This window comes from Notolepis coatsorum (genome assembly GCF_963971535.1).
Source record: "Notolepis coatsorum genome assembly, chromosome: 2".
Classification (NCBI taxonomy): domain Eukaryota; kingdom Metazoa; phylum Chordata; class Actinopteri; order Aulopiformes; family Paralepididae; genus Notolepis; species Notolepis coatsorum.
In genome coordinates, this window is record NC_140166.1 from 151209758 (window position 1) to 151270901 (window position 61144).

Genomic DNA, 61144 nt, shown 5'->3' on the forward strand with positions numbered 1-61144 from the left:
CTGAATGATTGTATGTATTTTTCTTCTTTGTTTATGCAGCACTGATGTGCCTAATAAATGTTTCCCTCTAGGACAATACAATTTATTCTTATCTTATAAGACATGTCGTTTTTGTCCTCTCGCCAGGCCGTCATTGTAAATAAGAATTTTTCTTAATTGACCTGCCTGCTTAAATTGATTATTTAACTTGTTTCAAGCTCAAGTTTCAATTTGCTTAACCTCTTAAGGACCGGGCAAAAATGGGGCTAGTTATTATTATTTTTTTGACAATTGCATACAGGGCTCTATGCTAACTTTTCCCCCAACTGCTACATGTGCTCCTAAATGAAAAAATTTAGGAGCACACAAAGAAATTTAGGAGCACAGTGAAACATTTTCAAGTAACAGAGTTTATTAACAAACTATTTATTACATTGCATATTATACTGCCATGCATGCATGTGTGTACATACTAAGGGACACACATCTGTGCAATAGCACATACCGCCAAAATCACACATTGGCCCATGCATAGACACAAAGAATATCGGTTGTCCAACTGCTTTTGTATGTTGTAGTGTTGTCACAATACCAACATTTTGACTTCAATACCGATAGGAAAGTTAATGGAATATATTATTAGATGACAGAACATGGAACAATTGTTATACAATTATTTAATTAATTAAAATTATAATTAATATTTTGACACTGTTGAAACGTAAATAATAAAAAATTATAAAATGATTCTGTTACAGCTGCTGAGCTATATACTATAGCTTATGTCCATCAATATCTTCCTTTTGAATGAAATAGGTTCAAGAATCAGGATTGTTAGCAGAGAGAGAGAGAGAGAGAGAGAGAGAGAGAGAAAGAGACTCAGCTCCCCCTTCCCTCACTATTGGATTTCTGAGCATTCCCAGGGATAGCTTAGTTAGCAGGTTAGCTTACATGTAGCAGCTAACATTAGTTAAGGTTTTTAGCGAGATGTAGGCATACAGGAATGGCGAGGAGGCAAAGCATGTTAGACCATTGGACCCGTTGCTCGCAGAGTTTTCATTGTAGAAACAGTGCGACTCGTGAGAAGTTGTCACAGATCGCTGTCGAACGCAGGGCTGAAAAGCTAGATGCCATTGCTTCTAAAATTGAAGGTCCGCGCTGCTCTGTCTATTATGAAATGACAATTGCGCATTGACACGCCCACTACGCAAAGCTATTACTCGCACTCGCACAATGTGCTCCTAAATAATTTTTCCGGTTCACACAAATCTATTTTTAGGGGCAAATGCGAGTTAAATGGTTGCACTGTGGAGCCCTGGCATACCCAAAGTAATTAGCGATTTATTATACTTTATACTTATAGCACATGCATGAGTCTGATCTCTTTTGAAAGGTAACATTCTGAAGTTTCTTACACAATAAAGAAAAATCACTTTGAGTGCTAATGAAATAGAGTAACAGAGGTACTTTGAACACACTGAAGTAAACGTTTTGTGTACTCACTTTTTACTGGTTGCCAGATGCCTGTTTTTAAGTTCCAGCTGAGAGGTAGGAGCTGGAAAACATAATGGTTCTTTAGCCTGAAGTCTTATGTAGTACAGGTTTATAAGTTTATAAAAATCACACGGAAAATGAATGTGTTAAAAATGTGTGTCACCTTCCCCTACTCTGAGCGCCCGTCTGGGATCGCTTTCGGAGCAGACGCTCCTTGGCTACAATAGTGCAGTGGTTCCCAAAGTCGGGGTTGCGACCCAAAGGTGGGCCGCGAGCAGCCACGGGTGGGCCGCGAGATGATTAAAAAAAATAAAAATAAAAATATAATTTTAATTTTTTTAATTTTTAATTTTTTAATTTTTAATTTTTTTATTTAAATTTTTTTGGTCAGGCCACTGAACTTAGAAGCATGCCAGGACAGTGTTTCTAGTTGTATTCAAAAATTCTATTCTATTGTATTCTAAAATGTGACTATATGGTTTTATATTAACTTAATAAATAAACAAAAACGAAAAATCTACTTATTTCAACGAACATTTCAAACTAAATAACAGATTATGCACATAAAACGCTGAAAACAACCGAAGCAACAATAGTATTTTAATGAGGCTATTATTATTATCATTATTATTTTGCAACAAGTTAGCCCTCTCATAAATAGCACATATAAATGAATAACTAACTTGAACTAACTTAATAGGATTGAAGTGATATTTGGCTTAAAATATCGGTCGCCTGGCAAAAAAAAAAAAAAAAAAAAGCCAGACGATGTGCATTGGGCCGCGGCTCTCTGACGCCTTATTTTCTGGGCCCCGGCCTGAAAAGTTTGGGAACCCCTGCAATAGTGGACAATAATTTTCGCCATCAGCGGTGACTGGTCAGTTCAGGCCCGCTCACAACAGGACGTGGTCAAATGACGCTTGCCGGATGTTTCGTCTTGTAACTCGAGAATGGAATCATGCAATATGTTGAGTGTGGTGACGATCGAAAGGCGTCAAATTCAACTTTCTTGATCGGCGAAAACACAGCCCGGAGCCGACAGACGAGCGCAAAGTGCCGCAACGTGCGCGCGAGTGCGTGACGGCCCGAATACTGCCCGTCCGACCCTTAACTCATTCAACGCCATAGCCAGCGTCCATCTCTGCTCTCTAACGGCAGCTTTCCATTGCCTATTTTCATGGCATTTCACGATATTTGCGGATCTATTGTATATTCTATATTATAGCTATGGAGAAAATAGTCCGGCTCATTTGACAGACACTATTTGTAGTCCAATATGTAAAAAAGAGTAAATTTGCGTGTACATGTATACGTTTGCGTGGTGAATATTGTATAGTTTGAGAGTGATCCGGGCTAATTCCTGGAAGCTGAGTTATGGAGCACTATGTGCATTTTGCAAAAGTCGTTCACGTTGCTCGCCTGGACACGATACTACTTCCAAATCAAAGGTATATAATAGGTATTATGTTTCATCATGAAGGCATCAAAGGGGGGGGGGGGGCATTTTGTGGTGATGCTCTGATCGTCAGCAACGGCATACGTTTTTAATACTACATACGTTGATCGTTGCGATCGATGTGAAATCATTGTAGGATCAAAGTAGGATTGACGTCATATAGTCCTTACCTTTGCTAGGAGTTATTCCAAAATGAATATTCCAATTGTCTGATCGCGATTTCCAGTATTGATGTCCATCAGGTCCCTGACATGAAATGGGACAACATTTGCGTTCCAAGTTGCTTGAATGAAGCGTTTCACTTGCCCGCGTCCAAATTCTCCACCCGGACCATATAAAATGTAACACACAGTGTGAAATAAGGTTTCAAAGGGTAGGCGATACTGCCACCTAGCAGGATTCGGCCGGCATTGCACTCTCGAGGTCTCAGAATGATTTCCAATGATAACACAGAGGTCCGTGAGAGTGTATAGAATATTAAAATCGAAAAAAAGAAAAAGCGAACTAAAAACGTAATATTATGTAATTGACGCTCAACCGCTGGCCAGCAAAAATGTATTATTACGTGGTTGCCGCAGAAACTTTTTTTTATTATAAATGTTTATTTCTTACTTTTTTCACACCTGCAGTGTGGAGTGCTCTCTCCTGATTGGATAAAGTGGAACGGGATACCAGAAAATGTATTTCTGTTTGCTTCAGAGTGGAGGGACTGTGAGGCCCACGTTGCTGACCTGTACCCATGTACCCAAGTACTGAGACTAATTGTATTTGGGACCCTTTCGTTACCTCAGGTAACAGAGCACTATATTCAGTTTGCATGTTTCTCCCTGTGTTTGAGTAGGTTTATTCCGATATTCCAGTTTCCTCCCAACACCAAAAGACATGCATGTTAGGTTTCCTGCCATTGCCCTTGACCAAGGTACTGGCATTACAACTGGAGTTGGTCACTTGACCAAGGTACTGGCATTACAACTGGAGTTGGTCTCTTGACCAAGGTACTGGCATTACAACTGGAGTTGGTCCCTTGACCAAGGTAATGACATTACAACTGGAGTTGGTCTCTTGACCAAGGTACTGACATTACAACTGGAGTAGGTCCCTTGACCAAGGTACTGACATTACAACTGGAGTTGGTACCTTGACCAAGGTACTGACATTACAACTGGAGTTGGTCCCTTGACCAAGGTACTGACATTACAACTGGAGTTGGTCCCTTGACCAAGGTACTGACATCACAGCTGGAGTTGGTCTCTTGACCAAGGTACTGACATTACAACTGGAGTTGGTCCCTTGACCAAGGTACTGACATTACAACTGGAGTTGGTCCCTTGACCAAGGTACTGACATCACAGCTGGAGTTGGTCCCTTGACCAAGGTACTGACATTAAAACTGGAGTTGGTCCCTTGACCAAGGTAGTGACATCACAGCTGGAGTTGGTCTCTTGACAAAGGTACTGTCATTACAACTGGAGTTGGTCTCTTGACCAAGGTACTGACATTACAACTGGAGTTGTTCTCTTGACCAAGGTACTGACATCACAGCTGGAGTTGGTCTCTTGACCAAGGTACTGACATTACAACTGGAGTTGGTCCCTTGACCAAGGTACTGACATTACAACTGGAGTTGGTCTCTTGACCAAGGTACTGTCATCACAACTGGAGTTGGTCTCTTGACCAAGGTACTGACATTACAACTGGAGTTGGTCTCTTGACCAAGGTACTGACATCACAGCTGGAGTTGGTCTCTTGACCAAGGTACTGACATTACAACTGGAGTTGGTCCCTTGACCAAGGTACTGACATTACAACTGGAGTTGGTCTCTTGACCAAGGTACTGACATCACAGCTGGAGTTGGTCTCTTGACCAAGGTACTGTCATCACAACTGGAGTTGGTCTCTTGACCAAGGTACTGACATTACAACTGGAGTTGGTATCTTGACCAAGTTACTGACATTACAACTGGAATTGGTCCCTTGACCAAGGTACTGACATTACAACTGGAGTTGGTCCCTTGACCAAGGTACTGACATCATAGCTGGAGTTGGTTTCTTGACCAAGGTACTGTCATTACAGCTGGAGGTGGTCCCTTGACCAAGGTACTGGCATCACAGCTGGAGTTGGTCTCTTGACCAAGGTACTGGCATTACAACTGGAGTTGGTCCCTTGACCAAGGTACTGACATCACAACTGGAGTTGGTCTCTTTACCAATGTACTGACATCACAACTGGAGTTGGTCTCTTGAAAAAGCAATTGGCAATTGGTTTTGATAGTCTATCAGTGAGCTGGATGCAATCCTACCTGGAGGGGAGAGAGCAGATGGTGGAGGTAAACGGTACCCTACCCCCCCCCCCTCACAGTAAACTGTGGTGTTCCACAAGGAAGCATACTAGGTCCGCTACTGTTCCTAATTTATGCAAATGACATGTCGTCAGCTTGTGACTGCAACTTGTTCCTGTTTGCGGACGACTCAGCCCTGCTGGTCTCTGACAAGAACAAGTTACAGGTTGAAAAAACCCTCAGCTCAGAACTAGGCAAAATCTGCATATGGCTCGCTGATAACAAACTATCATTACACATGGGCAAAACAGAGTCCATTCTCTTCGGTTCAAATAACAAACTCAGCAAGACCGACGGCTTCTCAGTTACAGTGGGTGACAATATTGTCACAAGGAAAGAAGATATTACCTACCTGGGTTCCATCTTAGAGGCAAATCTTTCCTGTGACAAAATGGCATCCAATGTAATAAAAAAAGTCAACCAACGAACTCGATTCTTGTACCGGATCTCCTCACTGGTAAACAAGAATACCCTGAAGACTCTAGCAGGAGCACTCATTCAAGGGTACTACGACTATGCTTGCACCTCATGGTACCAAAGCACCTCAAAGGCGCTAAAAACAAAATTACAAACATCTCAAAACAAACTGGTCAGACTACTGCTTGACCTTACTCCTAGAACCCACCTCACCCCTGCCCACTTTGACAACCTAGGATGGCTTAGAGTAGACGACAGAGTACAGCAACTTGCAATGGGCCTGGTCTACAAGATACACTACACGACCAAGGTACCCATGTACATGTCAAAATACTTCCCAAAGGTCAGTGAATACCACGATCACAACACCAGAGGGAGCTCCACAAATCATGTTAAACCCAGATTCGGCTCAAACAAGGGACTAAACACGTTTCGCAATTATGCCACATCAATGTGGAACGCCCTACCCAAAGCTGTAAAGGAATGTGAATCACTACCCACTTTCAAAAACACTCTCAAAAAACACCTAAGGGAGACTGCAACCCGAAACTGGCCCCTGTAAATGTCCGAACACAACCCCCTCCAATGTACAGTAAATTACCAAGTATGGTCTTGTCAATAATCCAATGTACAGTGTTGTTTGTACAGTTGTACAGTGTCCCCCACCCACCCCTCCTACCCAACCCCCCCCCCCCCTACCCAACCCCCCCCCCCACTCCTAACGAACCCCCCCCCCCCCCACTCCTAACCAACCCCCCCCCCCCCCCCCCACCCACCCAACCACCTCCAATGTACAGTCCCCCCCCACCCCCACCTACCCAATCCAATGTACAGTTTCCACGCCTAATGTATATACTCTTTTCTTTCTGGACTCTTTTTGTATCACAAACAGTACTGTAATTGCAAATCTGGTATGTCATAAATGTATAGATGGAGCAGTACTGTCTATCTGTATGTCATGTATGTCATATATGTTACGATGAATTGAAAATGGGGGACCCTGATGTAAACAAGACGAAAGTCTTTCTCTGGTCTGCATCCCCTTAACAATTGTATGTATTGAGCTGTACTGTACTGTACCCATTCTGCAATCTGTTAATAAAGTTTTCATTCATTCATTCATTCATTCATTCATTACAACTGGAGTTGGTCTCTTGACCAAGGTACTGACATTACAACTGGAGTTGGTCCCTTGACCAAGGTACTGGCATCACAGCTGGAGTTGGTCTCTTGACCAAGGTACTGACATCACAACTGGAGTTGGTCCCTTGACCAATGTACTGACATCACAACTGGAGTTGGTCCCTTGACCAAGGTACTGGCATTACAACTGGAGTTGGTCCCTTGACCAAGGTACTGTCATTACAGCTGGAGTTGGTCTCTTGACCAAGGTACTGACATCACAACTGGAGTTGGTCTCTTGACCAAGGTACTGTCATTACAGCTGGAGGTGGTCCCTTGACCAAGGTACTGGCATCACAGCTGGAGTTGGTCTCTTGACCAAGGTACTGGCATCACACCTGGAGTTGGTCCCTTGACCAAGGTACTGACATCACAGCTGGAGTTGGTCTCTTGACCAAGGTACTGGCATTACAACTGGAGTTGGTCCCTTGACCAAGGTACTGACATCACAACTGGAGTCGGTCTCTTGACCAATGTACTGACATCACAACTGGAGTTGGTCTCTTGACCAAGGTACTGACATTACAACTGGAGTTGGTCCCTTGACCAAGGTACTGGCATCACAGCTGGAGTTGGTCTCTTGACCAAGGTACTGACATCACAACTGGAGTTGGTCCCTTGACCAATGTACTGACATCACAACTGCAGTTGGTCTCTTGACCAAGGTACTGGCATCACAGCTGGAGTTGGTCTCTTGACCAAGGTACTGACATCACAACTGGAGTTGGTCCCTTGACCAATGTACTGACATCACAACTGCAGTTGGTCTCTTGACCAAGGTACTGACATTACAGCTGGAGGTGGTCCCCGCACACCACATTGTGTGGCTGAACCACTGCTCCTAAATAGTTAGGATGGGTCAAATACAGAGGACGAATTCGCCCCAGGGGGATTAATAAAGATACACCTCAACTTGGATTCTAGGTTGCAAGTAGCTTTCCCACCCCTGGTCACTCATATCCTCACTGTTTACAAGTAGGCCAGAAACTAACAGCGCAGAAGTCACACTTTGTTATAGCCTTGCTGCGCTGCTTGATTGTTCCCCCTGTCTCTCTCCCCGACAGAGTCCCTCGGTCGAGGCTGAAGGAGACGACGCCATGGGCTGCCAACAGTCCAAACACAAGAGGAGACGGACAAGAGAAGACCTCTCCACGTCTAAGCAACAAAGATATCACACTGCAGTTAGCAAAGAAGAAGACGATGTCTCCCAGAAAAGATCATCTCTGAAGACGGAAGACAATGTCCCCCAGAGAAGATCGTCTCTGAAGACGGAAGACAATGTCCCCCAGAGAAGATCGACTCTGAAGACGGAACAGGAAGTTCCAGATGAAGGAAAGGAGGAGCCTTCGAGCAGAACGGAAGGCGAGGCCTCTGGTGAAAGCAGTGAGAACATGAACGATGGAATCAAAGAGGGAGGATGTAGGAGTGAGGAGGAGGAGAGGGGTGTTCCTGAACATGCAGCCAGTGAGCCTGATGACACAAGGTAAGACATACTTCACTGCAAGGAATTCTATACCGTAGGTCCTATTCTGACATATTAGCACACAGATACATATCAAGAGGCATGTTTATAGCACACATATACATATCAAGAGGCATGTTTATAGCACACAGATACATATCAAGAGGCATGTTAATGCGCGTACCTTCTCCAGAGTCAGATAAGAAGATATATACCAATTTCCTCTCTCTGCCTTCAATAGAAAGGTATCTGGATACATGCTAGCCTAGCTTAGCACAAATTAATGGAAGCCGATACGGACCACTAGCCTTAGTTAAAACTCTGGGAGAGATGTTTTTGGCTAGCTGGTCCCTATCCACTTTAGGGCAGTCAATTAGGGCAGCGGTTCTTCGCATGTTTTTGGCCAACAGCTAGGCTAGCTGGTCTGTATCCGCTTCAATTAATTTGTTGCTGCTGCCGGGTAGCTTCCTACTGAACGCAGAGAGGAAATTGGTATCTATCTTCTTGTCTGACTCTGGAGAAGACGGTAAGTGCATTTCCCATAATATTAGCGTGTTCCGTTAAGGTCAGACTAGGAAAGGGAGTGGTTGAGGTTAGTGTTATGTTAAATTATGTTCATGCTTTCATGAATACACACAGCCACAGGTTTGATGGAAGTTATCAAACCAGTGACATGACAAAAAAAACATGGCAGCCCGCTAAGACTATACTGGCTATAATAAGGTCATCTCAAGAAGGTGCTGAAGTGGCAGTTTTTCATTTCTTTAGGTTTTAGTTTTTAGTTTTTCATTTTTAGCATGGTGTTATTCACTGTCAAAGATGCAAAGAAAAATCATAATTTATATTCTCCTTTGTTTCATCACAATTTACTCAAGCCTAGTAACAGACACAATATTTCTGACACTGGGAATACATTCCATGAGATCCATAGATGTCCCTAGATACCAATAACATGCAAATGGACCTTGTAGAAGTGGAGCAATCTTCCATTTACATAGGTATGTATTTTTAGGCGGATTTTCAGAAAATATGGCTAGGGCATAACAGGTTAACCAGAGACAGTCTATATAATGAGGCAGATCATTACATTGGTAGTTTTGAAATCCATAACACTGAAGATGGCGGCAACACCGAATATACTTACTATAAAATAAACACATTCAGGAAAATAATTAATATGTACTGTTGGACTGTGGTAATTCCATGTTCGAATAAATAAATGATGATGATGATGATGATGATGATGATGATGATGATGATGATGATGATGATGATAATTAACTGCATCTTTAGGTGAAATGTGAGTTTTAAAGATGTTTAAGATGAATAAACATCTTTGCTTGTTGCAAAGATACTGGCTGTGAATAACTGACTGGGAATCGAGTGGTTGCCATGGTAACTTAAGACTCAGTGGCACATGTGTAGAAGCTGGTCTAAGTGGGACATTTTTCCAACACAGAATTGTCCCTTTCAACCGATTTAACCATTCTGTGTTGTTAGTAAGGGTCTCTGTGCTTGCTTTTAACCATGCGAGTGAGGTGACAAGCGGTTGTGTTGTGAACGGCATTGTGACATAATGATGATGAATACAATATAGAAGTCAACAAACTTGTTTTTGTGGCAGTCCTGCCAAGGTGTAATCGATAATCGATAAGGACATATGGATGTTGAAATCTTACATGTAGGGGCTTTAATCACAGCTTAAAGATAACCCTAGGTTGAGAATGTACTATGTGAACATCTCTAATAATAATAATAATAATAATGGATTGGATTTATATAGCGCTCTTCTCTGACTGACTGTTGCTCTGACTCAGAGCGCTTCACAGAGTCCATTATTCGTTCATACACAGTCATACCGGTGGTGGTAAGCTACAATTGCAGCCAGAGCTGCCCTGAGGCAGACTCACGGAAGCGTATCTCTAATGGTATCTCTTGTCCTTTTCACAGACCCTGCCACTCAGACACACAACCACAGGACACTGCTTTAGAGAGAGAGAGGAAAGGTAAGGGAAGTGAATGAGTTGAGGTACAAACCTTGATGTCCTCAGTTAAACTGTGTCCTATCAGACCAGTTGATTAAGAGTGCCATTGTCTATGTGTATGTTTATACGGACCACTAGCCTAGCTGTTGGCCGAAAACACTTCTCAAGGAGTTTTAAAGGGGAACTATTTTACTATTTCTTTCACTATTTGGGCACTTTTACACAATTCTTGTGAGTCTATGGAACACCTCTGTAATATATATATTTTTTTTTATTCATTGTTTTGTATTTATAATCAAGTCCTCAAAAACAGCATTTTTCTACCTCAAGATCTTAAGCTGTTTTGAGCCTGGGCTCCAGGTCCAGGTCCAGCCACTGTGTGCAGCTCATCTTGTATCTCAACATTAACATGCAGCAGTGTCTTTCTGACATCACAAATCATCACATTTTCAAATGACTCAGTTCAGTGAGGGTGAATATTGTGAGAGGAGAATTGGAAGAATGCGCCAATATGAGAATTTTGAGACATAGATCATATTAATATAAGTTCACATAGCTAGGAAACAATGCTAAACACTCAAAAAGGCCATTTATAAGATAGTTCCCCTTTAAGCTAGTCTAGTGGTCTGTATCGGCTACTATTAATTTGTGCTAAGCTAGGCTAGCTTGCAGCCCGATAGCTTCGTACCAAATGCACAGAGAGAAAATTGGTATCTCACTTCTTGTCTGACTCTGAAGACGGTAGTAATAATAATAATAATAATAATAATAATAATAATAATAATAAATAATAATAATAATAATACACTTTATTTGTATAGCACTTTTTTTTTTTTTTACTTTATTTTTTAGCGTTTATCGCTTTTCTGGTCAAGCATGACCGACAGAAACAGGTTGAATGGGATGTAGAGTAGGGGAAGACACTCTGAGAAAATACAGCGGGTCCGGGAATCGAACTCGTGTACCCCAGATCCGTGATGAGCACGGTTGTCCCCGATGCAGAAATAGCGCCGAGATACGCGGTGAGCTACGGGAGCTCGCTGTATAGCACCTTTCATACAAGAATTGCTTCACAGCAGCAAAAAAGACAGGTATACAAAATTGGCATAAAATGAGCACACAATTGACAAAAAAGTGCAGACATAAAACAAGTATAAAATAGACAGCAGCAAAACAGACAAGGCACAGAACACCAAATCATACAGTTCTTCACACTAGGATCAAACATCCCAATAGGCCTCTTTGTTTACGGCTTGATCATCTGATACACATCCATAACTCAAACCAAAACCACCCACATTCCCATTAACCCTTTGTTGTGTGCAGGGGTGTAAAGTACTTGAGTAATTGTACTTCGTTATAATACTTAAGTACTGTTTTGGGGGATTTGTACTTTACTCAAGTATTATTAGGTTTGTATACTTTGTACTTTTACTCCATTACATTTCAGAAAAAAAACATACTTTTTACTCGTTACATTTAAAATGCAGACCTACAAAGTACAAAGTACAAATCTCGCAGGTCCAACCATTTTAATTAGTATTTTTTAATTGTTTATCTGGCCAAACTAACGTTAACGCTATTAATCCTGCGACCGCAGGTAAACAGCCAATCAAATCCCCATCAATGGAAAATTAACCCACCCATACCCATGCTGATTGGTCCTTGTGCAAGACTAGAAAGCGGGGATCTTTGATTAAACACCTGCTATCAGAAGAATAGAGTCAGAGTGACAAGCCATAGAAGATGGCCACAATGAGTGATGAAGAGGACGAAACGGTCGGCGACGGCGTGGATTGACAAGACGAGCATCCATGGCCCTATCTACATAAAAAATACATAGTTCAAGGACTCCAACCTTATAGTGTTGTTGAGTTGCCATCATTCAAAAACCTGATAAATGGTTTGCGACCAAGCACTAACGTCATTATGAGGCCCACTGTCCGCTCGAAGATCAGCAAAGCTGCTCAAACCATGAAAGAGAAAGTCACTGCTGCTATGAGTGAAGTTGAATGGATCGCAACAACAACAGATTGCTGGACAGCCCGACGAAAAAGTTTCATTGGGGTAAACGCTCACTGGATCGACACTGAAAGCTTTGAAAGGCGTTCTGCTGCAGAAGACTGAAGGGCTCCCATACTTTCAATGTTTTGGCCAGTGCCTTAAACGACATTTACTTGGAGTACAAAATCCGCATTATGCTGTGGTTAATATTCAGGGTATACTCCAGTATTCTGTCATTAATATTGTGATATTATTTAGGGTATACTCCAGTATTCTGCCTTTAATATTGTGATATTATTCAGGATAATCCAGTATGCTGTGGTTAATATTGTGATATTATTCAGGGTACTCCAGTATTCTGCCTTTAATATTGTGATATTATTCAGGGTACTCCAGTATTCTGTCTTTAATATTGTGATATTATTCAGGGTACTCCAGTATTCTGTCTTTAATATTGTGGTATTATTCAGGGTACTAGTATTCTGCCTTTAATATTGTGATATTATTCAGGATAATCCAGTATGCTGTGGTTAATATTGTGATATTCAGGATACACCATTCTGTTTTTAATATTGTCATATTATTCAGGATACTACAGTATTCGGTCTTTAATATTGTGATATTATTCATGCTGTGATGTGAATGCCGTCCATGTTAGTTTACCTTCAATGGAGAAGTGCATTAAATAATTTTAATGCAAAAAAAAGTGTCCTCTGTTCTTTCATTTCAGCATGGTCTATCACAGAAAACATTCCATTGTGGGCAGAGTGTATGCTTGGTTTCATTCCAGCCTTGCCTAAAGACCAGCTGATGATTTCACTAATTGGCTCACCTCTTCAACTAACTCACCTGGTGCAATGTATAGTTAAAATGAAAACTTGGCCGATGATGGAATGAGTTTGAGACCCCTGGTCTATCCCTTTCCAAAAAAAAAAAAAAATTACTTTAACTTTTTAGTACTTAAGTACATTTAAAAGTATGACTTTTTTTTTACTTTTACTCAAGTGTGTTTTTTTAGCCAGATACTTTGACTTTTACTTGAGTCAGATTTGAGACAGTACCCATACTTTCACTTAAGTATAATTTCTGGGTACTTTTTACACCCCTGGTCGTGTGTCAGTGAAAGGGTTAACCTTCTGTATTGTCGCAGTGAAAGGGTTAACCATTTGGTAGTGGGTGGTAATACTCCTTTTTAGAATATAATAGACTTTATTGTCATTATACTTGCATACAATGAGATTAGGGACTCGAACTTAAGGTGCTGGTAATAGAAAATAAGCATAAAATCACACAAGTAATAAAAAAGAAACAATGTCACAATACTATACAATATACAGAATATACAACAATCACAGTGTCATACAGTAGTGAGTAGATAATTGCACTTGTGAATATTGCACTTGAAGGGTATTGATTGATTGATTGATTTTTATTGTGGAGTAAAAGACAGCATCCAACGGATAAAAACATGAGAAAGTGCAAGCACTTATTTCCATCATGGTCCCTGATTTTGGACATGGACAGACATCATAAAACATAGAGCATCATAATAAAACATATAGCAACCCCATAAAACATTAACCTGTATTTCACTTCTACATACAGTATACGATCAAGAGACTAGACAGATACGCCCTACCCTCCTTCCTAGATACGGCAGAGAGAGAATAAGCATCCAGCTTCTGTCACATTATGCAAAACACGCCCCTTTTAGTTTGATTGATTGAAGCCACGCCCCATTTGAGATGATTTATGATGATTTATGATTTAGGGTCTCTCTAAGAGGGAACTCTCTAAATATATAGGTTTTTATCCAACCCTGACCGCCTATATAGCGGCATACAGATCCGTCCGCAGCTTCGCCCCCACCCCCATACAGAAATACATCCATCTAGACATACACACCCACACAATCTTAACCATACCCTGTCATCATAGGTTATGTGAATGGTGCTACCACATTTCTTCAAACACTTCTTCCAGTCTTGACAGAAACTTTGAAAACAACTCACTCAGTTTAAAAAGTGTTTAAAGTATCAGCATTGTAGCATATATAATAGGAAATGGGTAATTTCTTCAGCATGACTACCACCTATATTATGAGTTTTATAAACTATGATCTCGCATTGCTTTTAAAACACGCTATCGCTAATCAAGTTTGCGATGCCCACTTGTACACTGTAACCGGGAATGTCAATAGTGAGCGCTTAAGGCTTTTTGAAAATATGTTGAACCTGGTGAGAGAGAAGGGTTTGCTATATAACTAGCAATATATGATAAAGAAAATCTCAAAGGATGAAAGTCTTCTATTTGAAAACGGCTTAGTTACTATTTTAGATCATATGAATGGTAATTTTGATAGAGCACATCTGTTATGCTTATACACCGTAATAGTGGATGTTACGGCTTTTAAACAAAAAAATCATAAGTGTTTAGAAACTTTAGATATTAACCATATTATTGATGTTATGCACGCTTATATTATTGATAAAAAAGGTTACAGCATGATCTGTAATATTCTTTAATACATTTTTATAATATACCCAACTGCGTTTTTTCTACCTCAAGGTGTAATAATTGTTTTGGATGATTTTAAGTTCCTCCTAGTAATAATAAAAATATTATCCAGTTGTGTAACTATCTTCAGCTCTATGAATGGTGTCCCTTTAAAACTTCGAAATGTCACCACTGTCTGTTAAATGTAATGCATGCAAACATTTTAACATTTGTTAGGACCATGATCAAATCAGATCATATGTATTTGTAAGACCCTGCAACACACATTGATGTCCCCTTGGGACAAACACATCTTCTTTAAACACTTCAAGAAGATGTATCACAATAAATCATGAATAAGACAAAAATACCATAAAGTACAACACATTTAAAATAAATGAATGCAACACAGTCATACATATCCTTGCAAAGGTATGTAAAAACCTATCAATAGGAAGAAAATGCACATCAGACCTAGTGTTGAGGAGATAACCCAAGACCCTTTCAAGGAGGTATTCCTTCTTAGATGTTGCTGACAGCAGTGTTGCACTAAAACAACCAAACAGTCAAACAGTTACAATAAAACATACCATATGTATAGAAAAGGTGTAATTCCCATAGCAGGAGTCGAACCCGCGCCGCCCTGTTGAAACCAGGGAATCCTTACCGCTAGACCATATGGGTTTCATGTGGTATACTGTACAAAACCTGTTTACACTCAGACGGGGCTCCGGGGTCGGATATTTATCTTTCTGTACACGTTTTTTAAGTGAAATATATTAGTAGAACTCTTTTTACATCATTCTACATAAGAGTTCCATGTTTTGATATTATAAATGAAATGCCTCATTGTTTTAAGGTGTTTCATACAAAATATAATCGATCCACTATACCCCCTGTAACGGGGTACAGTGTATCGCTACCTAGGGCACAGTGAATCAGTCCAGATATTATACATAATTTTTTACACAAACAGCGTCTTTACTGTGTGAACGAAGCATAACTTTCAGGTACAAATAAGTCAACAATAGACCTATCAACCAGACCATCACTGAAACAATATGAAATGTTTTTGTTAGTAGCCTATGTAAAACCCTGCATAGTGCTGGTAAATTTTGCACACACATCTGCCACATCCTGTACATTTGGATAAATTAATGTGAATGATACATCATGGTCTCTGACTTCACAAGTCTGTCCAGGGTTATTGATGTATAAAGGACCACTCCTGGATACATTCCTATCTGTGAACACTATAATCACGACAACACCTAACATTATTTTCCTGGTTATAATGAATAAAACTCATCTTTGTTTTAAGATGTTTCATGCTAAATGGTTCTTAAAGTGAATTTCCTTCAATCATCGGGACAAGGATCAAACAACATTCGCTGGTAATACTGAGCATTTTGCTTTTTATTGCAAAATTAATAAATATTTTATTGGTATGTGAAGTATTGTATCAACAACTCTAATAACGGCTTTATGTTACTTTCATACATGTTAACCATACTACACACTAACTCACCTATGGTGAGTGAGTTAAAATGTATTTGTCTTAGAACTCTTTGAGCTGTTTGAATATTTCCTATCGTGTGTAACTGTAGGATTTAATGCATATCGAAATATTGAGAGCATAAACTAGTACTCAGGGGACTTTCTTATTATTTAGTGTGGCTAAAAACTATTTTAACTAGATGCTGTTCTGCAAAGTAATTCAGAAATGTATTTGTTGTATAATGTACCTTAGATCAGGTTAAAGAAAATACCTTTGGGGCTTGATCGTACTAAACTTCTAAAAAATACCTCTGTATTGAAACACTTTGTTTTTACCTTATCATTGTGTAAACAGGTAACAAAAAATTGACATGTCTGTTTTAAGTGTATCATTGACACTCAAACAATCAACAAAAAAATCAGAATTCACTAGGATTATGTGATATCATGTTTTTTACATTTACCAAAGTACATTTATCCATGTACATGTTTTCATGTGACCTTGATATAAATACAAATTGTCTATAGTAGATAAAAAAAGATAAAAGATTTTTGCATTGCTCTGTTTAGAACAATGCTGTTTACAAATAGTCTGTTTTACTCCTGTGTACCACACTAGAGTTGCAATTCTTGCATGACAGTTGGTATACATACACAGCTTATTATTATATAGATTTTGTATCCCCATACATCCTGATAGAATGGAGACAGGCACACGAGTCTAATCACTGTAATTACAACATCAAGCTGTTTGTCTTACAAAGGAGTGAGGTGTCATGGGGGGTGTTATATGTCAACCCTTGACAAATTAGCATTATCCTCCTACACGCAGAGATCCTTCTGACTATTTACTCAATCTAGTAAAAATAGTTAATTCGCCCTTTTAAAAACACCTCATACAATATCTTGAGTTTCCTTCGACTGTCACTTTTGTGTTGATTGAATATTTCATGCTGTGTGTAACTGTAGTTTGTAATACAGGTCCAAAATATTGAGAGCATAATGTAGCAGGGGCTTTTTTATTGCACCTGAAAAAAACGAATTTAACTAGACGCTGTTCTGTAAAGTACTTCAGAAATGTATTTGTTGTATACTGTATCTTAGAACAGCTTAAAGAAAAGACGTAGGAGATCTTTGTGGCTTGATCTTACTAAACTTCTAAAATACATCTGTAATGAAACACTTTTTTTATTTAACCTCTTTTCTTATCATTGTGTAAACGTCTATTTTACATGTATCGACCTGTCTGTTTTAAATGTATCATTGACACTCAACCAATAAACAAAAAATTCAGAATTCAATAGGATTATGTGTTATCACATAACGAACAATAACACTATGCAATAACCATCAAATGCACTCACAGCACACACATCCAAACGCACACACTCACTTTAAACAAACAACACACTGCAACACCCACTCTCCACACTTTAGAACACCTAAACACACTTTATATTTATTGGTAATGGATTTGTACTACACCCCATACCTGTGTACACCTTACTGTAAATTGTGCCTAAATTGTACCTCATCCCCATTTCTGCTTTGCACTATATAGTATTGTATATTAGTATTGCATAGTATCTTGTATATTGTATGGTAACTCAGTTACTTCTATTCTGCATCGAACATTGTACATATGTATATACTGAACACTGTGTCTACGTGACTTCTAGTTTTACTTCTATTTTACATGCTATACTATTTTATTTCATGCTTATCTCTTGCCTAGCACAGTCTCTGGAGCGTAGCAGAAAGAAGCATTTTGTATAAAAGTATTCTGTACTTCTGTATGACAACTATTAAAGAAACTTGAAACTCATGTTTTTTACATTTACCGTAGTTTCTGCTAAATATCCTGCAACATGTTTTCAGGTGACAATGATATAATTGCATATTGTCTACAGTAGATACAGAAATAAAAAGATTTTTGCCTTGCATTGTTTAGAACAATACTATTTGCAAATGTTATGTCTGATTTACTCGTGTGTAACACGTTAGTGTTGCAATTCCTGGATGAAAGATGCTATACCTTTTACCAGGTAGTCATTTGAGATCATTGACCCCTTTCTTAGCTAGACCTGGCTCCAAATGACAGCAACAACAAAGACCTTAAAATACACAGAACGCAGACTGAGACATACAAAAGGCAAAGTGGGCCCTGGGGTTACATTTGAGGTACAGCAAACTATATTGAATGGGTTTTTCGGGGGTAAAAAGAGGATGGAAGGTAATGATTTGCATGAGGTTGGTATGGGAGAGATGGTCAGGTCATAAATATAAAATATAACACCACGTTATGCAGTGAAGCAGGGACATTAACCCTTCTCATTCTTTAAATGCCCTTAATTTGAACTTTAAAATCAGATAGGGTATTGAGGGCCTACAGTTTCAAAGTATTTTTTTTGAAATCCTTTACAGGCTTAGCTATCAGAGAACATGAAGGCCTTTTCCCCCAAACTCTGTGCTATTTTCAGGGGTATTGAGACATATAAATTGGGTTTGATGTGATGTTGAGGTTTGAACCGTGGTAAAAACGGTAGTTGACCTATAAATGCTTTATAAATACAGGTGTACCATTGAACCAGTCTATGGACATTCATGGGCGGTTAGTTAACTTTAGCTAGAGTGCTTCGAAGTGATCTATATCCAGAAATAAGTCTTAATTTATTCATTTAAGACATATGAAATACCCTATTGAAACAGTTAAAACAGCTTGGACCGACACATACATACACACACAGACACACAGTTACAAGTTATCACTATTTTTTCTTTTGTTTTGTATCACAAACACTGGTGTATTTGCAATCTGGTATGTCCTAAATGTATGGATGTAGCAGTACTGTCTATCTGTATGTCATGTATGTCATATATGTCCTGGTGAATTGAAAATGGGGGTCTTTGATGTAAAGAAGACAAAAGTCTTTCTATGGTATGTATTCTCTTAACCTTGTCAAAAGACTCGAATATAGGGTACATTTATATCTTAATACATTGAATTCGTTTTACGAAATAAGAAATAAGAAATAATAACTACAGTTATCTCTATTGCATGGTCACCACTGTGTCCCAAACTGTCAACAGACAGACACCCCTAGCCCTGGATACCAACACATATTTACATTTATTCATTTAGCTGACGCTTTTATCCAAAACTACTTACAAGTTCTGTACGATAGGTGATCAAGGAGAATAGAACTCTATCACCTGTGTAACAATATTCATCAAAGTGTTGCATGTTATAGTGTAAGTTAGTTTATTAGGACAAATGCATGACTGTAAGGTTAGTTAGGGTTACATCAGCCCATATAGGTTAGAATAATAGAATGTTTTATTAGCCTTAGCCATTATGAGTAGGTCCGAGGTTACACTGGACTTGGAATCTAATCCGTACATTTTTAGTACCTGGTTTAAATTGTGTTCATGTGAACCCATCCATTGTGTGAATTAAAATGTTCTACAGAGTTTTGCTCTAACTCTGCATGCCCCCTAAACTGTTAAACTTCACGCCACCATGGGGTGTTTTAACACCTAAAAGGGGGCCTCAATTCACACCCCCCACACACACACACCCTCACAGACACATAAATTATTTCCTGAACTTTATATTTTCAGCACACTATCACGTATAACTTTTTATACCTATTCATATCTTTAACTGTAATAATTAATGTGAACAATAATACATAACACAGTAATGCAACCTTTTTTAGAAGAATCTATTTTAAATAAAACGTTTCACCGAAACCTAATTACTACGTAATCAGCCGGTGGTTGTAATCAGCCCCTCATCCCCGAGATGCACCCATCTAGCAGAACCTAGCCTCCATGCATTTAACTTAAACATTACCCTTGCCCTCAATGACTAACCCCCGGGTCAGCACTGCTGACATACTTACATACATACATACATACATACATACATACATACATACATACATACATACATACATACATACATACATACATACATACATACATACATACATACATACATACATACATACATACTTAGTGTGGTTACTTAGAACCCCTGTTTACAAGTTATCACTCTTTTTCAAACAACATCAGCCTATTATTCACTTACATTGTATTTTATTTTCACATATATTTTCTGAACACAAGTGACATTCTCTAAGAATCAAAATTATAGACACATTACATTTTTCTTAAAAATAATCATACACACACACACACACAGCTTAGGGGCCATAAATCATTCAAGAACTATCTCCCTTATAAGGACAGTGACATAAGCTTTCTGTTTTCCTCAGAAAGGGGAAGTCAGACTTACAAGGTCGTAAATCAATACATACCCTAGCATTGACAGAAGCTTTCGGGTTTCCTGATTCGCCGTCCTCTTCCATTTCTCCCGCCTCCTAATGCCCCCCCTCAAGTCGTAAATCAATACTTACCAGGGCTTTGACAGAAGCTTTCGACTTCCCTAATTCGCTGAGCTCTTCCATTTCTCCCGCCTCCTGTGACTGTCACAGCGAAGGGGACTGTCACAGCGAGGGGACTCAGTTTGACAGAGAGACACATCCAGTCTACTGAGAAGCTGCAGTTTGACAGCCTTCAGAGGGGAATCACACAGGTTTCTACGATACATTTCTTTATTTACACATGATTACTAGGGAAACCCAAGAAACCATTTTATAGACACATTACATCAATATAACAAAAATAATCACACACACACACACACACACACACACACACACACAACACACACACACACACACACACACACACAGGGTCATAAATTTATTCTGAAAATCGGTTGATTTATTCTGAAAAAAAAATCCGAAACCGGAAGTCACTCCCCTTATAGCCCCTCCCCTTCCGAAACCGGAAGTCCCTCCCCTCCAAAACCCCCGCCTCCTTGAATCCCTCGACCAATCAGAAAAGGGGGCGGGGCTGATGGTCATAAACCACCTCAAAAGGTGGCGTGGCTTCAATCAATCAAACTAAAAGGGCCGTGTTTTGCATAATGTGACAGAAGCTGGATGCTTATTCTCTCTCTTGCGGCTACTCTACAATTCACTGGCTAGCCATTTTTTTGTGGCACGTCTAAAGCTTCCCCCCTCTTCAATGCTTTTCAGGGCCACTGGAAGCTTGTTCCACTCCAATGCCACAGAATATAAAAAAGTATTCGTGCCCATTAATAAGTTGAATTTTGGAAGTATAAAATCAGTACTGCTCCTTCTAGTGGAATATGAATGATTGTCACGGAAGCGATTGAAGTAATTGTAGAATATTGCACTTGAAGTTGTATTGAATGTGTTTTGTTGCGATGATCCAGTCTTCTGCTCTATACTCTCATCTTCCCACAGAGGCTGCCTATGTGGATGAGAACAGAGCTAAGCTCATTCAGAGTGTGACCTTAGTGATGCCGATAGTGGATGAGTTGCTACAGAGGGGGATGATCCATAGGGAGCACTACTCAATCATCCAAGCCACGAGGACCAGTGAGGAACAGATGAGGGCGCTGTACACGGCATTGAACTCCGGAGGCGACAAAGTCAAATCAGCCTTCTACACACTCCTGAAGGAAACTCAGCCTACGTCTGTGAAAGGTAAAAAAAAACACCCTTTCAATCCTATGACTCCACTTTTGAAAGCGGCGACTTCTGTGGTATCTTTTGACGAGTCCCAGTCTCTGCTATCTATTACCTATAACTATCAGTACGGGTATAACAATGCATCGATCTTAAGGTAACGATTCAACTGCATCGATTGGAAAATGTTAGAATCGATAAGAATACATTAACATTTTTATATATATATATATATATATATATATATATATATATATATATATATATATATTGAACTAAATAAGACTTGTGCACATCTTGTTGGACCCCGACTGGAGGTGCAGGTCAGCGCAAGAGAGATATATAAAGCTAAAAGAAGAAAACCTTCAAAAGAAGGGACCGCACACTCCTCAGGACTGATTTAGCTTTTTGTTTGTTTGGTGCACAACTCACTTCGCTTCTGAGGAAGGTTTTCTTCTTTTAGCTTTATATATATATATATATATATATATATATATATATATATATATATATATATATATATATATATATATATATATATATATATATATATATATATATATATATATATATATATATATATATATATATATATATATATATATATTTTTTTTTTTTTTTTTTTATATACAGTAGGTTGATTTTTTATTGACCTATAGTCCATTCATGCTGAGTGAATCAGTTCCCCCAGCCACATTTGTGTATTCAACATTTTTGTTGGAATTAACTGATAGAAAATGTATCTAATCGCATCGAATCGAATTGAATCGTGGTCAAATGAAGAGATTTCATGATGCATTGAATCGTTGCCTGAAGAATCTAATCGTTGTGGGGTCAAATATTTACACCCTAACTATCAGTGTAGTAGTATGTATCTAGGGGAGGGGTTGCTACTGCTGGCCACACCTCAGGGCTCTGCCAAAGAGAGGTATGGAGAAATTCACACTATAATAAGTTACTAAAACTCCCAACTGCAGATGCCCAGTAAGCTGGCCTTACTAAATAGTGATCTCTAGCTTCATATGACACCATTAGCTTCTTAACTCTAGTGGTGAGCCTGCTAAATAGTGGTCTCTAGTTTCATATACAGTAATGTGAGATAATATCTTACTAATATTACAAATGTTTTATAATAATAATAATGATAATAATAAATTGTAATTCAAATATTTTTGGGGGAAAGAAATGCACCACAAGCATATCGAACAAATATCATTCTTGCAATGGGTTGAATAAGCTGCTTTAGTAAGTAATTGAAAACATTAATCTAGATTATTTTGATACTCATTTTAGGACTCTTGCCTGATATGGCAGCATTGCAAGACCAACTCCAATCCAACCTGCTGACCACCGCTAAGTTTTTGAATGAGGGCTTCCAAAAAGACAATACGCATAAGAAGCTCCTAGATGCCTCCTACATAGCGCTCCACTTCACGGAGGGAGAAAGTGGAAAAGTCAATACTGAACATGAGGTCATACAAGCGCCCTACAGTAAATCAGGAGAGACCGCGACGGAAGTGACGCCAATCGATTGTCTTAACATCTTCAATCCCAAAACAAAACAAGGAATTCCTATCAGGACTGTTCTCACCAACGGAGGCTCAGGCACTGGGAAAACCGTGGCCACTAAGAAGTTCATTAAAGAATGGGCTGAAAAGAAAGCCAATCAGGACATCCAGCTCACACTTCCACTCCTCTTTAGATTTCTGAAACCGTTGAAGGGAAAACAGTTGAGTTTGGTGGAGCTCATTCATAAATGCATTCACGAAACGCGGTTCATCGAGAAGGATCACCTTCAGCGCATCTTCAAAACCATGCAGACTTCAGGAAACCCAGACTATGACGCGAGCGAGTACAAAGTTCTGTTTGTGCTCGACGGTCTGGACGAGTGCAGTCTCGAACTAGACTACTGTGACACGGCTGAGACCTGCGATGATGTCACAGAGCCGACCTCTGTGGAAGTGCTGCTGTCGAGCCTCATCCGACGGAAGCTCCTACCTTCTGCCCGCCTCTGGATTACCTCCCGTCCTGTAGCGGCCAATCAGATCCCAGGGGAGTATGTCGATTTGGTGACCGAGGTCCAGGAGTTCACTGACCAACAGAAGGAGGAGTACTTCAGGAAGAAATTCCCCGATGACCAGGTGGCCAACGTGGCCAGTATCATCTCACACCTGAAGAGATCAAGGAGCCTCTACATCATGTGTCACATCCCCGTCTTCTGTTGGCTCGCCGCCTTCGTCCTGGGGAAAATGACAGAGGAGGAGAGGAAAGGGATGCCGATGACCTTGACTCAAATGTACATTCGCTTTTTGGTCTACCAGTTCAAACACAGCAAAGAGAAGTACGGCGACGGGAAGAGTCAGCGGAGGGTGCCGAACTGGGACAAGAGCGTCCTGGCTGTGGGAAGACTGGCGTTCGAACAGCTGGAAGCGGGCAACGTGGTTTTCTATGAGGAAGACATGGACAAGTGTGGCATCGACTGCGATAAAGCTTCAGAGTACACCGGCATGTTCATGCAGATCTTCCAGAGGGAGGACGTGGTGTTGGGAGAGGAGACGTTTTTCTCCTTCATCCATCTGAGCATTCAGGAGTTTCTGGCTGCTCTCTATGTCTTTCTCTCCTTCTTCAATGACAACGAGAACCTGTTCAACAAACAGGGGTCGACCGCAGGTGACCCTGAAGTGAAGTTCTACCAGAACGCCGTGGCCAAGGCCATAAAGAGTCGGAATGGACACCTGGACATGTTCCTTCGCTTCCTCCTGGGCCTCTCGCTGGAGTCCAACCAGACTCACCTAAAAGAACTTTTGACCAGGAGAAGCAACGGCACACAGAGCTACAAGGAAACAGTGGAATACGTGAAGGAAACGCTGCAGAGTAATATTATCTCTCCCGAGAGAAGTATCAATCTGATCTACTGTCTGCATGAGCTGGACGACCACTCTCTGGTGGAGGAGGTCCAGAGGTACATAGACAGAGGAGCGTTCCAGCTGGGCGAACTGTCAGGTGTGGGTTCAGCTCTGGTCTTTGTGCTGCTGACCTCGGAAGAGGAGCTGGCTGAGTTTGACCTCAAGAAATATGCCAGATCAGAGACGGGTCTTCTGAAGCTTCTGCCAGTCTTAGAGGCCAAAGCCCCTACAACCGTTAAGTAAGTTGATACACATTAATATCTGACAGTAGATACACATTAATATCTGACAGTAGATACTCATTAATATCTGACAGTAGATATACATTAATATCTGACATTAGATACAAATTAATATCTGACAGTAGATACACATTGATATCTAACAGTATATATATATATTAATATCTAACAGTAGATACACATTAATATATAACAGTAGATACACATTCATATCTGACAGTAGATACACATTCATATCTGACAGTAGATATACATTAATATCTAACAGTAGATACATATTAATATCTAACAGTAGATAGACATTCATATCTAACAGTAGATACACATTAATACTGTATCTAACAATAGATACTGTAGATACACATGAATATATAATAGCTCCTATAACTGTTCTGTAAGTACATAGACATCTAACTGAATTCATATATATATGACAATTCTAAGATGGTTTAATATGAATGATTTCACAACATTTGCACTGTTCACTTTGCTTTACAAATATAATGTTGTGTTTAGAACCTTGTAATACAATGATACAGTGATATGGGGGCGTCTGGGTAGTGTAGAGGTCTAAGCACTAGGAGCGGCTGGGTAGTATGTAGAGGTCTAAGCACTAGGAGCGGCTGGGTAGTATGTAGAGGTCTAAACACTAGGAGTGGCTGGGTAGTGTAGAGGTCTAAGCACTAGGAGCGGCTGGGTAGTGTAGAGGTCTAAGCACTAGGAGCGGCTGGGTAGTATGTAGAGGTCTAAACACTAGGAGCGGCTGGGTAGTATGTAGAGGTCTAAACACTAGGAGCGGCTGGGTAGTGTAGAGGTCTAAGCACTAGGAGCAGCTGGGTAGTACTGTATGTAGAGGTCTAAACACTAGGAGCGGCTGGGTAGTATGTTTAAGCATTACATCACGCGCAGTCGTGGTTTGTGAAAAACAAACCATGCCTAGGGGTGGTCGTTAGACCCCCCTAGGCATGGTTTATTTTTCACAAATCACGACTGCAAGTGGTGTAATTATTTTATACAACTGCCACATTCATCCAACCTTATTGCTTTACAATAAACACACATTAATCGAAGATTTATTGAAAAAACCATCCACCACAAAAAGTAGTTCCCACAACAACAAAAAAGAGAAGTTGCCTCCATGTAGAAGCAGCTCGGAAGTGCATCCAACTGTTCTCAGTAAGACATCCAGCAACATCCAGCAAACTAACACATCCAACTGTCTCTCAACTAAGACATCCAACGAACTAACACATCCAACTGTCTTTCACCTAGACATCCAATGAACTAACACATCCAACTGTCTTTCAACAAAGACATCCAACCAACTAACACATCCAACTTTTCTTTAGTTTTTAACCTACTTTCTATAGAACTTCATTCTTAGATGCTTCTATAGAAAGTAGGTAAAACCTTAACCAACTTCGAAAGAGGGCCTAAACTTAAACAGTTGGAAACCAGGCGGACAGTAATAAAATTATCAATCAATCAATCAATCAAATCAATCAATCAATCAATTCAATAGGCCATGCTCACTTAAAACAGCGCAGCACCCAGCTGCTTCTATGTCTCTCTGTCTGACTCTCCTCCGCCGTTGCAGACAGGAGTGTGTGTGTGTGTGTTGTGTGTGTGTGTGTGTGTGTGTGTGTGTGTGTGTGTGTGTGTGTGTGTGTGTGTGTGTGTGTGTGTGTGTGTGTGTGTGTGTGTGGGTGTGTATGCGACCGAGTGAGTGTGCCAGACAGTGTGAGAGAGTGAGCTCTGCAGTCAGGGGCAAGGAAGGGGAAAAAAGAAAAGAAAAATTTAAAAAGAAAATTGCAAATTAATCAATCATTCAATCCGCACAAGTTTTATTTTGTTCCACAATGACTCATGACCCATCAATTACATCATCCAACATTGTTTAAACAACTAAGACATTCACCGTGACAGAATCGGTTTATATTTAGTCGTTATGACGCTATCAACATATCCATTTGTTAAAGATTATTGTCCGCCATCTTGTTTTTTCCTAAAAATCCCACGGCGGAGTGATTGTAATTCGGTTGTGGGCGGGTCCTGGGACCAGGAGTGTGGAATTGTGAAGAATACATACGTGTAAATTGACTGTTTCAGCCAATCAGAATCGAGAAATTTGCATGCCGTTGTATAAAGAGGTCTAAACACTAGGAGTGGCTGGGTAGTGTAGAGGTCTAAGCACTAGGAGCGGCTGAGTAGTGTAGAGGTCTAAGCACTAGGAGCGGCTGGGTAGTGTAGAGGTCTAAACAACACTAGGGGCTAGATCCACAAAGAATGGATTGCACGGTGCTAATTGCACCCTTACTTACAATTCATTATGAATTGAAAATGGGGGACCCTGATGTAAACTAAATGAAAGTCTTTCTCTGGTCTGCATCCCCTTAACAATTGTGTGTATTGAGCCGTACTGTATTGTACCCATTCTGCAATCTGTTAATACAATTTCAGGCATGTGGTAGTCTACACCCTCCCCAGACTGACAGTAGGGTAGTGCAATGACCAAGGGGAAATTGACTAAATTGGGGGATGGGATGAAAAGGCAATGGAACTCCAGTATATTCTGTAGATAAATAATTGCATACTAAGTTGATGATGTTCATGCAGTGTGTCAGGATGTGGAATCACAGAGAGAGGCTGTGCATCTCTCATCCGCACTCTGAAGCCTTCCCACTTGAGAGAGCTGGACCTCAGCGTCAACGACACAGGAGACTCAGGAGTCAAGCCGCTGTGGGATTTCCTGAAGCATTCACACGGCAGACTGGAGACTTTGAGGTGAATCAATGTGTGTCCGACTTGTCATTTGGTGAGCAGAGAAGTAACATCTTTGGCGCAGCATGTCATGTTTGTTCAAAAGGCTGGAGTGGCAGTGATACATTATTAGCAGGTGGAGTTAGGGCTGGCTTCAATTACAACCAATCAAATCAGCTCTTAACCCTCGAGTCAACCTTCAAAAAACCCACTACAGTACCTGTCTCCCTAGTGACTGAACCTGCAATCTCAGTAAAACATATATTTTTCATGTATTGTTCCAATTTTCTTTCATGAATATCATTATTCATCATAAGTCCTCACCATACATATAAAATATTTATTCATTTTCAGGATTTTAACCATTTCTTAAATTAGGGTTAGGGTTGGGGTTAGGGTTAGGGTTAGGGGTGTAACCCTAACCCTAACTCTAACCCTAACCTGTCCAGTTCTGCGACTAGGGTGAAAGGTGTGACACTTGTTGTTCACGCGCCTAATAGTGATTGTTTAAAAAAAAGTCCAAGATGTGATACTGAGCAACTTTTTTGGCATATACATCAAATCTAGCCAACGCTATCCACAAACGCACGTAAAAAAAATTACTTTTTGACCAGAACTGCGACAAGGGTGACTGGAGGGTTAAGATAAGGTAAGATATTCCTTTATTGATCCCAAAATACAGGTGTCATAGTAGCATAGCTATGTCCTCCACAACCTTCACTGGCCCCCAATAAAATACCGGATACACTTCTGAACAACCAGTCCGTATTAAGTAATGTTGCATTTATTTTTCAAATGTAGCCAAGAGTAAAGCAGATACATACTCAGACTTTTTTTTTGCCGAACCACTGCTGCCTGGGCGCAGTGATTTCACGCATCACCTGAAAAGCTCTGTTTACCAGGAAACACGCTTTCATTGAGTGAAGTGGATACAACAGGGCTTTTCATGTGATGCATGAAATCACTGCGCCAAGGCAACAGTCATTTGGCAAAAAGTATGTATCTGTTTAGAAAATGAAAATGTCTAATTTAAAATGTGTATTTCTCCACGTGGTAAATACACAGGTCAAACCATGTTTACAGGAATGTTTTGGAGTTGTATTCGGAGTGTATTTCGTGACTGTTGGGAAGAGTATGTATCTGCTTGTCTAACTCTGGGGTAGATGGCGAATAAGATAACTTCCCAAAAAGTTGGCGTGTTCCTTTAATGTTTGAGGAAATTACAAGGAAATGGGCTTTTCATAAGTGACAATCAGTGCAAGACATTATGTCATATTATGTGATAAAATAACTTAAACATCTATTTTGATTTCATGAGGCTGTTAATACAAGTCAATGGTTGCTGTTGTGAAGGGCCAGATTAAACCAAATATATATATTTATTTATATATATATATTTAATTGTATTTGTATATTCTCTAATATTCCCTGATATCCCTTGTATATTCCTTGTACAATATGCATTGAATATCCATTCTAGCCTACTGAACATCCCATAATAGTCTCCATTCTACTATTGGTCGAGACCTTGGTGCCAGGCTGCCATACCCCTCAGACCCAGTTCAAACGTACCGCTCGACATGTACGAACAAGTCCTAGTTCCGCGTAGGAATTTGGCTACCGCACCACTAATGGGACTATTTGTTCATAGTGCGTATATATACTGCGCTACTAAAGTAGGACTTTCTTTTCAGTCCAGTTTCTTACCCTCCAATAGAGTCACAGACGTAAAGCCTCCCTGCGATGCCACGTGTGGGAGTAAGGCCAAGTTCGGCCTACCATCGGTATTGAGACATCGTGTATATTAATATTTGAATAGTCATATTTGGCACTATATCGTCGAGTTGGACGTAGTCTATTAAGCTAATAATAGTCTGTTAATATATAGTGCTTCGTGCGGTGAGAATACTACCGTAGTCAGTACCCCATCGTTTCGGGCAGAGAACTGGCTGCTTACCCAGGGTGGTTGACCCTATGTGAAGCTGCACCCGAGGAGCCCCAGAGCCGACGAGCGAGTGGACCTGTATACCGGATTATTCTACCGACGACAGCCCGCCTTCCCAGGCACGGATTATGCTTTGGATACTTTGATTATTCTATGGATAAAGACCCCCGACACTACCGTGTGTTGGAACCCCCCCCCCCTGGAGAGGACGCAAGGTGAGGAGACGCTCTGCAAGACGAGGTCTCTCCACATCTCTCCCCCGTGGACCGGAGAGAGCCGGCCCACAAAGAGTCCACCTGCTTTCATCTGTGGTCCAAGGATCGCCGGCGCATTGAACGGCACTACAGTGGGTTCTCCTGGGATACCCTTGGCCGGACGAGGCAGCTGGATTCTACCCCCCCCCTCCTACTCCTGTCGGCTTACAAGCGACCGGATTAACCCCCTCTAGTGTATCCAGCCTATAATCATTAAAGTATCATTGCTGTTATTCCTTAACTATTCCAGGTCGTATATTTACCACCTGCGCCTTCAGAGATTGGACATTATCTATTGATATACCGACGAATACTCCTTGCCATAAAAGTGCATACTATTTCAATTCATAAATGTAATTAAGTGATTAAGTGCTTATTCTACACACCATCGCTGTGTAGGAAATAAAGACCTGTTTCTAATTCGTACATTTGTGTTGGATCCGTTTCATCTACGTGAGAGTGTTCATGATAATATATTTATGCCGTGTACTGGGTGGCCGAATATTAAGTACAAAGGTAGTGGTAGTAAGTATCATATCTAGTAATACAGTCAGGGAATTGTACCCCTCAGTTACAATTGGTCCTTCGAGCCGGATGGTAATTAGTGTAATATTAATATAGTGTTATTAATATTGAAATGGCCTATGATGAACACTCCACGAAACGATCCTCCTAACCAACGCCCGCAGCGCGAACGACGGCTCCCTCAGTACTTAGAGGCTTACGCTGTCAGTCAACAACCTAGTCTTCTACTAACAGTAAACGCGGTAAAACTAGAAAGTAAAAGTATGTCTAACCCCAACGCCCAGACTACCCCGACCATAGAGGCCCATACGGGCTCTAATGTAACTGACCAAGTTCACGGTGGGGACCAGTGGGAACCAGACATGACTTCACACCCCGCCAGTACTGAAGAAGTAGTCCCCGATGAGTCCCGGGAGGAATACAACGCTACCGAGAGAGAACTCGGCACGGAAGAAGACGGGGAGAGCACCGTGGAGATAGAGCTCCAAGGCTCCGCAAGGAGTACCCCGAGGGAAGGCTCCCCTATACAACCGCCTTCTCCCAGCGAGGCAGAGAGGACCCTACAGCAGGCATTCCTCGTCAGCCTGAAAGCCTCTACTGAACGCGATAGACTCCAGGGTGAACGCGATCGATTGCAGCTACAGCAACGGAGCGAAGAAGAGCACATACGCCTGGAAATAAGACGCATTCAGATGGAAGAGAATGTGGCCCGAGACCGAGCAGACAGCCAGCGAGCAGCTGCTGGTGCTCTACGGGACGCAGAGCGCGACAGACAGCAAGCGCAACTAATAGAACAGCTGATCAGACGGACAACACCCTCTCCCTCCGCCAGAGGCTCCAGGAACTCGTCTAGACACACCTCCAGGGCGGCATCCCCTAGCCGAGTAAACAACCCTGAACTTGACCAACAGACGAGGTCTATACCCCCCACAGACCACCTCCCCCCACCGGTCCAAGCGAGACCTAGCAACCGGGAAGGAGCAGCATATCCTGTGGAGAGGCTAAACCAGAGACTACAAGCACTGGATGACCTAACTGAAGACGAAGAGGAAGAGGAGGAGAACCGCGCCCGAAGACAGCACAGTACTCTACCGGACCAGGAGGTCCGGTACAGCCCAGGCTATACTCCCGCGGAGCTGCGCTACAGACCCCCGACTCTATACACGGGTGAGCACGACGCACGACCCGCACCGAGGAACAGCACCTGGACAAGCGGGCCATGGTACACTGCCGGTACCAGCCCATACCAAGTCAGCGTCATACATTGGCACGCCTATGGTACCCGACTTCACCCAAGAGAACCGGGCCCAGTATACAGAACTCCGCATGTGTCTGGAGACCATGTTGGTGGATGTATTGGATGAACGCCACAAATACGCCATCCTACTGCAGCACTTAAAGGTGCCCCGCGCACATAATATAGCGCTCGCCTACGCGACTTCCACAACCCCATACACAGCAGCGCTGGTAGCATTGGACCAGAGGTATGGGCGCATATGGGATTACGTGATCCAGGAGATCCGACACATCGACCGCTTACCCCCAGCAATAGACAATCGAGCACTGGACGACCTGTCCATCAGAGTGCAGTCCCTGGTAGGGATGTTGGGAGCGCAAAGAGAGAAGGGGAAGTATGAACTTTACGCCAACTCAAATGTGGAAAGGATCCTGGAGAAGCTGCCGCCCGCTCGTCAGGAGCGCTTTAGGCGGCAGAGGGACCACAGAGACCCGAATGGCCCCGAACCGAACCTCCTCGATCTAGCAGACTTCCTGGCGAGAGAAGTCAGCAGCCTACGGCTAGATACATTCGGACGGAGCACCCCTGGCTCCAGAGAAGGAACCAGACGACTAAATGATGGAAGAAGATCGGTGACTGTGATGCACCAATCGGAGTCAGTACCGAGCAGCAGGAGCCACAGTACCCCCTCCAGAACGGAGAAGTGGAAGATAGTGTGCCCCTACTGTGAGAAAGAACACTGGCTAGCGCAATGTGACTCCTTCCCCAAGCTGAACGCGGAGGAAGCAGGTCAATGGATAAAGTCCAACAAGCGCTGTTTTCGCTGTGCGCGCTCACACATGGCAGCCGAATGCCGCTTAAAGAAAAGGTGCACCAAGTGCGATGGAGCCCATCTGGACATACTTCACGACAGTAACAGACGGCGCCCTTCACCTGCACCATCCAGCCGCAAAGCGAGCGTCATGTACATCGATCCCGCCAGCAGCAGTGGAGCCCGAGTACTCCTAAAAGTAGTGCGTGTGACACTAAGCTACCAGAATAAAGTCCTGGACACTTACGCCGTCCTCGATGACGGGTCAGAGAAGACCCTGCTGCTCGCCTCCGCTGCGGCCCAGCTAGGGCTGCGGGGAAGCGAAACCCAAATGACAATTCGGACAATAAGACGAGATTTGAAGACGATAAAGGGCGAGAATGTCTCATTCTCTATCGCAGCAAGCGGCCAGCCTGAGCGACGGTACCAGATTGTAGACGCTTTCACCAGCCAAGAAATAGGACTGTCGCGGTACACATACCCCGTCGCCAAGCTGATGGAGAAATATGCACATCTGCGCAAGTTACCGATCCCGCTCATAGACAATGCTATGCCGACCCTGTTGATAGGCTCCGACCATGCAGACCTCATTGTCCCGATAGACCGGGTTCATACCGGACCCCGAGGCTGTCCTGCAGCAGTCGAGACCCGTTTGGGATGGACTCTCCAAGGCCCGCTCGCCAAATCTCTCAACCGAAGTACAGCCACTAGATGTCTCCACTCCCGAGTCACAGAGGGAGAAACCGCACTCCTGCAACACGTAGAGCGGCTATGGAGCTTGGAACAAATGCCCTTTAAGAATGGAAAGAAAGACATTCGCTCTAAAGATGACATTTACGCCATTCACCTCCTCGAGACAGGGACCAAGAGAGTCCCGGTCAACGGCGTGTTGAGATACGCCACGCCACTCCTGCGGCGAGAAGGAATGCCTACTTTCCACGCCAAGACAGACGCCATAGAACGGTACCTGCTGAACACGGAGCGGCGCTTAGCCAAGAACCCCGCCCAAGAGAGTGTATACCGCGCTGAGATTGAGAAGCTCATCACAGCGGGACACGTCACAAAGATGGACATTAAAGAGGCTGACCAGACCACTGAATCGTGGTACGTGCCCCACCACAAGGTCCATCACAACGGTAAAGACCGCATAGTATTTAACTGCAGCTACCAGATCGGATCCCAAAATCTGAATAAAGAGTTACTGCCCGGTCCCACACTCGGCCCCTCCCTACTCGGCGTTCTACTCCGCTTCCGCCAGGAAAAGGTGGCCATCAGCGGGGACATTAAAGGAATGTTCCTGCAGGTGAGATTAGTAGAGGCGGACAAGCCCCTGTTACGGTTCCTATGGAGAGAGAAGCCAGGAGATGAGCACCCAGCCATCTACCAATGGGAAGTCCTCCCCTTCGGAACGACGTGCAGCCCCTGCTGTGCGACATTTGCACTACAGAAACATGTAGCAGAGGACCCAGCAGCGGACGAAGAGGTCCTACACAGCGTAAAGAACAGCTTCTACGTAGACAACTGTCTACAAAGCCTTTCAACCCAGGAAGAAGCCGAGGCTCTCCTGATTAAACTCCGCGCCTCATTGATCAAAGGCGGCTTTGATCTCAGGCAGTGGGCCAGCAGCGATCCGCAAGTACTGCGCAGCCTCTCCTCCGAGGACAAGGCAGCCAGCAGCGAGACCTGGATGGCTACAATCCCGGGAGAAGCCCAGGAGATGACCCTGGGATTGGTGTGGCGATTCAAAACAGATTCGCTTCACTACAGACACAAGCCCCTGACTACGGAGCAGGGAAGGCCGGCGGCGGCGCCGACCACCAGACGGAGTGTGTACACAACACTCGCCCGACAATATGACCCGCTAGGATGTATTCTACCGTACACCACCAGGGCAAAAATGATTGTACGAGCATTGTGGGACAAGGACCAGGGCTGGGACGACCCCATCCCCGCACACCTTGCATCCACCTGGAGAGAGTGGGAGATGGAGCTCCACTCACTCCCAGGCGTTAATATGCGCCGAAGCTACTTCCCACCCACGGTGAGGCCAGAGACATGTAAAATGGACTTACACGTCTTCAGTGACGCCTCAGAGGTCGCATACGGATCAGTAGCCTACTTGCGGGCCCAAGACCAGGGGGGAGAGATCTACACAGCATTTGTCCTCGCCCGCTCGAGAATAGCCCCACGCAAGCAACAATCTATCCCACGTCTAGAGCTCTGCGCAGCCCTAGCCGGAGCGCACCTAGCCACGCTCATCCAACGTGAGCTCACCATACCAGTGTCTAGAACAATCCTGTGGTCAGATTCCACGACGGTACTCGCCTGGATCAAATCGGACTCATGCAAGTACAAAGTCTTCGTGGGAGTCAGAGTCACCGAGATTCAAGACTTAACTGAAGAGTTAACCGGAGAAACAGAGTGGCGCTACGTTGATACAAAACAGAACCCAGCTGACGTCATCACCCGGGGGATGCCCCTGGATGACCTCACCCGTCGCAATGTCTACAGTGACGGCCCCGCATTCCTAAGACTCCCGGAAGGACAGTGGCCCATGCCTATCCCGAGGGAAGCAAGTCCAGAGGAGGTGGAAATTAAGAAGTCTGTGTTCTGTGGATTGAGCACCGTAGCCTCCACCGACCCTAACATAAACGATTGCACGTCCATAGAGAGTGCACAACAAAGAACATTCCTGCGGTACCACCCGGAGTGCAAGTCCCCCGCTGATATGTCAGCGGCTAACTACGAGGAAGCAGAATTGCTTCTACTGCAGCGAGCCCAGAGAGACTCGTTCCCCGATGAATTGGCCTGTCTACAGGGAGGAAAGCCCGTCCCATCCGACAGCAGATTAATTCACCTGGCCCCCGAGAGCGACGCTCACACCCTCATCAGAGTGGGTGGTCGCCTACGCAGAGCCCCCAATCTACCGGATGACATTAAATACCCGATCGTATTGAACAGCCGACACAAGGTCACAGAGCTGATTATAAAGAAATACGATGAGGATGTACATCACGCAGGAGCAGAAAGAGTCTTCGCGGAAATCAGACGTCGTTACTGGATCCTACAAGGAAGAGAGGCGGTACGACGCTTCCAACGAACATGTCTAGACTGCCGCAAGTGGCGCGCGCAGCCCAGCATACCAAGGATGGCTGACCTTCCTCCATGTCGCCTCCGAATCGGTGACAAGCCATTCCACTCAACGGGTATGGACTGCTTTGGCCCGCTGCACATAAAGAAAGGAAGAGGAACCGAGAAGCGGTGGGGTATTGTATTCAAATGCATGACCACCAGAGCGATACACATCGAGCTTCTCCCGACCATGAGCACAGACTCATTCCTTATGGCCTTCCGTAGATTCATATCACGGAAAGGAAGACCGTCTACCCTATTGTCCGATCATGGGACAAACTTTAAAGGCGGCGAAAGAGAGCTGAGAGAGAGCTTCCAAGCTATGGGCCCAGAACTTAAGACCCACCTCGCTCCAGCACAGGTTGATTTCCAATTCAACCCCCCAAACGCACCCCACTTCGGTGGCACTTGGGAACGAGAAGTGCGCTCCATAAAGACAGCCCTGTACGCAGTACTTGGGGCCCAGACTGTGGCGGAAGAAGTCCTAATGACAGTCCTCACGGAGATTGAGGGAGTACTTAACTCGAAGCCCCTCGGATATGTCTCCAGTGATGTGGCGGATATCGACCCAGTTACCCCCAACACACTCCTGATGGTGCGGCTAGATCCCACATTACCCCAGACAATGTACCGGCCTGAAGAAGCGAACGGCCGACGAATGTGGAGGTACAGCCAAGTATTAGCCGACAAGTTTTGGAACAGTTTCCTACTGCACTACCTACCGTCTCTACAGACCCGCCAGAAGTGGGTAAAGGAGAGAGACAATTTGACAGAAGGAACAGTCGTCATGATTATTGATCAATCACTGCCCAGAGCTATGTGGCCGGCCGGCCGCGTAAGCAAAGTGATCACCGGTGCCGACGGCAAGGTCCGAGCAGCTGAAGTGCTCGTCCAGGGTCGCACTTACACCCATCCCGTGGCAAGGCTCATAGAACTGCCTCGACTCCCAGACACAATCGATGATGACCATGACCCTACAACCCTATGACTTTGTGAAGTTGACTGACCCCTACAGCAAACCCTTATGTGTAAATAGACAACGCGATTAATCTGTCTCCGTTTAACTGATTAGGTCTGGGACCTATTCAGGGGGTGGCTGTTGTGAAGGGCCAGATTAAACCGAATATATATATTTATTTATATATATATATTTAATTGTATTTGTATATTCTCTAATATTCCCTGATATCCCTTGTATATTCCTTGTACAATATGCATTGAATATCCATTCTAGCCTACTAAACATCCCATAATAGTCTCCATTCTACTATTGGTCGAGACCTTGGTGCCAGGCTGCCATACCCCTCAGACCCAGTTCAAACGTACCGCTCGACATGTACGAACAAGTCCTAGTTCCGCGTAGGAATTTGGCTACCGCACCACTAATGGGACTATTTGTTCATAGTGCGTATATATACTGCGCTACTAAAGTAGGACTTTCTTTTCAGTCCAGTTTCTTACCCTCCAATAGAGTCACAGACGTAAAGCCTCCCCGCGATGCCACGTGTGGGAGTAAGGCCAAGTTCGGCCTACCATCGGTATTGAGACATCGTGTATATTAATATTTGAATAGTCATATTTGGCACTATATCGTCGAGTTGGACATAGTCTATTAAGCTAATAATAGTCTGTTAATATATAGTGCTTCGTGCGGTGAGAATACTACCGTAGTCAGTACCCCATCGTTTCGGGCAGAGAACTGGCTGCTTACCCAGGGTGGTTGACCCTATGTGAAGCTGCACCCGAGGAGCCCCAGAGCCGACGAGCGAGTGGACCTGTATACCGGATTATTCTACCGACGACAGCCCGCCTTCCCAGGCACGGATTATGCTTTGGATACTTTGATTATTCTATGGATAAAGACCCCCGACACTACCGTGTGTTGGAACCCCCCCCCCCTGGAGAGGACGCAAGGTGAGGAGACGCTCTGCAAGACGAGGTCTCTCCACATCTCTCCCCCGTGGACTGGAGAGAGCCGGCCCACAAAGAGTCCACCTGCTTTCATCTGTGGTCCAAGGATCGCCGGCGCATTGAACGGCACTACAGTGGGTTCTCCTGGGATACCCTTGGCCGGACGAGGCAGCTGGATTCTACCCCCCCCCCCCTCCTACTCCTGTCGGCTTACAAGCGACCGGATTAACCCCCTCTAGTGTATCCAGCCTATAATCATTAAAGTATCATTGCTGTTATTCCTTAACTATTCCAGGTCGTATATTTACCACCTGCGCCTTCAGAGATTGGACATTATCTATTGATATACCGACGAATACTCCTTGCCATAAAAGTGCATACTATTTCAATTCATAAATGTAATTAAGTGATTAAGTGCTTATTCTACACACCATCGCTGTGTAGGAAATAAAGACCTGTTTCTAATTCGTACATTTGTGTTGGATCCGTTTCATCTACGTGAGAGTGTTCATGATAATATATTTATGCCGTGTACTGGGTGGCCGAATATTAAGTACAAAGGTAGTGGTAGTACGTATCATATCTAGTAATACAGTCAGGGAATTGTACCCCTCAGTTACAGTTGCAATTGAAGGGGACTTTTCCACGAATTCCACCAAATAAAAAAATATAAAATAAAGACAAAGTAAAGATTTTATGAATTCCGAGACGACAAAGAGACCTTCAAAATGTAGCTTTTAAACACCACGTTTGTAGTCATAATATAATAATATTATAATAATAATATTATTATAATCCAGGGGTTCTCAAACTTTTTTATACCACAACCCCATTTTATTTAGGATTTCTTTTGGGGACCCCACACTTAATATATCGTGTAATTTCAATGTGGAATTAAGGAATATCAAAATAAAAGCACACGTTGTTGAAGTTGATCATGCATATTTATTAGAAAATTTTATTACAGCACTATGTTATCAATACACATTTATAAAACGAGGCATATTTAGCCTATATATGTTGCACGAACAGAACTTATTTTTTTTACTTGCCAATTTTTTACTTGCCAATTTACTGTCACCTACCCACAACCCCACTTTGGTTCGTGACCTGTAGTTTGAGAACCGCTGTTCTAATCTATTCTATTAAATTTTCCAGGTTGAAGCAAAACAACCTGACGGAAAACTCCTGGAAGGAGTTATCATCGATTCTGGGCTCTGAGCCATCTAGCCTGAGAGAGCTGGACCTGAGTGACAACAATCTGCAGGATTCAGGACTGAAGCTGCTCTCTGCCGGACTGGCGAGTCCACACTGTAGACTGGAGACTCTCAGGTCAGTTCAGACTGTTTCATTTTTATCATCAAAGAAGTTTTCTCTTGTCTGTGTGTTCTGCTTCTGTCACATTTGTAAACAGACAAATAAAGAATAATATCACTCAGTGATGAATAATATTATTAACTCATTGACCTCCGGGAATTAGTAAGCTCCTCAGAGATCCCATTATACCATTATTTTAATTTCTTTTACTTTAACTTTTCCCCCTTTCTTTTTCCATCTTTCCCCCATCCCAATGTTAGTCGTTATGTCAATTCCCAATCCCCTACCTGGTCGTTGCGTGCTCTGCCCCCTACCGTCGGTCTGGGCGGGCGGAGACTAGCACATGCTTCCTCCGACACATGTGTAGCCAATCCCCACTTCTTTTCACCTGGCAGCGCGGACTCTCACTGGGGGAGTGTAACGTGTGGCGCCCCGACCGATCTGTAGGAGTCGCTGTTTTTACAACGACCAGGACCCACCCTCGCCGGCTTTCCCACCCGCTAACACTGCCAATTGTGTTAGTGTGGACGGTCGGCCAAGCCGGAGGCACCACAGCTGGATTCGACCCCACTGTCTCTGTGGTGGTAGACAGACGCTTAGTCCGCTGCGCTACCCGGCCGCCCTCTCCCATTATACCATTCTGAATAATGTTTTTGTGCTTAGTTTTTCTAGAGGGGTCGCGAGCAGCCCCGGGGGGGGGGGGGTCGCGAGATGATTTCCAGAATGTATTGATTTCATAGAATGTGTGAAATAGAAATAAAAACAATTAAAACACATTAAACTGGTAAAAGAAATTCTTTTGAAATTTAAAATAATAGACATGAAATGGTGATAATAAATTATATTTTGCCTATGGATTTCCTACATACGTCAGAGCTACGGCGCGTGCAACATCTGTTTGAGCTGCGGGATGAGGCGCGCTTGTTTCTGATGGAGAATGCGTTCCAGCTCACTGCCCACTTCTCCGATCCCGGCTGGATAACAAGGCTAGCATATTTGTCTTGCATATTTGCTCAAATGAATGGACTTAATCTGCCACTACAAGGTGAAAAGACAACCATCCTGTTATTCAATGATAAAATACAAGCGTTCACAAGGAAACTCGAGCGCTGGAGTAGAAATGGGCCAGATTTATGTTTCCAGAGCTTGATGATTTTATGGAGGAAAATGAACACAGTGAGGATGTCTATAACTCACCTCCAAGCCCTTCTTGAACAGTTTAAAAAGTATTTCCCAGAGGAAATCAAGCAACAAACTTTAAAAGTAGTGTTTCAGTCCAAGTTTTGGATATCAATTGAGGGGGAATACGCACAGCTATCCGCCATTTGGATCTACCTACCTATGCGAAAAAACATTAGAGGATGAGTTGCTGTCTCCAAAATTAAACCCAGACTGGACTTGTTGTGCTCCAAGCCTAGTGCCCATCCATCTCATTAGGTGAGTTGAACATTAGCCTTCTAAATCAGGGGTGTCAAACTCATTTTCACCAAGGGCCACATCAGCATTATGGTTGCCCTCAAAGGGCCAAATAATGTATAAATGTAATGTAATGTAAAATAAATGTAACTACTCCTATTGTTATATACCTAAGCGCATATAGTACATAATATCCTCATAAGTATCTATTCATTCGTATCAATTTGATACTCTTTGGGCTTGTTTTTATCTACTTATTCTGAAAGAGTTGAAGTAATTATCTTCGCTAGCAAGATCTCATTCGATTATTCATTCCATTAAGCCTATTGCCAGCAGGCACATTTAAAGAAATATAATCTGATTGATTGGGGTAATGAGGGACTTAACATTTGCCTATAGACATGCATTTAACTTGTCTGCGATATCTTCCCGTTAGAAAATCATGGTTTTTGGGGATCGACATCTGCTGCCTTTTCAGCTGAGGCGGCCACGCGCAATTATCCTGAGTACTCAAGTCTGGTTCGAATTAACAAGAGTGTTTGCGACCAGATCAGCCTTCGAGTAATAAGTTATTTGGGAAATTCAGGCATTATAGCAGAATGCAATATGATATGATATGTACATATCCTCCTGTTGTGTTAATTACAGCTCAATGAGATGATAAGGTAACAGTCCCTATAAGACGAGGTATTTTTTTATCTACATCATTTCATGGTGCTGTAATTAACGCAACACAAGGATTCAATGTCCCCGATGACATCACTGGTGGCCCTATTCAAACTGGTTTACTCTCACTAACTTTCAAACTAAATGAATGTGTGCAAAACTGTTTTGGAATGTGTGAGATTATGTGCAAAAGAATCAATCATGGGGCGGTCAGGTGGCGTAGTGAAGATTGCGCTCGTCACCAATGCAAGAGACTGCGGTCTCGACTCCCGGAGTCAGCATTGCCTTGGCTTGGGCTGATCGCTATACTAACTTGTTTGGCTGGGTTAGGGGGAGGGAAGCCGTGGGTGGGAAACTGGCGTTGTGGACAGCGACGCCTACAGGTCAGGTCTGGGCGCTTGCTCAGCGGAGGCAGGACTTGAGGAAGGCAGCGTGACCTCCCACGCGTTACACTTCACCAATGAGAGCCCTCGCTGCCAGGTGAGAAGAGAGCCACTGGCTGTCGCCGCACGTGTCGGAGGAAGCGTGCGGATACTTCAGGGTTCCCTTGTACCGACCAGTAGGAGAACATGCGCACAACAACCAGGTAGGGGAGGGGGGGGGGGGGGAATTGGCACAACGACTAAAATTGGGAAGGGGAGAAAACAGAGAAAAATCGGAGAAAGAGAGATAAAAAATCAATAAAAAATAAAAAAATCAATCATTTCGGTGAAGTCGCCCTTTAATTGCTCATCTTATCTCTCACATTAACCCTTTCACTACCACACTACAGAAGGTTAACCCTTTACTATCACACTACATACGGTTGTCGTGTGGCAGTGAAAGGGTTAACCTTCTGTATTGTGGCAGTGAAAGGGTTAACCATTCAGTAGTGTGGCAGTGAAAGGGTTCAAATGGTGTCATAAACATATTTCAGTGAACCGTTTAGGTGGGAAAAGATAAGGATTTGTAATTAATTAATCTAATTAATCGCATTTTAATCGCATACCCATTTTAGACCTGATATTCTATATTCTATAATCATATTTCAAATGGCATGTGTCCGGATGGCAGAATTCAGTACTGTATCTACAAAACCTTCTGTTTAAGACCTAAACGTTTGTTTCCGGTTGCCGACCGACCCTGCCGATTTAGGTGCGACCCAATTTATTTTATGAGTTTTTTCAAATACAATAAAGTTTCATAGAAATCTTAGTCAAACCTTTAGTATTATGGATATTAAACATGCTGGCAGAGTACATGCATCCATGTTGTTGTGAACATTTGAATTAAATAAAGAAATTCCCTATCCATAGTCGCCGTGTGAAAGAATAAAATAAAAAATTAAATAAATTAAATTCCCCATGGCCTTAACTGACAACAGGAAACAAACAATATTTTCTTTTATGCCTAATCATCTTCCATTTATTAATTTGCTTAGATTTTTCAGGTCTGGTCAATTTTAGCATGGTGTTATTCACAGTTAAAGAAATCTTTTTTAATTGATATTCTCATTTGGTTCATTACAATTTACTCAAGCCTAGTAACAGACACAGTATTTCTGACACTGGTAATACATTCCCTGAGATCCATAGATGTCCCTAGAATCAGATACCAAGAACATGCAAATGGACATATTAAAAAAAGTCTGTAAATGTGTATTCTACGTTCTTATGGAATGAATGAGATTGAAAAATATTTCAAAAAAGAAAAGAAAATTCTTTTGTAATTAATTTTGAGTTAAAGGTGACATGTACTATAAATGTCATTTTTCAGTCTCTAGCTCAGCCCCTTTCCTCCTCCAGTAAATCAGGCCATTTTGATTTGAACGGCTGTTATATACGTCATACGGCCGCTGGGTAGCAGACAGTGATGTGATTGGCTCTGTGGTTGTAGCTAATGCCCGCCCACATTCTACCTATACTGACTGTACACAGCGAGTGGAAACCATTTCCTCATACTCTGCATGGGGAGAGAGAGAGCACTTGGGGGGGGGGGGGGGGGGGGGGGGGGGCTGCAGCGCGCCACACACCCGCAAACGGGAGATTTAAAAAAAAATAAAAAAAATAAATAAAAACAGCGCGGACTCTCATCACCGAGAGGGAGAGAAAGGAAGAGAGAGGGAGGGAGGAAGAGAGGGGGCCTTGTCAATAACGGCCTGTCTTTTTTTCTCTCTCTCTCTCTCCCACCCCCTCCCTCCCTCCCTCCCTCCCTCCCTCCCTCCCTCCCTCCTCTCTCTCTCTCTCTCTCTCTCTCTCTCTCTCTCTCTCTCTCTCTCTCTCTCTCTCTCTCTCTCTCTCTCTCTCTCTCTCTACCAGTGCAGACTGTGTGGACTGACTGTCACTCAAAGTGCTTATGGGCGGAGCCAGGCCATAACAGACTGAAATCTTGAGGCTGAAAAATTATGGTTTTGAGTACTTGATTAGAAATATAAAACAATGAATTTTTTTTGAAAAAACCTTACAAATGTCTTCAATAGACTAACAGGAATTGTGTAAAGTTGCCCAAATAGTGCTAGGAATAGCAGTACATAGCCCCTTTAAATAAACGCGATCATTTGCTGTGTAATTAATTAATCTAATTAACGCGATAAACTGACAGCCCTAATTTTTAGTGATGAAGAGAATGTTTACGAGTGAGACACAATGTTTTTCTTGCTTTGAAAAATGGAGACATGCAAGTCAAGGACCACCCAAATGCAATGCGTAAGTCCAAATGGACACAGTTTTCTGAATGTCTTCCTTTCTTCAACATGGGACCTTTAACATAACACGTTTTTAGCTATATTAAATTATATTTGTTTTTGTTCAGGTTGATGCAAAACAACCTGACGAATATATCCTGTGAGGAGTTATCATCGATTCTCGGCTCCGAGTCCTCTAGTCTGAGAGAGCTGGACCTGAGTAACAACTTCAGGATTCAGGATTCAGGAGTGAAGCTGCTCTCTGCCACACTGGCAAGTCCACACTGTAGACTGGAGACTCTCAGGTCAGTTCAGACTGTTTAATTTCACCATGATCTTAATAGATTATATTATATTCGATTAAAATGTATTGTCATTATACAGCACAAGTACAGTACAACGAAAAGAGGTTTGGCAAATGTAACAGTAAACTGCAACAGTAATATACAATGTACAGGTGATTAAACTGGATATAAATATATTAAAAAATATATATATACCTCCTGAGCCACCGTAGCCCCCGCACACATTTGTAGCCACATTCTATTCTGTTCTATTCTATTTATTTTCAGGTTGAAGGAAATTAAAAACCTAACAGACAAGTCTTGGGAGGAGTTGTCATCAGTTCTCAGCTCCGAGGCCTCCAGCCTGAGAGAGCTGGACCTGAGTAACACCGACCTGCGGGATTCAGGAGTGAAGCTGCTCTCCGCTGGACTGGGGAGTCCACACTGTCGACTGGAGACCCTCAGGTCAGTGTTCCTGTTCAACAGACCATTTAAAAAACCTGTTTTTGTACTTAAGTACAGTACTTGACTAAAAGTACTTAGTTACTTTCCACCACTGTAACTGTAAGGTTGATGACAGAGGACGGATGAATGAGCAATATGTACAGTACATTTGGTGTGTTGATTAAAAACTAGTACCTGTTTGCAGCGATATATCTACTGTACATTTACATTTAGTCATTTAGCTGATGCTTTTATCCAAAGCAACGTAGAGATTGTGTACAACAAGCGAGCAGGAGGGGTACACCTCTCGGGCTAAGAGTAAGGAGGTACAACTCTGGGGCTAAGAGTAAGGGGGTACACCTCTGGGGCTAAGAGTAAGTGTGGTATTGTTCGTCTAGCAGTGCTAAACTTCAGTGCTTCACTCTGAATGCATAGTAGTATAGACATATTATTAGCTTAGTAATAATAATAATAATAATAATAATAATAATAATAATAAACCTTATTTGTATAGCACTTTTCATAGAAAGATTGCAGCTCAAAGTGCTTCACAACAGAAAAAAGACAAACGTGCAGACATAAAATCACAGTTTTTCACATTATGATCTAACATCCTCTAACATCAGACTCCCACGTTATACGTTGTCCGTTTAGGTGAGAGTCAGACACACTCAGTGATAGTAGTTTCTAGTAGTGAGTGGGAGTCTGAACTCTGCAGTAGGCCCTTCTGGGGTGTTGAATGTGATAGACTTCTGGTGGATCCTGCTGGACTTCACCCTAATTGATAAATGACAGAGCATGGATAAAAAAAAAAGTATTATTCATAATACATACATGAAGGCAATATATTTGGAATGCAATTCATTACAGCTGATCCCACACACATTCATCGGCATATGAAAACAATAATACCATATTAGATCAAATTATTGAAATACAGTAGAATAATGGAAAGGTAATGGCATCAGGCAAATTCGGTTTGCATCTTGGTATAGCTAGCTAGATCAAGCAGTGCTCTGTAATGCCTGGGGTGAAAGCAGGCTTGGTGATAGTAGCCTATAGAAACTGTGGCTAAACAATGAAGACACTTTTATGCTCTTTTCTTTGGTCATATAGGCCTACCTGTTCATATGACCTGAACTCCTGAGTAAACAAAATAGGTTAGCCAATTTACGAGTAGCCTAATGTTAGTCTCGTTGTTGGTCTTACATTATGTAACGCCAGTCAGCAAGCGAAAGTAGCAATCAAAAGGGATGCAGGGACAGCTGAGGATTATACTAGGATAGTCCAGCAAAGTTACGTCCTATTCATCAATCTCACAATATTCGCTATCGTTAGACAGATGGAATACAGCCTTCCATCTAAAAACATAAATGAAAACTTAGCACAGTCATGGTTTCCAGTGTTTCACTTTCTCCTCTCTGTGCGATGCCAATGGATGGGATGGCCGTATCCTTCATAAAACATCGCCATGGTTCTGTATCTATGTAGCATTTCTTCATAATAGTCATCTTGTGCAAAATGCTCTGAGCGTTCTTGATTATTTCCATGTGGTGTGTTGGAATCTATGTTCAGAGCGAGTAGCCATACTGTAGCTTCAATAGGTTCGGATCCTTTGAATGAAACGAAAATGTGAACACTGGCCTCGACGTTAGAAAGTAGCACTGGTGACGTGAAATCACTGTACCCAGACTGTAGTGGTTTGGCAAAAAAATATTCAGAGTATATATCTGCTTAGAAAACGGAAATGAGTTTTTTTTATTTCTCCACGTGGTAAATACACAGGTCACAACATTTACAGTAACGTTTTGGAGTTGTATTTTTAGTGTATTTGGAGTGATTGAGTTGAGTCTTGGGAACTAGGCTACCCTGGCACACCTACATCCAGTGAATGTCGCTAAGCTAGGCTAATGGTGCGGGCGTTCCCGATAGGGATGGGCACCGAATTCTGTACTTTTAAAGGTCCCTACCAAAACACGTCGGTACTACCGAGTATCGATTCAAGTGAGATCCAACGGTGCCAATTTCCGGTTATTTATTTAGTTTACGTAAAACGAAACCACACGTTAAGCGGTTCAGCTTGTGCAAACCAAGCGTTGGCACTTTGTGTGTGTGTGCGCGAGTGAGAGTGAAAGTGAGAGAGAGAGAGAGCGAGAGAGAGAGAGCGTGTGTGTGTGTGCGAGCAAGCATGAGACCTAGTAAGTTACTTACTAAGTGTAGTAAGATGACGGAGGCCTGCTAACATACGCTACACCATAGATATATATAATAAACATAATTATGCGTTACACTGCCCCAGAGCATTCTAAAAAGATTCATTATAACTCTCTGCACTGCCCCAGGTGAGAGACAACCAAATATGTCGTGAAGACCCGCCCTACTCTGCCTCTGATTCGCAGACTGTGGGTGGGGGAATGTGATTGGACCAAAGCAAAGTTCAGTTGACACACAGACAGTGGAGCGGTCGACATGCAGAGTGACAGAGACACTGCTCCTGCTTGCAGTTGAGATGGCGGAGAATTTCGACTCGTTGCATGTTGGCGCTGTCTCGCAGATAATACATATGAAAAGAATTATTTGATATGTGTGTGACTGACTGTGTGTATATATATATATATATATATGTTGTTCTAAATAAATAATAATAACTTTATTTGTATAGCACCTTTCATACAGGGGATTGCAGTTCAAAGTGCTTTACATCAGTAAGATGTAAATAATAATAAAGTAATAATAATACATTATTTATTTATTAAATATTAAGTTTGGATTTTTTTTTACAACTGAGGTAGGGAGATTAAAATTTTAGGTACTAAAGTACCGAAAAAAGGTACCGTTGGGTACCGGTATCTATTCACAGGTACCGGTACCGTATCGGTTCAAATGTGAACGGTACCCATCCCTAGTTCCCAACGCATAATGCATGCACAGAGACGAAAAAGGTATGTATCTTCTTATCTAACTCCAGGGTAGATGGCAAAGCTAATTCCCCAACATGTTGGAGTGTTCCTTTAAGTTCATTTAAAAGTAGAAACTTTTTTACTTTTAATCAAGTGTGTTTTTAGCCAGATACTCTGACTTTTACTTGAGTACGATTTTGAGACGGTAACCATACTCGCACTTAATTTCTGGGTACTTTTTACACCCATGTTGATCGTCATCCAGCCGGAAATGTGGGACAGGTAGGATGAGATCCATTCAGAGACTTGGGTATCTGAGGGAGGAAAGGACCAGTGGCGTCGCGTGGGTAAAATAACAGAGGATGCCAAAAAAAAGTTATTAAAAGAAATTCTATTAAAAATACAGTATGGCTCAATACAAACAACTGCTAAGAGGATGCAGACCAGAGAAATACTTTAGTCTTGTTTACATAAGGTGAACTCTCTCTCTCTCTCTTGCCAGTAGTGTACTGCATAGTGTCGTCCTCCTGGACAGATGGATTTGTTAAATTTGTTAAAAATATCCACAGTGGTGTGCTTGGCTGGTCCCCAGTAAAGGTCCCGCCGGCGAAAAATAAGTTGCTGCTCAATGAATGAATCCGAGAGAGGAATCCGAATTTCCCCTCTAACTAGTGCTATATGCTTCATTGCGTCGTTAATAAAGTTTTCAATCAATCAATCAAACAATGCCGTTTGTTTAGACATTCACAAGACTTGCATAACGTTACATAATGTTAGCTAGCAAGCAAGCTAGTCGACAATATATCCTCGTCCATGATTGCAACGCTACTGTACTAGAGAATTCGAATGTGCCCGCGAGGCAATGACGTTGTGGTCATGTTTAGATTTGAATGTGATTTGATTGGCCAGGGGGGGGGGCAGAAGCCAAATTAGAAAAAATGCCCCTTAACCTAGAACCATGCTGGGCCGTGTTAAGGCTTAGGCGCTAAGCCCGACCCAGCTCGAATCTTATTGGCTAAAATAAAAAATAAATAAGCAATAGGACGAATAAACAAAAACTAAAAACGGCCTAGCGTCCAAAAACCCTCCAAATGTCAATCAAAATAATGGTACCAGGCTGGCCGCAGACTGTCAGTCAGTCAGTATGGGCTGCCTCAGTCAGTGACAGTGTTAGAGAGAGTGGGCAAATTCTTCGCTCGTTCGGTTAATTTCTCCAGGAGGGAGACAATTATTATAACACAGAGAGGAAAAATAACGATTTCTTTATTATTGTAAACTATAAAAAAAATTATTTCTTTAAATTTAAATTTTTTTATTTGTTTACTGTTTATATTTTTGGGGAAGCTTGGCTTCCCTTGGCTACCATGAATATTCACCACTGGAAAGGACAGGAAGAGTTGAGTCCCATCAGCATAGCAGTGGTATGAGAAGGAATGAGAAGTGATGAGAAGGGAATTGTGTTATTCCAAAGCAAACCGCACTGTGTACAAAATAGAAAGCAAGACATCTCATTGGGTCAATGGGAACGTATTCGCTCATAGCGGGATAAACCATTTACATAGGGGTGGGGGGTATATAAAAATAGCAACATTGCTCAAATAATGTGGGGGGAGGAAACACAATAGAAAGATGCTAAACATCTATATGCCCTCCTAATAATAAAACTCTATGATCTCTCTGTCTTAATAATACAACTCTATATGACCTCTCCTTGGTCTAATAATTAAACTATATGACCTCTCCTCTGTCTAATAATACAACTATATGACCTCTCCTCTGTCTAATAATTAAACTCTATATTACCTATCCTCTGTCTAATAATAAAACTCTATATGATCTCTCCTCTGTCTAACAATAAAACGATATATGCCCTCCCCTCTGTCTAATAATAAAACTCTATATGCCCTCCCCTCTGTCTAATAATAACTCTATATGCCCTCCCCTCTGTCTAATAATAACTCTATATGACCTCTCCTCTGTCTAATAATTAAACTATATGACCAATCCTCTGTCTAATAATTAAACTCTATATGACCTCTCCTCTGTCTAATCATTAAACTCTATAACCTCTCCTCTGTCTAATAATAAATCTCTATATGCCCTGGGCAGTAAATTAGACCCAGGCAACTACCGCCCTGTTTCTATTCTTACCTCCATCTCGAAAGTCATGGAAAAAATAGTCTACGAACAGGTTGAAAAGTACCTAGCGGAAAAAAATCTAATCTACGAATTCCAATCTGGCTTCAGAACATCCCACTCCACTGACACATGCCTTCTCTATTTGAACGACCACATCAAACAAGAGGTGGACGCGGGCAAATACTGCGGCATGGTCATGCTGGACTTACAAAAAGCCTTTGACACTGTCAATCCCTCCATTCTGATTGACAAGCTAAAAGCAATGGGTTTTGATAGTCTATCAGTGAGATGGATGCAATCCTACCTGGAGGGGAGAGAACAGATGGTGGAGGTAAACGTTACCCTATCCCCCCCCCCCCCACAGTGAGCTGTGGTGTTCCACAAGGAAGCATACTAGGACCGCTACTGTTCCTAATTTATGCAAATGACATGTCGTCAGCTTGTGACTGCAACTTGTTCTTGTTCGCAGACGACTCAGCCCTGCTGGTCTCTGACAAGAACAAGTTACAGGTTGAAAAAACCCTCAGCTCTGAACTAGGCAAAATCTGCATATGGCTCGCTGATAACAAACTATCATTACACATGGGCAAAACAGAGTCCATTCTCTTCGGTTCAAATAAGAAACTCAGCAAGACCGACGGCTTCTCAGTTACAGTGGGTGACAATATTGTCACAAGGAAAGATGAAATTACCTACCTGGGCTCCATCCTAGAGGCAAATCTTTCCTGTGACAAAATGGCATCCAATGTAATAAAAAAAGTCAACCAACGAACTCGATTCTTGTACCGAATCTCCTCTCTGGTAAACAAGAACACCCTGAAGACTCTGGCAGGAGCACTCATACAAGGGTACTACGACTATGCTTGCACCTCATGGTACCAAAGCACCTCAAAGGCGCTAAAAACAAAATTACAAACATCTCAAAACAAACTGGTCAGACTACTGCTTGACCTTACTCCTAGAACCCACCTCACCCCTGCCCACTTTGACAACCTAGGATGGCTTAGAGTAGACGACAGAGTACAGCAACTTGCAATGGGCCTGGTCTACAAGATACACTACACGACTAAGGTACCCATGTACATGTCAAAATACTTCCCAAAGGTCAGTGAATACCACGATCACAACACCAGAGGGAGCTCCACAAATCATGTTAAACCCAGATTCGGCTCAAACAAGGGACTAAACACGTTTCGCAATTATGCCACATCAATGAGGAACGCCCTACCCAAAGCTGTAAATGAATGTGAATCACTACCCACTTTCAAAAACACTCTCAAAGAACACCTACGGGAGACTGCAATTCGAAACTGGCCCATGTAAATGTCCTAACCCAACCCCCTCCAATAAATGACCAAGTATGGTTGTCAATATTCCAATGTACAGTTTTGCTTGTACAGTTGTACAGTGTTCCCCCCCACCTCTCCTGCCCAACCCCCCCCCCCACCCCACCTCTAATGTACAGCCACACCCCCCCCCCCCCCCTCCCCCACCCACCCCACCTACCCAACCCAATGTACAGTTTTTACGTCAAATGTATATACTCTTTTCTGGACTCTTTTTGTATCACAAACAGTACTGTATTTGCAAATCTGGTATGTCATAAATGTATAGATGTAGCAGTACTGTCTATCTGTATGTCATGTATGTCATATATGTCCTGATGAATTGAAAATGGGGGACCCTGATGTAAACAAGACGAAAGTCTTTCTCTGGTCTGCATCCCCTTAACAATTGTGTGTATTGAGCTGTACTGTATTGTACCCATTCTGCAATCTGTTAATAAAGTTTTCAATCAATCAATTCAATCAATCAATCCTCTGTCTAATAATTAAACTATATGACCTCTCCTCTGTCTAATAATAAAATGTGTGTGTGTGTGTGTGTGTGTGTGTGTGTGTGTGTGTGTGTGTGTGTGTGTGTGTGTGTGTGTGTGTGTGTGTGTGTGTGTGTGTGTGTGTGTGTGTGTGTGTGTGTGTGTGTGTGTGTGTGTGTGTGTGTATAGGCTGTCAGGCTGTCTGGTCACAGAGGAAGGCTGTGCTTTTCTGGCCTCAGCTCTGAGCTCCAACCCCTTCCACCTGAAAGAGCTGGATCTGAGCTACAATCACCCAGGCGACTCAGGAGTCTGGCTGTTCTCCGATTGCCTGGAGGACCCACACTGGAGACTGGACACTCTCAGGTAGGATATGGTACTTTAGAGGTTAATGGATGGTTCTGTGTAAGATAAGATAAGACATTCCTTTATTAATAATAATAATAATAATAATAATAATAATAATAATAATAATAATAATAATAATAATAATAATAATAATAATAATAATAATAATAATAATAATAATGATAATACATCTATTTTATATAGCGCTTTTCCAGATGCTCAAAGACGCTTTACATGGGTAGAAGAAACAAAACTATGGCAAAACAAAAACAGAACAAAAATAATACATGGACAAATAAAATAAAACCGACAGAATTAGAGGTCAAAAGCACAATTGAAAAGGTGGGTTTTGAGGACTGATTTAAAAGATATCAGGGTGTTTGCATCATGGATATGGCTGGGGAGGGCATTCCAGAAGGAGGGGGCAGCAGCAGCAAAGGCCCTGTCACCCCAGGTCCGGAGCCTGGTCGTGGGAGGTGTTAGGAGGTTGGCATCAGCAGACCTAAGGCAACGGGTGGGCATGTGACGTGGAGGAGGTCGGACAGGTAGGGAGGGGCAAGGTTGTTGAGGGCTTTAAATGTGATGAGAAGTATTTTAAATTGTATCCTGTATTTGATCGGAACCCAATGGAGGTCGTGGAGGACAGGGGTGATGTGATCAGAGCGACGGGTGGAGATGAGTTTTGGACATATTGAAGTTTATTGAGGATAGTGTTTGGTGAGCCGTAGAGGATGCTGTTACAGTAATCCAGTCTTGATGAAATGAATGCATGAACCAGTGTTTCAGCAGCGGAGAGTGATAGGGAGGGGCGGAGACGAGCAATGTTCCGGAGGTGGCAGAAAGCCGTTTTTGTTATGTGGTTCACATGGGGGAGGAAAGAAAGGGTGGATGCCAAGGTTACGGACATGAGTGGGGTGACAATGGAACCATCAATATTTAGGGAGAAATCCTGGGTGTGGCTGGTGAGGGAGTTTGGACCGATAATGATGATTTCTGATTTATTGCAGTTTAGTTTGAGAAAGTTATTTTGCATCCATGTTTTGATATCTGTGAGGCAGGTGGTGAGGGTGGAAAGAGTGGCTAGAGTGATAGTCTTGGTGGAGAGGTAGAGCTGAGTGTCGTCTGCATAACAATGGAAGCGGAGGCAATGTTTGCGGAGAATCAGAACAAGTGGAAGGATGTAGAGGATGAAGAGCAGGGGACCAAGTACTGAGCCTTGGGGGACACCATGAGTGATGGGGCAGTGGGGGATTTGCAAATTGTTGATGGAGATGAATTGGTGCCTGTGTGAGAGGTATGATTGGAGCAAGGTGAGGGGGATTCCGGGGATGCCAACATTTGTATTGATTTTTTATTGATCCCTGCTGGGAAATTCTGGTGTCATAGCAGCATAGTCAAGTCAAGTCAAGAGTCAAGAGTTTTAATTGTCACGGCATACAGGTATACAATGAAATGCGGGTGGTCTTGCCCGCAACGATGTGCAATACAGTGGTACACATATAATAGAATCAAAAAATGAAAAAACAACATTGTGCAGTAAACAGGTAACAGGTAACATGGAGTGTCATCTCGGTATCTGTACATAGTTATTTACAGAGCATATGGGACATGCTAGTTAGCTTTGGTAGTGCAATACACTGTTCCTGTTATTCTAATTTAAAGTGTCCTTTCCTTTGGCCATGGGGAGGGGGGGGGTACAGATATGGGCATGGTAATAGTAGAAATACAGGTTTTTCACATTTATGGCAGCCATGTTGGACTAAGAGGACAACCCTGCCTAGAAGACTGTGAGACGTGGCGAGCAGATCTTCCCTGTTAAGATCATGGCTGATGGAGCTGCATATAGTATTTTGATCATGTGAATGAACCCTTCACCTAACCCCATCCTTCTAAGAACTGTCCATAAATAAGACCACTCCAGTCTGTCAAATGCCTTCATTGCATCCAAAGACATGACAGCTGTAGGGGTTGCGATATCTTTGCTGGCATCAATTACGTGAAGTAACCGTCTGATGTTGTCGGTAGCTAGGCGGCCTCTTATAAAGCCAGTTTGATCAGGGTGAACCAGGGATGTCATATATCTTTGAAGTCGGATGGCTAGAACCTTGGCATATAGCTTGAGGTCGGATCTTAGGAGACAGGGGCCTATAGCTGCCACAATCAGCAGGGTCCTTATCCTTCTTGAGTAATACGGATATAAGAGCCATATTGACATCTCTGGAAAAGTTCCCTGCTTTGATTGAGTGTAAAATCATTGAAAGTAACAGACGGCTGAGTATATCCCAGAAAGCTAGGTAGAGCTCTGGTGGTAGGCTATGCCGTCCCAACCAGGTGCCTTGCCCCGTTGCGTATCAGCAATCGCCTCCCTAAGCTCATCTAATGTGATAGGTGCAGCTAATCGCTTAGCGTCATCTTCTGTGATCTGTGGTAAATTGACTTGATTAAGAAATAATAATAATGCAGGACTTAGGAAGTCTTTATTTGGCATGCAAACGACACACACACACGCGATGGGTGGCACACACACACAGGAACACACACATGCAATTTTTCTTGTGTCGCCTAATGCGATTGAGTCTCTGCACTTGACCCATCCCGTCGTCCTTCCTCCCATGGGCAGCCGGGAGCAGATAGGGCGTCGACGTGAGCCGCGCGCCGGGGACCAATCCAAGTGCTCCTGCCCGTCTTCGTCAAGGACGCCACAGCGTTAGCGATCTGTTGTTGTGCATGTTTTTCCATTTGGTTTATCTTATCGGGGGGGAAACCCTTGCGAGCACGGGGAGAACATGCAAACTCCACACAGAAAGGCCTTGGAGATACCCCACCTGGGTACCTGGCATCATGGAAACCTGGTCCCCAAGCGGGAATCGAACCCTGGACCTTCTTGCTGTGAGGCGACAGTGTTAACCACTACACAACCGTGCCGAAAACCCTCCAGCTCAGTGTGATCAAAGATTAGTTCTGACTTGTACAGGTTTGAATAAAAATAGCAAAATGTATCATTAATCTTTTTGGGGTCAGTGGTTACCTCCCCCTGTTGGTTCTTAATGGATGGGATATCAGCAAACTGCTCACTGGCACGTATATCGAATTCATTTGAGACTTTATAGTTATTATTTTTCTTTCGGCTTTTCCCGTTAGGGGTCGCCACAGCGGATCATCCGTTTCCATCTGTTTCTGTCATCTGCGTCGTCCTCCGTCACTCCCGCTGCCCGCATGTCCTCCTTCACTGTGTCCATAAACCTCCTCTTGGGCCTTCCCCCTCTTTCCTGGCAGCTCCATCTCCAGCATCCTCCTCCCGATGTACCCCACCTCCCTCCTCTGCACATGTTCAAACCATCTCAGTCTTGCCTCTCTCGATTTCTGCCCGAACTGCTCAACATGGGCCGTTCCTCTGATGTAGACAATTTAGATTTTGTCCAACCTTGTTACTCCCAGAGAGAACCTTAACATCTTCATATCTGCCACCTCCAGCTCCGCCACCTGCTTGTTGGTCAGTGCCACTGTTTCTAGACCATACAGCATAGCTGGTCTCACTACTGTGCTGTAGACCTTTCCCTTTACTCTTGCTGGTACCCTTCTATCGCAGATCACCCCTGTCATCCTTCTCCACCCGCACCACCCGACCTGCACTCTCTTCTTCACCTCCCTACCACAGTCCCCATTACTTTGGACTGTTGACCCCAAGTACTTAAACTCGTCCACTTTTGGTACCTCTACTCCTTGCACCATCACCATCATTAATTATAGTTAATTAATCTAAATGAATCGCATTTTAAACACATCAATATTTGATGCGAAAAGCAAACTTTTTCAATTCAAATGTATTTTGGTATACGAGTGAATCAATGAATATACTGTACATTATACATACGTTTAAGTAGCAAAATCTTGTTTATTAGCTACTACACAGACCAACAGATCAATGCCATTTTGAACAAAGTGCAGCAGTTTTAGGAATAATATATATATAGCGCAAAGAACATTTTGTAAACTCAAGCCCTTTGTGAAAGTGGTGAAAGTAAAACACAGTACTTTCAAGTACATTCCAGACCATTGGAAAAAAAACATCCTGATTGATCTCAATTTCTCTTAATTTTTTCAATATTCTGTATGAACAAACCAGACTAAGAGAAAAATGGTTGGTGGTTTTATGCACATGAGTCTCCCGAACAATTTAAATCCAAGCCTGAGTCGATCAGAGCTTCCTACACTGAGATATGGTCACTTTTCCACATGATGTGCACTGTCTTTATGCTACGGAGATATATATAATAGAATAGAATAGAAATACTTTTATTATCCAGAGGGAAATTTTACACTGCAAATCGCTCACATTAAACATTTAGACAGAACAAGTCACGAATAAGAATAACAAAACACATTGCCTAAGAATAAGAATAGAATAAAGATATTAAGCTTTCTCTGCTTATTTTCACATGCCAACAAAGTAGCCTACTGGGTCCATCGTCTCGAAATGGATTTGGTAGCTCTTATGTCTGCATGTCTGTCCAGGGACGACCTGTGTACGCATGTTTGATAAATCCAGATTTGTCTGTGGGTAGAGACATTCTAAATTCCGTGCGTAGGAGAGAATATAGAACACTTTCTACGCATTGTTAGTAAATGAGGACCTTGGAGAGTGGGAAGTGTGTGTGTCTCATGGTGTCTTGTGTCCCCGACAGTGTCGACCACGGTGGGGAGTGTCGGCTGCAGCCAGGGCCCTGGAAATGTAAGCTTGTTGTTCTGCACGTTTAAAGGGACTGGACTGATTTTCAGGACTCGTGACTCGACTTGGACTTGAGCACTGATGACTCAGACTTGAACTTGGACTCGGACTCGAGCATTGACTGCATTCGGACTCGGAAGGTGCAGACGAGGACTCAGACTTGTTAATTGATAAATACAGGGTTTCTATTGTTTTAGTTTTTTGTAATAGGCCCTAATCATTTGGCATACGATATTGATGCCTAGTGCATTTGTTTGGCTATTGTGTCACAAAGTGAATAAACTCCCTTTGAAATGGTGACTGCTGTGTCATTTATGTTTAATGCAGACCTTTTTTTTGGAGTGGACTGAACCTTGATGACTTGGACTCTGACTAGGGTAATGGGGACTTGATTAGACTCAGGCTCTTCTTTGATGACTCGGACTCAAACACTGGGGACTCGAGACTCGACTCGGACTCGAGATTTAGTGACTCGACTACAACACTTGATCATAAAATAAATACAACTGGTTTATTCAGTTGATCAACTTTAAGCTGCATTAACTGTTTTTGAAATTAGAAATGTTTGACCATGTAGACTATGTTCAATAATAACCTCATTTAATTTAACCATTTAGACTCGACCAATAAATGAGATTAGATTCAAATGTATTGTCATCATACAGCACAACAAACCGAAAAATCGACCAAACCAAACACCAAAATCTAACCAGAGTACAAATGTAACAGTAAAGCGCAATAGTGATAATACAATGTACATGTGATTAAACTGGATATGAAATATATAAAGAGTACTACTGAGTAATAATCAGATGTATGTACAGAGTCGTAGTATTAATATGTACAGTGATCAGAGCATGTGAGTGGAGCGGAGCACTCGAGAAATCCGCTCTTCGCTCTAGACGTCTGGTTCCACTCTCATTTGCTCATGTTGGCCCGCCCCCCCAAGTCGCTCACCGCTCACCTTCATTTACGAATCAAGCGCTCCCCGCTCCACAGCTCGCTCAGCAGATAATTTTTTTTGGAGCATGATGTAAATTAGCTTGATTTGACCAAACTACAACAGTCTGCACCCCCTGGGCCGCTTAACAATTGTTTGTATTGAGCCGTATTGTATTGTACCAATTCTGCAATGTTAAATAACGTTTATCCATTCAACTAAGATATGGTACAGTATCTAGCCTAGCCACAATGCTATGGTCGATCCTATTCACGTTAGCATGTAAGCTAACAACAACAACAGTCTCTCGCTTTTTGAGAGACATAAACTCTCCGCTCTTGGTGGTACATTGTGTTGATGTTGGTTTTGTTTCGTTTCATCAATAAATGAGGCAGAACACAGTGAATGTATCCTTTTTTTTTTTTTATTGGACTTTGTTTCTCACTGAAAATAAATGTTACGTTCAGTCACCCGGTGATTTAAAGATGGCGGATTCTACTTTGGACTTAGCAGGATGTGAGTGACGGTTCACCCTTCTCATTGGTTGAAAATGGCCTTCATGTTTGTACATCGCCACCTGTTGCTTTGGCATTGTACTACATCAGTTTCTGTGTGAGCGGCCCGGAGCGGCTTGGAGCGGAGGAGATCTCTCGCTCCGGAAGTCGTGCCGACCCGTTTTAAAACCCACTTTGTCGCTCACTTCAAAACCACCCGCTCACATGCTCTGACAGTGATACAGGTATGAAGACAGTATGGTTGTAGTCATACTGGCCAGCAGTGTAACTACCGTAGTAAGAGTAGGTAGGGATATCTACAGATATGTACAAATTATTATATGCAGGTATGTACAGACAGATGTGGAGAGATACGTATATGTAAGAATAAATATATATATAATAAATTACATGCTATCATACAGAGTTATATGGGATATATGCGGGTGTATAAGTAGGTATATTCAGATATATACTGTATATACTGTAAATTCTCAAATATAGGACAGGTCTTGTATTTACCTCAGCTGCAAAGAGCACCAGGCCTTTATTAGAGAGAGGCTTAAAGGCAGGCCTTAATTTCACAAACTGGCCAATTGTAATTGTGATTGATTGATTTTATTTAGACATAAACATATACAGATCACATGAGTATTTGCTTTGTCAGGGTGAAACTGTGGTGGATTAATGTAATTCACACACTGAAGTTGGAACTGTCTATAGGTTGCGGGGTCCGGGGACGATTTAGTGTGTGGAACCTTCTCTTCCTGAGTCGAATCGAGTTGATGATAACATGCAGTAGCTTTAGCTAACGCTATCATAGCCATCATGATCTGTAATGTCAACTGGACAACGCCAGCCCCGCCTGCCAACGCCATATAGATAGCGAACGTTAACCAACGTTTGCAAGCGAAGCCAACGTCATCCAGCTCACACCACAGATCTGGCTATGACAACGTTAGCTAACGCTAATGCTAACGCGAGGGAAACGTTAATGTAGTCAGTGTAGAGAGAGGCAGTACTTAATTTGCATTGGCAAGAGTTTATCTCATTATATATCAAGGCACAAAAAATAAAACATTTACCCTTTTTGCGACCTTGTATTGGAAGCCGGCCTGTATTTGTCTGCATGTATCGAACCCCCGGCTTATATAAGAGGCCCGTCCTTTATTCGAGTACCCTCCACTATTAGAGGATTTACGCGTATAATGATGTCTTTTCTTCTACACAATCTTCATCATCAGAAACAGTCAATGCAGCTTCAAACCTTCTAACTAGTGCCGTCAGGCGATACATTATTTGTATCTAATTAACGCGATAAACTGACAGCCCTACTTCTAACGTGAATGAAGATCATTAGTGATATACCGTATTGTGTGATACATTGTCTCATGGTCTCCCCCATCAGATATCTACGCTCAGAAGATGGACTCCAACACGGCGATCGACGTGTACTCTATGAACACCGCCCAGGGACTGTACTCCTACACGCGCATAGTGTTAAGAGACCGTCTGACCGGACGCCATTTCTGGGTAATGCAGATGGAAAAGCTATACGTCGGCGCGACGTACAGATACAGAGGCAGGGGAGGCTGCCTCCCGCGCGACATGGCCGGATGTGACGAGAAGTCCTGGTGCGTGACGCTCTCCGAGCGCGGGTACTCCGCCTGGCACAACGACACGGAGACGGTCGTCGCCCTCTCCTCCTCTGCTGCCTCCGACGTGGTAGGGATGTACCTGGACTGCCCTGGCGGTATCCTGGCCTTCTACAGAGTGTCCCCCGGCAGACCCGTCCACCTGCACACCTTCCACTCCACGTTCACGCGGCCCCTGCACGCCGCGTTCTGGACCGGTAACCGGAACTGCCCGGAGACGGACCAGCACGAGGCCGCCGAGTTCACTTCTGTACCTATCACCGTAACAGAGTAGATGGTGTTATTTTATAGCTTATATACACAGGGTTGGCACAAGGTCATTGAAGTGCTTAAAGGCCTGGAATTCCTTGAAAACAGCCAATTTTTTTTAACAAGGTGCTTAAAAAGTACTTGAAATTAAAATAGACATAGAATATACCTTACCTTAGCCAGAAGGTATTCCAAGAAGAAGAATTCCAAGTGATATATTGGAATAAATCTTGGATCAGATTTTCTTTTCTATAAAAAACAGCATTTAAAGGTGAATTGAATCCTTTTAAATGCCCTTTTAACTCATTTACCACCACGCTGTTTTCCCATCTCTACTCAATGGCGCCAGCGTTATTTCCATTTCCGTGATGTTTGCGGACCCATCGTGTGTTCTGTATTATAGCTATGGAGACAATAGTATGGCTCATTTGACAGGCATTGTTTATAGTCCAACACTGACTAACCAGTTAATTTCTACATACTTTAGTTTGTGCGCTATTCCACGCTAAACATCGCCCCTTTCGAAAATAATCCAGTCTTTATATGCATATACCAAATCGTTCGGGTTGCACACCTGAAACTCCAAATATTTCCAAATCAAAAGGTATATACCATATATATATGTTTCTTCACAAAATCATCAAGGGGGGGGGGGGGGGGGGGGGTATTTTACCTCGAAACTGCGATCGTTACCAAAAGCATGTTTTAGGTTCGGTAAAATACGACAATGTGATCGATACAAAAGCATGTTTTAGGTAAAAAGAAATACCAGCAGGTTACCTAAAATAGACCTTACCTTAGTCAGAAGGTGCTCCAAAATGAATAAATCCCATTCGTCCCATCGCGATCGCAATTACTTGTGTATATTGGGCATGGCTATCATACGGGAAACAATAGGTTTGAGGCATCAAATCTCTGACCGATTGCTATGCCCTGATTCACTTTGAGGGGGAAGCAGCCGGAGGTACCTCAGTACTGAAAGACAACTGATATCCCCAGTTCAAAAGGTAGGCGATACTGCCACCTTGTGGGATTCGATCGTCATTGCAATTTTAACATAGGCAGCGGTGCCAGGGAGACACAGGCAGCTCCAAGTGAGTGTTTAGAATGGGGATCAAAGGGAAAATATCAAAGGATCGAAAAATGAGAAAACTAGTTTTTGGCACTGAACGGTTGGCGACGAAACACGAGAATACTAGTTTTTGGCGGCCAATGAGTTCAAATGAAAAATAGTGCTTGGAAAAGTACTTGACTTTAATTTTGCAATGTCTGTGGGAACCCTGTATATAGCAGATTTGATCAAAAGCGCTTTATATTTTGTTCCTCATTTTCACCCATTCTCTCACACACACCGACGACGGAGGCAACCGTGCAAGGTGCCGACCTGCTCATCGGGAGCAATTAGGGGTTTAAAGTGTCTTGCTCAAGAACACTTTGACGCGCTGCCCCGGGAGGAGCGGGAATCGCACCGGGAACCTTCCGGTAACCAG

At 42.6% G+C, this 61144-nt stretch overlaps 1 protein-coding gene across 1 annotated transcript; it reads left to right on the plus strand.

Annotated features, from left to right (window-relative positions):
* Positions 1-8093: 8093 nt before the first annotated feature.
* Positions 8094-60276, plus strand: LOC311224101 (NACHT, LRR and PYD domains-containing protein 12-like). Its single transcript, XM_084308923.1, has 11 exons — positions 8094-8350; positions 10280-10335; positions 21651-21893; positions 23169-25020; positions 27640-27807; positions 38757-38930; positions 43788-43964; positions 44232-44408; positions 51432-51605; positions 56273-56319; positions 59159-60276. Exons 1-11 carry the CDS (start codon positions 8259-8261, stop codon positions 59677-59679), a joined length of 3681 nt encoding a protein of 1226 aa, XP_084165049.1. The 5' UTR covers positions 8094-8258; the 3' UTR covers positions 59680-60276.
* The last annotated feature ends 868 nt before the right edge of the window (positions 60277-61144 follow it).

Coding starts and splice junctions, on each gene's coding strand:
- LOC311224101 (XM_084308923.1), top strand. CDS start 8,259: ATGAACGATGGAATCAAAGAGGGAGGATGTAGGAGTGAGGAGGAGGAG. Junction 10,336..21,650: donor TTTAGAGAGAGAGAGGAAAG/GTAAGGGAAGTG, acceptor ATCTTCCCACAG/AGGCTGCCTATGTGGATGAG. Junction 38,931..43,787: donor TGTAGACTGGAGACTCTCAG/GTCAGTTCAGAC, acceptor GTTTTTGTTCAG/GTTGATGCAAAACAACCTGA.